General features: G+C 38.5%; 1 protein-coding gene across 1 annotated transcript; it reads right to left on the reverse strand.

Moving 5' to 3' along the window:
• Positions 1 to 14,350: 14,350 nt before the first annotated feature.
• slc1a1.L (solute carrier family 1 (neuronal/epithelial high affinity glutamate transporter, system Xag), member 1 L homeolog) lies at positions 14,351 to 58,809 on the reverse strand. The gene is made up of 13 exons (XM_041564088.1): positions 58,686 to 58,809; positions 58,254 to 58,445; positions 28,146 to 28,286; positions 26,943 to 27,035; positions 25,974 to 26,088; positions 22,822 to 22,864; positions 22,148 to 22,258; positions 20,994 to 21,184; positions 19,592 to 19,699; positions 18,598 to 18,720; positions 18,017 to 18,211; positions 17,047 to 17,181; positions 14,351 to 15,847 (listed from the first exon to the last, which is right to left on the reverse strand). Exons 1-13 carry the CDS (start codon positions 58,792 to 58,794, stop codon positions 15,598 to 15,600), a joined length of 1,806 nt encoding a protein of 601 aa, XP_041420022.1. The 5' UTR covers positions 58,795 to 58,809; the 3' UTR covers positions 14,351 to 15,597.
• Between the last annotated feature and the right edge of the window lie 13,280 nt (positions 58,810 to 72,089).

Below are 72,089 nucleotides of genomic sequence, written 5' to 3' on the forward strand. Positions count from 1 at the left end.
GTGTCCAATGGATGCATACGGCTATCTTTTGTTTTTCTTTACATTTGGTCTGTATGTATGGAGAGTTTTGTTGAGTGCCAGACTATACAGTATGCTACTCCAATGTTCTGGATAGGCCCTAGTTCCTCCAAGTGGGCCCATTGGAATGTTCATTAACCTTGCAATATTTACTGTATATTCCTATTTACTACTAAGAGAGATGCTTGGTGCAGCACTGTGGACATCTCTTTGGGATGAAGGTGCATACTACTTTAAGGATGTCTTTATCTGCGCTATACACATTATATCTGTGTGAAACACTTTATATTTATTTAGCTTGTAATAATGTAACAAATTAAGAGTTATGCTTAAATGTTCAGAAAATACTCCAAGTCATCATCTTTAAAGATACCTGTTCCGGTAAGTGATTGTCTGCAATCAGACCCTGTCCTTAGTGATATATAGAAAATAAAGGCTCAGCTGGAAAGGGTTATCACTCCACTGCACTACACTGAACATCCACTCATCTGTGTGTCATGAACTCCTAAAATAAGACTTGAATTAACCTCGGAGAAGGACAAGCATTTCAACTGTTCCTGGTATCAATAGGAAGTTAAGTGCTTCGCTGCCTGATGACCTTCTACCATCCAACGTCTCATAACCATAAACATCAAAGAAAATAAATGCAATATTTAATTTTAACTGTGAGCTCTTCTGGTCACTTTGGGTATTAATTGCACGTATGATTGCAGTGATACCTTTATTTATTTATCAATGTATACCCACTGAGAGTGTGTCGATGAAGAGGAGTATGAAGGAGTGTAATGTTTCTGAATAGATGCTTTGCATAAGCACTTGTGATTTTAAATTCATTGTTAATTTGTGTGGGGGGCAGTTTCAGACACTTTAGTGAGACATTGCCCTTAAGGAGCCAACTTTTGTTAGCAAGAGTCCATTATTCTCTGTACTTTTGTTATATAGATCACAAGGACCAAACGTGGAGTAACTTAAGTTTCCCTGTTTAGCTCAAGAAATAACAAAGCCCAAGCCCTATTTCAGCACAAGCCTTATTCACTGAGCTTGAGTTGAACAGGGGTACATACTGAGGTGATGTTTATCAGGCAGACAGGATAAATTAAAAGGGTTCATATATTCTAGTCTAGGAACACAGAGTGTACTGGGTAATTGACGTACTTCATGAAAGAAGTTGGACAGTGCTGTTTTATATTATTCCACAAAGTTTTAAACCAGGGGTCCCAAAACTTTTTTTTACCCATGAGCCACTCTTGAATGTAAAGACTGTTGGGGGCCACACAAAAGTAAATTCATGAGGGATGCCAAATAAGGTCTGTAATAGATTAATTGATAGCCCCATTTTGGAGTACTAGTCTGTAGGAGGCTCTGTTGGAGTATATATATATATATATATATATTACACAAGAGCCATGAATATCCTGTAAATTATATCCTTATTAACGGTGCTTAGTGATGTCATCGGTTATAATCAGAGCTTAGTGATGTCATTTCTGTCACATGACTCACTGAAACTTGTGTATTGTAATAAATAAATGACCCTCTGTTGCAAAATATGAAGATATTAGAAGTCACCTCGGACCTGTATAAAAACACATAATGGGAACTTACTATGTGGCCACTGGGAGCAACATCAATAGGAGTGGAGAGCCATACAGTGTTTAATTCACATTAGTCCTTGCCCTACAGGAACTGGACAACACATCCACACACACATATACATTTAGCACTATTCCAACACACAGTACAAATGAACCCAATTCACTACCCAAGTCACAAAATGTACATTCAGATATTAGTGTAACTTTTATGCGTAGTGTGTGAGACTATAGGGCAGATTTACTAGAGGGCAAAGTGGCCTTTGCTAACGAAAAATCCACCAGAAATCTAATTCGCAGGGACATCGCCAGTTTAATAAGAGGCGTAGAGGACAATTCAGACCAGGCGAATTGCTTGAAATTTTGTTGAAAGCTGGCTTCTTATTCCTTTTTACAGGGTGATAGGCTGAAAAAGATCGAAATTTTTTTTGGGGTACCCTCCTTCCCCCCTACATTTGATAACATATGGCACCTAAGCTATACTGTGGGCACATGTGTAGGGGAATATAACACCTCTATATCATTTTATTAAAGGAGAAGGAAAGGTAAATTTCATGCACTACCTCCCTCTATATGACTCACATGTCCTTAATCGCTATATTTTCTTCCCTCCATTGCACATAGAAAAGCAGAAAACAAAGGTTGATCTTCTGCTCTGCTTCTGTAGAACGCGGCGGCCATCTTTCTAAAGGATGTGAGACTTCCTCCGCCTCTATATCAGTAATGCACATGCGCCAAAACCCCCCCACCCCTGAGCGCATTATGTGTGACGTATCACTCATTAGCAAAAGCAGCAAGTGTGCACAATAGCTGTTGTACACCGTATTTTCCACTGTCAACCAATGTTTAATACTCAGGCTGCATTTTTCACCTTAGCCTGCTTTTTAAAAATGTTTTGTCCCCTCGCTGCGAACTGCAAGGGCTGGAAGCTGCCTGTTAGCTGTTCACAGTATGGTTCATCTCCTTAGCATGCAATACGATTAGCTGGGAGGTGTAGGTAAATTTACATGCGCGTCATTTTACAAGGGAGAAAGACTGTGCCTCTGAGACATGCGCATTAAACTATAATTGAGCCCAACTATAATTGAGCCCAACGCACCTCAAGGCTGCCTCGGGCAGCAGGGAAGAAGTTTCCTTGAAAATTAGTGACGTCCCCCGAGTTCAACACTACATTCTCTGCAGAGCGATGTTCCTTCCTCTAGACACCAGGGAGAAAGCATTAACTACTTTTTGTAAGTTATGAGTGCACAAGACTTATGGTAGAAATCTACTTAAGTTTACTCTTTCCTTCTCCTTTAAGGTACCCTGGCCTTGTGTAAGTGTAATGTATTTGCTGCAACATATATTCCCATTGTACTTTATCTACATGTTATATGCAAATTAGCCAACGCTAGTGTAACTTCGAACTGCTGATCAGCTAGCGCAAATTCGCAAGCGTTCGGTACCCTGTGCGCAACTTCAGATCTTCATGAATTACCGTTGTCCAGTCTAATTTACGCCCGGCGAAGTGTTGCGATGTGCGCGGAGCCAGCGCTGGTGAATTTTCGCAGGTAAGTAAATTTGCTCCAATTTGTATTTCATACACAGAGCTAATTGTACAAGTGACACTGTGGTACTGCCAACTGCTACTTCTCTTCTTGGCATAAAATGATATTGTATTATTTACAGGTCTCAGCTTGAAGGAAAGGGACAAACTGTGATGTCATTGAACGTTTCACATAAAGATATGCGAATGCAGAGGATCTCTAGTTTCTGTCTGTGGTCGCACCCTCATTTCACCATGTCTAATATTGAGCAGCACTTTTCCTATTGCTATCATTTCACACATAGGATGTAACTTGGCTACTTTATGGCATATGTCATTAGCAGCTCATCTCACCGGAAGCAGTTTATTCTTAGCTGACACTTATGTGACTTGACCCACAGGTCTTTTTGTGACAGTTTGTTAGGGGACAGATTCAAAAAGGGGCAAATTCTGGAGCAAGTCATTAATATGCTTTATCTCTGGCTGAACACAGAGTGGCCCTTTCTTATTTCTGGCATTTGATAAAATAACCCCCTATTCCATATCTACCTCTCGTTGTTAAGAGTGGTGCCATTCTGACAATGCTGAGCATAAATGAGTACAGTCAGGGGACGTAACAAGAGCGCGTCGGGCCTCCCCACACTAGAAACATTTTTGGAGGGTCCGGTGCAGATAGGCACTCCTGCTCATGCAACTCTGCAACCCCCCTACCCAGAATTGTGCATGTCAATTAAAAGAAATAGAAAGAGATGGGGAGGAGGATTTGAACGCTATAGAGGAAACAGACCCTTTGGGCCAGCCCCACCATGACCATGGGATCTGCTTCTGAGTACAGTGGCGTAACTAGAGAGGAAACAGACTCTACCACCACACTTGGGGTGGGGGACAGGGAACAAGGGGCCTGGGCTGCATGTAACAGGGGCAACCACCTATCTGTGCCACACCGTGTAACTTCAATTTCTTACCAACCTGTAGGGTGGGAAGAAGGTCCTCCAATAATGACACACTGCAGAAAGTTAACATCAACCATTCCTTCTTTATTCTTCAGGGTATACATCAGCACAGCAGTTCACCAACAGGGCTCCATTCCCCAGGCTTTGAGCTTTACATTCCCTGGACTGCACACTGTCAGCGGGCTCACTCTCTCAGACACCCCTCCTGGGTCTTGACCAAATCTAGCCTCTTAAGCCCTGACTGACAGGTATCCCACTGGACACACTGTGCCCACTCACTCCTTGTAGGGGCCACAGCTGCCAATGCTAGTCGCTGGCTAACTTACACCCACTAGAGCATACTAGTTAACATCAGCTTCCTCACTACCTAAAGTCACTAACTTTTCCAGGGAATGATTCAACTATCAGATAGTCTGCTGCTCTCCTTCCTTCCCATGACACATCTCAATATTTCTGCCCATAACCAGGGACACTCCTTACCTTCCATGGGACACAAGCAGGCAGAAACGGGGGACAGGACAATTCGGCTGGGGGGAGGATGGTCTGGGAAGGGGCTGATGCTTGTTTAGGGCCCCTCCAAATATTTTTCTGCAGGGGGGCCCAACATGATCTTGTTATGCCACTGCATGAGTAGATAGTGGGTACTGGTTCTGCAGCTGATCTGGTCCATTGCTGGGTCCAAAAATAAACAATTACTTACCCAGTTGGAAAGCTGAAAGGGTGTATGGCACTGCTATGACAAGTCACATTTATGCTGCATTGTTTTGCATTATGTTGTGCTCTCAGCCATCTCTCCCATGAAGTGAAAAGAACCATGTCTCAAGTGGTGTAGAAAGTGCAGTCTAGTCCAGAGCACGCACAGTAGGCAGGTGCCAGGGAAGGATGAGGTGAACAAAATTTCTCACCCAGTGGAAAATTTTTGCAAATTCATACAGGTATGGGACCTGTTGTCCAGAATGCACTGGACCTCTGGCTTCCTGGATAAGGGATCTTTCTGCAATTTGGATCTTTATCCCTTAAAGGGTGGTTAACCTTTGAGTTAACTTTTAGTATGTTATAGAATGGTCAGTTCTAAGTAGCTTTTCAGTTGGCCTTCGTTATTTTTTTTTGTAGTTTTTGAATTATTTGCCTTCTTTTTTGACTGTTTTGACTCTGTAAGGCTACAAATGTATTGTTATTGCTACTTTTTATTACTCATTTTTCAATTCAGGCCTCTCCTATTCATATCAGTTTCTTATTAAAATCAATGTACGATTGCTTTAAATTCAAACTGGAGAGCTGCTGAATAAAAAGCTAAATAACTCAAAAACCACAAATAAGAAAAAAATGGAAATTGTCTCAGAATTTCACTCTTTATATTATACTAAAAGTTATCTCAAAGGTGAACAATCTCTTTAAGTCTACTAAAAAAACAATTTAAACACTAATGAAACCCATTAGGATTGTTTTGCCTCCAATAATAAGGAGTTTAGAAATCTGAATTATTTAATTAAAATGGAGTATATGGGAGATATGGCCTTCCCGTAATTCAGAGCTTTCTGGATAACCGGTTCAGTGATAATTGATCCCATACTTGTACTAGACTTTTACCATGTTACGTCAGGAAAAACACAGAAAATATGCAGATGCCATTATTATCTGCCCCTTGCCTTCCATATCAACCAGTCGCACCAGAGTCCTTCCCTTTCTACCTTAGGAGTTACCGGGTGCTGTGTTTGGAAGAAACTGGCAGTGTGGTAACTATTATTTTCTATGAAGAACAGTTGCAGCATTGTGGAAAGGAGCTTCTTAAGCAACTGCAAAGTTTTACAGTTTTACAATTATTTATGTGGTTTTTGGGGATTTTTCGGCAAAGCAAAAAAAGTTTTTATCAATCAGTATTGGTAACTCTCTGTCACCGGTCGCACTGAACAAAATGCCAACTGTGGTAATGTTGCTCCCATTGTCCATGTATTTATCAATGTCTCATTAATTGATTTCATTTTGCCACAAACAATAGAAGCCAGGAACAACCAGACTTTTTATCCTCCCATATAAATTCCATTCAGAGTCTCACGTTGATGTACAAAGAAATTGGTATCATTGGGAGTCATTCCTATTTCAACTGCCTTGTCCAAATTTGGTGGTTGGCTTCTGTACAACTAAAACATATACATTTAGTTAAATGAGCGATTGTAAAAAAAAAACAGACGCCAGGCATTATTGTAAACAGAGGCAACGTCCAGTAACCGATTTATCTTTCTTGTACTGAAGGCGTCTACACCCAGCAACCCAGTAGGATATCTGCTTATTTTCAAAGATGAACGAAATATTGTGCAAAGTACTGCACTTTTTACTGGTTGATTTACTGTGTCATTTACTGAAAATTAGTGGCAAAAAGAAGCAAGAAACTTAAAGGAGAACTAAAGCGGAACAAAAATGCTACTCCTGAGGGCTCATTGACTATGTATGGATGTTGCTTTGTGGGTATTGCCCTGATCTGCAGCATTTTGACCTCCTACCCCCAGAAAAGGCACAATTTTGCCCAAATGCAGTAACCTATAGCAGCCGTGTGATCAGTAAATGCTATGTGCTGATTGGTTGCTAAACGTGGCTTGACTATTACATAGCACCACTAAAATAAAGAGCGCGGAGATTGGCGTAGAAAGCCATGGATGGCAATGGACACAGAGGGGTTTGATGCGGGGGAGCATTGAAGGAAGACTCCGGTTATTCAGGGTGCAAGGCCAAGTAGTACTACTGCATTCAGAGTGTGTGCCCCTCAGGGTCAGACTGGGGCCCATGTACTGTGTTTTTGCCAGAACCAGCCCAAAGAAGGGAGGTCGCTGCAGGAAAAAGAGGTGCAGGGTGCAGATCTGGGCTGGCTAGCCCACAAGAGCCTGGGGCCCCCCGGGTTTTTTCTCATAGTCCCGCCGGCTCAGTCCGACCTTAATTCTCTTGCACTTGAGCCTAATGAAATGGTAAATGAGCCCTCAGATGTTGGTTACTGTACCAGTCCAATACCACAGCTGCCCTTTAGTAGTAAAGATCTGGCACCCCCCAACTCTCCCTAGAGTGAGTGTAAATGAAACTCCCTGTCGGGGGAGGGAGATCAGCGGCCTGGGGGAGCGCTGGCCCAGTTGGACCCTGCCCACCAAGATGCTCAAGTAGCGTCCCATTTTCTTTTCTGCTGATTCACAGCACTCACTCTGGAAGCTCCTTTTCCAATAACCGACAGCCAACCAATCGTTGGTCATTATTATAACCTATCATTATTTTTAACTGGGCCAAATGCCTCAGAAGGACTATAATTTGTTACAAAATATTTCTGTTAATACATATTTCTGTTACCACAAAAGTAATGAAATGACCAGACAATTACACATTGGTTTATAGTTTTTGCGTCATATATTTAATACTGAAAAGCTTGCAGATATACATAGCTTCATTGTTTTTTGTTTTTTACAGATGTACAATTCAAAGGCATGGTCAGTTTATAAAACGTATTAAAGTAATGCGTTAAGCAAAGTGGAAAATAAATTGGCACAGAGTCGGGATTACCCATAAACCAACTTCTTAGGGCTATACAAAGCTCAGTTAGCTATAGGTTTGCTTGATATGAGATCGGCTTTTTATTGTTTCATTCTTTGGATTTTCTCTTTAGTGGTTTTCTTGCTTGATTCACTCTATTGACAAACCACAAACTGTTTACTCCAGTTTAATTAACCTTCATTTGTTTGTTTTCCCCTTTTGAGGGTCTAAGAGATGAATGTACAGTATATGAAAATATATATATCATTTTTTTGATTTATTCCCAAGCTACTGTGAGGACTTTACTGGCTCAAGTTGCAGTATTCTACCATTACTTAAAGTGTCTTTTAAAAGTGTTTTTTCCCATAGCAAGCGCAATTCCCTAGGTTATCTTACATGCTGCACTGAGATATAACCTGACATTCAGCATATGTATGGCTCTATACTAAGCACCATTCTGTGGGAGAACATATAGGAGTAGATTCACTAATGGCACAGCTCACACCACTTTGCCAGGCGCAAATACGCTACGACTACGCCAGTTCACTAATATGCAAAGTTTCATCCTGGGTGCCGAACGCTGGCGACTTTATCTAGTGTTACTTCGGGGGGTGCGAGCATTTCATAGTGAAGATACGCTAGCATTCGTTTGTGCCTAGCGAAAGTTTGCTAGTGATCTTGCGCTTGTCAATTTGCATGGGTAATTTAAATTTGTATGAAGGTCTTTATTATAAATGTCGGTGCAAATGCTTGAAGTTACCACTTTTATTACAAATGTCCATGGAACCTTAATAAAGACAAGAGAGTTAATATAATGCCCTACACATGAGCCCACTGTAAAATGAATGTTCCATAAGTTAGGAAATGTCTGGAGAAAACTGGTTCCCCAAAAACAGTTTAAGTTAGGACTTTTGCAGGCAATTCCGCTTTAAAAAAGAAAAAGTCTCCAGCGTTTTTGTAACTTTAATGCATTTTCGGCACACAGGATATGATGTGACAGAAGATTTAGGAAGATCTAACTGCTTTTAAGCACTTTGCTGGGTCTGAGATGGCGAAATTAACTCTGGTGAAAGGGGTAACGTTCAGTAAAATCCACACTTTAGTGAATTTACGAAAAGTCGCCTGGCAAACAAATGCTAGCGATGGTCTCTTTTGCTAGCGAATTGGTGCCTGCGCCTGTTAGTGAATTGGCCATGTTCCTGCAGGCGAATTGTCGCTAGCGTTAGCCACTCTACTCTACTCTACCCTATAGTATCACTATGGCTTATACAGCAGTTTTATTTGATATTATATATTAATTAACATCATCAAACACAAGCACAGAGAAGGGTCAGTTGAAGATAGAAAAAGGAAAAAGCTGGTCAAAGGCAACCATAAATGCAGCACCAATACTGCTTAGGAAAAAAAAAATAATCTTGGTAGATTAGTTTGAAAAATCAGAATTGGCAATACAATCTACAATTATAATATCAAATAAAATTAGAAATAAAACAGGGGGACAATTGCATTGAACTAATATGGTTTAAAATGCCATTGTTCCTTTTAGCTATATAATACAACTACACATCTGTGCCAATATATGAGTGTGGTGTCAGCAACCCAAAGATGGCTGGAGATATCACTGCTGGCCATACCCATATTGAGTAGTGAGCCCTCAGACTAAAGACTGGCTATTCCTAGGCCAACGGCCAACAACAGAGGCATAATAAAAAAGCCACACACAGTAGTGATTTGAGGGTTGACAAAAAGCTGACCTGCACCCAACCCTAACCCACCCATTCACCATCGACACCCAACCCTAACAGGCACACCTCTATATTTAAAGACCTGTTCCTGCCCCACTATAACATCATGGAAGGGGCGGGCCAATGCAGGTGCAAGTCTATAAAAGCACTCAACAGAAGCAGAAGCCAACACAGTGCTTCCCAACACCCTCAGTTTTCTGGGACGGCAATTGTGTGTGTAAGTCGCCCAAACCCGTCCAACCCATGGGTCCCATGGGTTTCAGGCTGGCTCACACATCACTAACACACAATATGGCTGCCTTTTTATCAGAACATCAGGAATTGAATAGGAACTGTGGCTCTTCGTCCCTTCCTCATCTGCTGATGCACCGAGCACTGGCAGACATTCTGCATCACCAGATGATACAATCAAAATCTTTACATTTGCCAAACTGCATGATATAAATAGTACATGGATATCAGCAGGACAACATGCACCCTCAGATAATTGTACAAAACTTCATTTTATCTGTGCGAGTTTCAGCCAATTCCTATCTCTTGCCATAATTCTGGGACTCTTCTCATCATTACTCTCAAACAATCCAACAAAAAGGCTTTAGATCACAAAACATAACAGCTGCACAAATGTTCCAAAAAGAATCCCCTGAGACTGAGAGAGAAACTCCTGCAGTGAGTTTTCTCATCATATCAGACACAAATCGAACAATGACTCGCGTCTCAGTCTTTACATTCTATGCTCAACATTGTTGGCTCTGTTTATATTCTGTTAACAAAAGTCACTGGGAATGAATGAAATGAATTGTGGCTGTTATCATTCCAAGTACTGAAATTGATCACATTAGAATGGGATTTCGTTCTGATAGGCTGACCTATCGGATCACTTGCTCAATTCTCTGCACTCACTGGAATCAAGGATCAATCAATAGTATGAAAACAGAATTATACATATTGCCTGATCAAGGTGCAATTCATTTCAGTTGCTAGAAAAAATGAATGTTTAGAATACAACAAAAAGTTCACATTTTCATTAATAACGTCTGATATGTTTTCAGTACAGGCGGCACTTATTAATTCAATATAAAAGTACTTTCTGAACATTCATATCTTTTCTTTCAATCTCTTGCATTTCACTTAGCATAAGCTAATGCCTGGCCCTGCTGATGCAATTATTATATGTATTATTTATGTGTGTGTGTATATATATATATATATATATATCTTTCTTTCTTTCAGTAGGGCAGCACTCCGCTTCTTTGTGTGTATCCCCGGGTGCAAGGTAAAGTCATTCCATATGCAATAAACCAGACCAGCAACACCGGGTTTTCTTATTCAAAACAACTGTATTAAAAGGTGGATGTACAGCCGACGTGACGTTTTGGTCCCATCAGGGAAAGGTCCCTGATGGGACTGAAACGTCAGGTCAGCTGTACATCCACCTTTTAATACAGTTGTTTTGAATAAGAAAACCCGGTGTTGCTGGTCTGATTTATAGTATATATATATATATATATATATATATATATATATATATATATATATATATATATATATATATATATGTGTGTGTGCTGGTTCGTACAAAATAGTATAGTATTGTAATGATGACGTCAAAGGTTATTGTGACTCATAGGTGTATATAACCTTTGACGTCATTATGGGGGTCAAAACTCTCCATTCTCCACTTCACACGTCACCATACCATTGGCGGGTTTTTTAGGGATTTAAATTTGTATGTTTGTGCACAATATTCTTACACCTGAAGACAGTTCGACCTACAGAGCCGAAAAACGTCGATAAAAAAACTTTGATTTTTTGACACAGTAACAAAGACCTGTTTGGTGCGGTTTTTAATAGAGCTACTATATATATACACCTCGCGGCCTGTTTTAATAGGAGGAGTAGGCTTGGGCCCAGTGAATTATGTGAATGTCAATATAAATCCAAGCACCAATGCCCTATGAGCTAACCCCTGGGCACAGGCACTGCTATCCCCACCTTGGCTTGCCACTGCACATGTGCATGGATGACTTGTGATGTCATGGCGGTTGACTTGCTACAAGGTGCATGTACTCCTCAACCACCAGATTTGGAATTCTACATAGAGGCACCCTATATATATATATATATATATATATATATATATATATATATATATATATATATATATATATATATATATATATATATATATAGTGCCTATACAGTATATAAATACAAGTGCTACTTAGATGAACTATAAGGGGTACTTGAATTTAAGTTCAGGGGTTAAGTAAATGACCCATGTAGTACCTTTTACCCAGTACAACTATGCTATCATACATTCACAGGGCATGGTGCAGCACATTAAAGAAAGATCCCTTATCCAGAAAACCCCAGGTCCCAAGCATTCTGGATAACAGATCCAACCCCTGTAGTCTGAAGGACACAGTTTAAAGTTAATGGTATTCTCTATTTAACTTATGTTTTTATGGCACAACTGCAAATCTTTCTGAGGTTTCAGCGCCGGCTTACAATTTGGGCCGCAGTTAATTCTTCATACCATGAACAAACAAACAAGCATTAGGGTGGCACGTTGTGTCTCACTCTATGTTTATGAGTAAGTAAACACAAGCTAAACATTAGTTCTAAAGAGGCAATAGTGTTTATGAATTCATTACTGACTTTACAACATAATGCTTAAGGGCTTAATGGTCTGGCAGGTGTATCATACAGGCAAATCAGTTGCTAGGTGTGTCTTTTGTTACATTCATCATGACCACGTAAAAGATTTATGTTATAAACATGCTCATTATAAGGCAGAGGCTACACAAGCAGCCGGGCTAGCACTCCATTCAAGTGCTTGGGGCAGGAGGGGAGGGGGACTATTGCAATAAAGTTATGGCTCACCATCAAGTATCAAAGGCAATGTTAGACAAATGTCCATCTGATAAAGGTGTAAGTATCCTCAGCCATCCTGTTTTTGCAAGGGATTCAAATGGTATAGGGGGCCCAACACCCTGTCTTCCACTGGGGCTCCCCACTGTATTCCTCCACCACTTCTCTTGTTGATGTACAACTTCCAGAATGATAAGTGAGTGTCGCTTAGGAAATGCTGGCTGCTATAGGGTTGCCATTAGTCTGTATTGTTACTCGTTGCCAGTGTTAGATAGTAAGGATGGCAACAGTAATCAGATGTTGTAGGCCAATTTGTAATAGATTTTAATGTTTTCTGTAGAGCAGACTTTTAGTGACTCCTTGTTCCTCATACAAAGATGTAGCTACTATAAATAGGCCCTACCTCCCTTTCTCCCTTTTTTACACATACAAGAACTATGAGTCCAAAGTATTTTCTTTTGGATTTCATTCATAATAAATTAAATCCATCCCATTTCGTATTGTTATATTATTTCTAGTGAAAGCAATGAAAACCCTAAAAACCTAGTTAAAGTCAGTCCCAAGCCGTGCAACTACTGCCTGTGGTTGAAATCTTAACATTTGCATCTTGAAGCTTTGGAGAATAGAATAAAGCACAAAGACTGCATGTTTATAAATGACTTTTTTCATAGAAAACGCTTGGTGTGTTTTATGGATAACACTGAAATATTCAAATATTAACTTCTAGAACGATAAGGTGCCTCAATATTCCTAACAGCAGTCTCCTGCATTGTTCAGTATGAATAATGGGCCTGCGGAAGCAGAAACAGCAGACATATTCAATATTTTATATATTTTAAATATATTATGACTGTACAATATTTTTAGTATTTGCTAGCCAAACCCTATTCAATCAAGGGCTGGAGCTTCAAATCTTTTCCTTATTTACATGGGCCTTCAGGGGTACATACACACAGCAGTGCATTTTGTATACATTCCACCTAATGTCAATGCCTGTGTTAAATAGTCTCATGTTTGGAACCAGCAAGAATAGACACTAACGATAATAACAATAGGTCTTAATACATTTTTATTGCATCTAGCTTTCCAGGGGTAAAGACGTGAAAGATCAGTTAACACATGCGTTACTATACGGTATAAAGTATACAAACTGCACTGCAGTAAAGCACATTTAAAGCCACAGTGCAGCATTTATTAAAGGGGGTGTTCACTTTCCTACATTTTTTCAGTTGAGTTGATTTCAGATTGTTCTCCAGAAATTTTTATTTTTCATTTACTTTCCATTTTTTATTTTATTTTTACCATTTTCCAAAATCTAAGTACCTGTCTTTGGTGTTTAAGTCTGGCAGCTCAGTGATTCAGGTGCAGATTGTGAACTGTTACAATTTGCTCCATTAGTTGATACATTTCTCAGCAGCATCTCTGGAATATTAGCAGCTATTGTATCAATTCTAACAGCTGTCACACAAATAGAGCCCTTAGGGCAAGGCCAGACGCGGCGTTTTTACTTTGCGTTTTTAAAAAAGAAATGCCGGGCGTATAAACCACACGCGGCCATCAACATGCATTTTTCAGCACGTAGGTTTCTTTTCCCAACATGCACTTCTGATTGTTCTCATTGAGAATTTGGACGCCATATTTAAATATGCTGCGTATTTACGCAAAGTGTGTTTTCAAACATGCAGATCCCATAGAGTCTATTGATTTGGTAGTTTCTTGACGTATTGGCGTTTCTGCTGAAAAACGCCAATACTGGCATCCAGCTTGCAAGCGCCCTGTGTGAATTGCCATAGTGCGTTTTCCATTAGTTTCAGTGGTAGTGCAGTTTATGCGTATTTACGCCTGGCGGAGCTTTTTTAAAAACGCCACGTCTGGCCTTGCCCTTATGTGCCTACCCTCACCAATAACTTTGTAAAGTCACATGCAAACATAACCTGCTTTACTGAACAATATAAAATGTGATGGTTCTTTCTCGTTGTTCCTATCAACTTTGTAATGTTAAAAGCATAAATAAAACCTATAAAAAAAAATTCAAACAAATGGATCAATTAATGTATCAATTTAGAACTGTTTACAGGGTCGGCGACTCCCCCTCCCAGAGCTGCTTCAGAAGATAAAAAATAAAACCTTACACTTCAATATTAGAAAAACAGTCACACCTATAAAATAGTAAGTAATTGATAAATGACTTTATTTCTGGTGAACAATCTGAAAACAACTAAACTGAAAAAAGTTTTCACCAATCTATAACCACAGCTATGTATTAAGACTCTCTTCAGAACAGATAACTGCAGATTGGATTTTTTTCTATTTAAACCACAGACAGAAACAACCCTGCTCTGCTCCTTTATAATACATTGGACCTTCACATATTTGCGAATAGCATAAGTGAGGAAGGAAAAATATTTGAATAGTTCACATCTCCTATACTTTTCAGAGGTATTAACCCAGCCAGATGATTTAAAGTGCCTAATGCTAATGTAGCTCAGTGTATAAGAACTATACATTCAATGTATATATATTTTTCAATTGAACATGCTTGGCTGTGTAGATACATGTCCTTTTTCCGTTTGCAAAGATGCTATACACTATTGCTGAAGTCATGGGAGTACCATATATTTTTCCACCTATAAAATCAGCCATATTCTCCTACTTTATTTTACATGTTAACTAGGAAGGCCATACAATAACCATAAAATGATGCTGGTTTATGATCTTTATGATCCAATACGTCAGTAAGTCATGTAAACCCTGTGCTATCAGCACTTTACTCTTGGGTTCTACAAGTGCACATAATTGTGTTGTGATTCTGTTACTAAAGGAAGCTTAATTATTATCTTCTGTCAAATAAAAATGCTTTGGAAGACTTCACAAAATTAACGATTCTTTTTCATATTCTCAGTGCATTCCAGCCAGTCAAGAAAGTAAAAGAAATTGTTTGGCACAATATAAAGATCATTGTTATAGTCTAAAAAACATGAAAGGCAAACTGCTGTACAGAACTCAATTGAGAGGACATCTTTAAAAATGGTCTGACGCTGTGCTTGGGAAGAGCGAAAACAATAAGAATGATCTTACTGGCTTCCGTATGAACATCCAGACTATGAACATGCTAACTCTAAGCAAACATTCCAAAACCTTGCTGGTGGGATGGCACAGCTTAGAAACAATAGGCAACATATTACACAGATGCTGATTCCATTTAACCTGCTTACACAGAGCAGAACAATTGAATCCCAAGATGGAAAGGGCAGGTATGTTGGAAATTCTTGCATTTTCCAGGTTCATCCTCTCAGTGCTCTTCTGTTTCTTTTTATTGTTTCATTCTGTCCCGCTCTATATTCCTTAAAGCTTCAGTACACCAGTCAATCATAACAGACTCAAAACTGTGATGTCTGGGTAAAAGATATGGCATCTGATTTATCAACAGCAAAGCCTCCATTCACATAGGATTTTTTGACATCACCGTCATCCTCGTTCTCTAGTACAGTTGGCTCAATGGCGAATGGGTTGGCGATATTTACTTCAGATGTTACATCCATTAGCTCAAGTTCTCTTTTGGAGAGTTTCTCAACAATGCCTGTCCCAAAGGCGTCTCCAAGCACATTAACCATTGTTCTAAACCGGTCCCTATAGAACAAGAGGAGTTGGTCATAAATGAGAACATTACATACAAACATACACTATATGACTACAAAGTATGAAGACATGTGCCTGTCCAAGTCACATTGCAAAACCAAGAGCATAAAGCAAGGAATTGTCAGAAATGTCATTATACAGCATAAAGTGTCAGAAATGACATGGGAGACTTTAACTAACTTACTACTTAAGTAGTAAGAAAAGGTATCTGCATACTTTGGCCATGGAATGGGCTTTCAGTTCACAGCCACAATCCCTTTTATTGTAAGGTAAATCTTTTTTTTAGCTCTAAAGGCTTTAACATTTTAAAAACAGAAGTAAAATAAACACTATTATTCTTTTAACTTTATTTAGGTTGAGACTTAAGGTGGCCATACACTATAAGATCCGCTTGTTTATTGATATTTCCCTGATATGCCTTCCAAAGGCAGGACGGTATCAGGCTAATCTGATCATTCGTATTATAACGATGGCAATGGGCGCCGACAGGACGAGGAAAACATCAACTAACTGATGAGGTCCTCAATCGCAAAGGAAAATCAAACTTGCCTGATTGATATCTGGACGATTTTTGCCAAGATATCAATCGGAAAGGCCTGTCGAAAAGCCCATATACATGGGCAGATAAACTACCTAAAGGACCGATATCGGCAGCTAAAATCTGCCCGTGTTATGGCCATTTTAAGACTTTTCCATATAATTATACTTGTTTTGAAATTTTTATCAGAAAGGGGGATGTTGTAAGAAATTAATGTGACTTTTTTGGAACAACAAACGACTAAAAGTTATAAAAGTTATTCAGCAGTTCTGCTATTCTGTGAAACTCCTGTTTTCAGATGCCTTTAAAACTGTTTTCAACCTTTTTTGCATCTGTTCTTATCAATAAGTGGGTTGTAAAAGACACACAATAAATTGTATCATAAAAAAGGCGGTAACTGGGGGCAACAAAATGTTTATTATCTACAAGGCAGGGATGTCATAGGTGGCAATTAGCAGAATCTAGAGCGCTAATCTGACATATTTATCATTTACAAGTTCCTTGACTGTAAAAGCTTGTGTAACTTAATCAGCATTAGCAATTGCTTAATCCTTCTGGGCATTCCTTCATAAGAACATTCTGTGCCATATTCAAGTTAAAAACAAGCAGCACGAGGCAGAGCACATATATATAGATATATATATATACTTACAGAAGCCAGTCAACTGCTATGATAAGTGTAACATCCTCGGCCGGCAGCCCCACAGCACTGAGGACAATCACCATGGTTACCAATCCGGCCTGCGGTACTCCTGCTGCTCCCACACTTGCTGCTGTAGCAGTTACACTACAATCCACACACAGAGAAAGGAATATCACTATAGAAACCCTTAACATTTCAAGAATTAAAATTCTATACATCTGTATTTTGGAAAAGTAGTTGTCATGGTCATGTAATGTAATGGTGCCAAACATTAATTTTTATGGTAGGAAGGTTGCAGTTGACACCCTCCAGCTCCCGCTATAATGGGTCCTAAGGCTACAAACTGAACATTGTTGCATTATGGAAACCTTATTGCTTATGATATACAAAAAGATTAACTGTGCATAATTTTATTTTTAGAGTTAAAAAATAGAAAGCAATGTAAAAAGTCTGCTTTAATAGCACTTTCCCTTTAATGTATGTCTAGATTTATTATATTTAGCTAGCCAAATGAAATATGCTTTTTAATGCAATTACGATTGCTAGAAAACAATAATGTGGCATATGGACATGCTATCCAGCCTGGAGACCAATAAATACATTTACTGAGTTCCTACTGTAAGTGCTAAATGCAGAGATTTACTGATGGGAATAAATATAGGCCACATGACAGTCTTAGCATCATAAAATTGATTTATAATTAAAGAATAGCAATCTGCCCTGAACGTCCAGTTGTGATGCAGTAGATAAGAGTGTGGAATTTATAGCAAAAATTCACAGTGTGGTTGGAATGGCACTGTTAAAGGGGAACTATAATGAAACATGATTTTTATGCCATGTCTCCCCAAACAACCTCTGTTTATTCACTTAAGTAAAAAATTAGACATCCACCACATATGTTCAACTGAGCATGACAAAAACTAAAGTCCTAAAGCCTCCCTTTCCTATTCCACTGCAAATGCAGAAGGAATAACTTTACCTTATAGTGACTATCTGACCAACATCAAGATTCATGTCGTTAAGTTGTGCAATAAATACAGCGGCTACTGCTTCGTACAGGGCTGTTCCATCCATGTTAATTGTGGCTCCCACTGGTAAAACAAATCTGGTGATTCTTTTGTCCACGCGGTTTTTCTCTTCGGCACAGCGGAAGGTAACAGGCAAGGTAGCTGAACTGGAGCAAAAGGAAACACAATATTTTCAGACCACTGGGAAAGTTTTGGGAATAAAATATAAGTATCAGAGTTCATCATTTATATTCTGTGCAATATACTAACTGTAATCAATAGAACATACTTCCAACACATGCAATACTAAATGGACTTACAGTGAACACAGATGGAGCACACTTGTTTCTATGAATATTTATCCTTGAACAATATTTTATCAGAGAATGTGTCATAAAAATCTACATTGGGTATGCCCAAGCTATGACTTTTTATTTAGCTTAGCATGCATGATTGGCCATTTTCGGCAATACAATTAACTCAGTCAGTCTAAGGAATAAAGCATACTGTTTTAGAAGGGATCCAGAGCTTAATAAATAAAGGTAGCATATACCTTGATGATATCATGAGTGCAGTAAGTAGGGCCTGGGCCATGCCCATTGCGAAGCGGAAGGGGTTCTTTCTCACTATTACAAGGTAGATCAGTGGGAGAATGACAATGGAATGGATTGCAAGTCTGAAAAGAAGAACATACACGCCATTAGAAATGACATATAGGAAATTACTTTGGAAACATTTTTGAAAAACGTTCTGTGATTATTTGTTTGTTGGAAAAAATTACTTATTCTTGGCATTTTTTCAAGAAATTAATTTTGCAGATTCCATAAATTACACAATGAAGAAATACAACTCCAAAAAATGAAATATCTGATCCTTCAGTTATCTTCACTTAAGCTTTCATGAGTTTTTGCTTAACAAATGGTCAATGTTACACCAAAATAACCCCCCTTAATATACAGTATGTATGCAGGCCTTAAAGCTACGGTCAGACGTGGCCTTTGCAGGCCAAGAAACAGCCGATCTGCTCACCTCAGCTTTGTGATTTTATTGTACCTACAGGCACTCTGTTTCATGCTAGGTGCGTTCCCACAGGAAAATCCACTCCAAGTATCTGTATCTAGGCCAATGCTGTGCCAGTGCATTAATACACAGGCTGTGAAACATCCAAATCTAGATTTAGCCTTAGGGGCATAATTATCAAAGTATGAAAATAAAGCTCAACAAATTTCACTAGAGGAAACCCTCTATTCATAATGACAGATGAGCTCTATTTCACTTTTTTGCTAAATGTGCCACAGTTAATTATATTTGCTTTATATTTGACAGCAGAATTCGCAATAAAAGCAACCAAAAACTACAGGGAATTGTAAATGTATCAGTCAATTATACAGAAATTGAACAACACCTTTAAGTGTTTTTTGCACTTGATAAAAAAGTTACCAATGTTGTCCTATTGGTTTGCTCCTCCTAGGCAAAACAACATTGATTGATCCATTTAAGAATGAGCCGTCTCATTACTATAGTTCTGACACCAAATTTTCACCTACCCACTGAGAACTGTTGCCATATACAGGCCAAGCTTCCGAAAAATTTCCCAGTCATTAACTTCAATAATCTTTCCAGCAATCAGAAATAAGATACCCACTGGCATGTACCTAGAATATATAAAATATATACAATAATCGTGTTTAGTGGTAAAAACAACAATACATCTAAACTCATTTATAAACTACTACATAGCAATCTATAAAAGTGTCCATATACTGCCATTTTAATTTTCCAGCATGTCTATGTTTACTGGGAAAACACAAGAGGACCCATTTACAAACTGCAACTTTAGGTGAAAATCGGTGTTGTCCATAAAGGTATCACAGCCGCTCAATGTACTTCTACATAGTTGAGCTCAGCACTGCTGCCTCCCTTCCGCTATTGATGCAGGGGAACCCTGGAGATACTGGAGCCTGCATCTATGGATACAAGGCACTTGCGCTGAAAAAATCATGCACATGGGTTATTTTTTTAGGTTTTGGCCACAATTGCATCTGATGCACCACCACCTCACAGCTGCAATCACACTGCAATTATGGGATAAAACACTACATTCCCCCACATGCAGTAAAAGGCACTAGATTTGCCCAGGAGCAGTAACCCGTAGCAACCAATCAGCAGGTAGAATTTACTGGTCACTTGTTTAAAAGCAAACATCTTATTGGTTGCTATGGGTTATTGCTGCTGGGCAAACAGTGCCTTTTACTACATAACCCCCTTAGTGTGTAAAAAAATGTTGAATTGCACCCAAAATTGCACTGTGCACATCTGACTGCTGCCTTAGTATTATATTGGGAACTTAAGCCACTGACAGATTTGTCCTTGTTTTTTAAGAGTGCGAGTGAAAGAAAGATAATGCACAGATTGTTCCATAGATGACAGTTATTTGTATATTCTGCTTAGAACATCACTACTGACACACATATATCATTGTTTTATACACCAAAATAGTATCAATTATAGTACAGGTATGGGACCTTTTATCCAGAATGCTTGGGACCTGGGGTTTTCTGGATAACAGATCTTTCTGTAATTTGGATCTTCATACCTTAAGTCTACTATAAAATCATGTAAACATGTACATGTAAAATTGCTTCCAATAAGGATTAATTATATCTAAGTTTGGATCAAGTACAAGCTACTGTTTTATTATTACAGAGAAAAAGGAAATCATTTTCAGAAATTTGTATTAATTGGATAAAATTAAGTTTATGGGAGATAGCCTTTAATTAATTCAGAGCTTTCCAGATAGTCTAATCCCATACCTGTACTAACCATTGGGCTAATACAACTTGAATTCATGTAACGGTAACAATGTTTCAAAAAACGCACCCACATTCTGCATCTGAACACACAACAGGAATGCAAGATCCTTCTCTTTTCTAGCAGTTTTCCACTTACCACATGATGATCTGAACTATCTGCATTGTAGCATCATTTAAGGCATTGAAAAAATCCACCAATACTTGTCCCTTCTCTCCCATTTTCCCAATCACAATTCCAAAAACGAGGCAAAAGACGATGAGACCAAGTACATTCACTCCATCGGTGTATAGGCCGACTATTTTATATTCTTTTGATTTGTTCTGTGGCTGGTTCAATGAAAAGTACAGTTATATTAATAGGCTTATTAGAAAGAGTGACTGAATAGAGATTTTAAGATTTAAGATTTTTAATACATTTATATTGAGAGCCCTTCAATTACAAACGTGTCTGGCTAAGTCCGATTGGGTCACAGAATGCAAGAATAGGTGGAGTGTGATTTTTGTGTTTGGGAAACCCTATTAAAGATATTTTCTACATACATTCCATCATAGTACCCCAGGGCTAAGTCCATGCATAATGGTTACCAATGCACATGACAGGATAAATCCACTTACAGTTTCATGTATAATACCCCAGAACAAAGGACAATATAAATCCATTACATGGCAGAATAACTGCTGAGGCTATTACATGTATATGATACTGATACATAATTTGCCAATTTCATGTATAATGCCTACTTCCATGTTTGATGATACCTTAGAACACTTTGTAGGATAATGCATTGCTAATTTTATGTACGATATGCAAAATACAAGGCAGTTACACAAATACAGGGACAACTCCATGTAGGAATATGTACCTTCAAAAACACTTGGCAGAAAAAGTAAAGTGAGCATGTTATTGATATTATAATAAAATAGACTCATGGGTGTGCTTCAACCACAGACTTCATCTGTTCAATGATGGATTTGATTTTTAAGATTCAGATACATGTTCAAGAACATGATTGTGAATTTTAACGGGAAATTTTACTTAAAAAAATGTACTAGTGCCCTGATACCAGTAGACAAATGTGTGGTAGTAGGAACATTTCTAGGGGTGTGATCATGGAGACTTGGCCTTGGAATAAAATGGGTATATTAGCTCTAAGCAGTCTTAAAAATCATACACAAAAAAGATAATTTACACTGCACATGATACTTGTGGTTACCGTTTACCTCCCTAATAAAATATCTGAAATTGCTGTATTACATGCCAGGACTGGAACATTGAGATGATAACACTACCTGTTGATCAGCCAATGCCAATAGAGCCAAATCGATTGTGTAGTTCCCTTCTACAGTGCTGTTCTTGTCAGGCTCCTTTGATGGCTTAAGCTCTTCCCGCTTGGTTTTGTACTGCAAGAGAGTTATAGTTGTATAGTTAGTCACAATAGTTGTATATCTCCTAACATCTAGGTGAAGGTTAGTTAGCAATTCTTGACATGTTATAGTCAGGTAAAAGGAAGAATATGCTCTATTTACCATATAACCTATCCTGTATGAAAACTATGTAATATATATATATAAACAACAATGAACAATACATATAACCCTAACATAAGTTTTACTGCAACAAGGTGCAGACACAGTGATCAGTTACTTGCTCAATAGACTGACCAATAGAAACTCACTTATACTTATGAGCATCAGGCATGCCAAGTCAAACTTCACATTGGTGTCAGTTTTTCATGTAAAGGCCAGTAACAGAGCCAAATTAAAATGCCGCATATGTATTTGTATTTGGCATCTGAATGCAATAGGGACTTAGATTGTGAGCTCCTCTTGTGGCAAGGACTGGTGTGAATGAAGTATAATCTCTGTAAACCACTATGAAATACATTGGCACTGGTATAAACGTTCATATATAACATAGAACACATAACAGAGAAAAATTGATACAGTGTAAATGATTATCTTACCTGTTGGAAGCAGGCTTGGACTAAGTTTTCTGGGAACATATTTCTAGGAAATAAAGACAAATCTTCTCAAAAACTATCCTTGTGAAGTTCTGTTTCTCAGTATTAGGAAAACGATAAACTGTTCTTATCCTTTAGGGTATATTACATTATTACCAACAAACACATTTTTCCTTGATGTCTGACAATAAAGGGGAATTAACTTTAATTCATTTGAATCTCAAACAGCTGCACAACAACAACAAGAAAACAAAGAATAAAACATAAAGATTAATTGCAAAACTGCTTTAGAATGCCACTTTCTAGTTCATAATAAAAGCTAGTTCAGGGCAATTAGGACTCATTTACCATTATAATGGAAGGCAGGGGTGCAAAAAGCCAAAACAATTTCATAATGTGCCATTTTTTTAAATCTATGTACCCTGCAGGCACACCCATGAACACAGACAATGTTTGGGGTGGAGGGAGAGTCTTACTGCCTGCCCTATGGCTGGCCTGTGCCCACTGACCTTGTGCGAGATGCAAATTCCAGACAGACCCCGAGCAGAAGTGCTCAATGCAGTAACACTACAGGGTGTGTTTTTGTTTTTTTGTGCCCCTAAATGCTCTTGCACTTCTGGTCAGGGTCTTGAAATGACCCCCAATTTTGTGCATATTTCTGCTTAAAGGGCATGTAACCCCCCCCCCACACATACACAAATGTAATCCGGGAACAGCCTCTAAGAAATCTTTAGATACATGCCACTCTGGTTGTTAAAAGGTTAACAGTAAGGCTGCAGCATCCCCTTAATCACTTAGAAATCCGTCTACTCCTCTAACCCACTCTGCCCCTCCCTCAGGCATTTACACTGGCTGTTGGCTCATTAGCATGCTCAGTTCTTCTCAGCTCAAATTACACACCATCCAGTCTAACAGCAAATGAAGAGATAGCTGTCTGATCCTATTTTTTTCTCCTAACCAAATCTCCTGAGCTCAGCTTAACCATTACAATGCTCAACCCCAGCAGAACTTTTTATCAAAGTATGTTGTGTCTGTGTAACCCTGCATTCTGCATTGCATGAACTTTACATCACACATGTCCTGTTTGCAGATGTCAATGTTACTGATGATGTGTCAGAGGGAAAATGGCCACCAGGTGGAAGCTGCTATTTGTTTTAGGAAAATGTGATGGTGCTGGCAAATGGAGGGGTATATGCAATACAAATTATGTGGCTTGGGTGGGGAAAATATGCCCAAGTTATATACATGGTAGGAAAATGTAGGCTTTACGTGTCCTTTAAGGTCATACTGTAGAACAAAGTGACAGAAGGTGAAATATTCTCAAAGCAAAATATTTCTGCGTACAAAGTATTGGTTTTGGATACACTATAGGGCTGCTAACAAAACAAGTACATAATAAAACAGACATTATCTATGGGCACAGAATATCCATTGTTGTGTAACTAAGCATGTACAATAATACTAGGCTAGCATTTGTTTGATTTGTGCAACAGCAAGCACTAACCACAGAAATACTCTGCTGGAAAGACACTGGCACCAAGCCTTAAAACAGGGTAAATTAACACAGTGTATTGCTCCGTGTCCTTAACACTGTGATTTTATTTTATTCATTACACCATGGGTATATATTTAGCCTTAACCTAAGTACATAAAGTGACTGTGTCAAATGTTTGGTCTATTTACTATTATGAACGGAATGATTTTTCAAAAGTAAATGTAGTTTAAAGGAAATTCCACTCAACAAGTGTTTGTTTTGTTTTAAATCATTATGTTGTTTTAACTTAACCAGTAAGTTATTACATACTCGAACTTCAAATATTTCCACATAAGTAAATAAGGCTCTTTTCAGCATTTTTACAGCTCTCCTATGTGAATAACAGGACAGCCTTTCACATGACATCTCATATCTCTTTTGGTTATTTCAAATGGCAAGCTTACTGTTTTATTATGATCCATTATCTGACTGTGATAACACATTATCGATAATCTCAGGGCAGATATTGTAATCTGAGAGTCATTACAATGCCAGCCAGGAAATGTAGACAATGACAACAAGGAAACGAATACTAAAAATCATGGATCATTTAGTGCATTAGTATGATATGGTTATCTTGCATCCATATATGATATATTGTCAATGTAATGGAAGCTGTACTCCTCTTAAAAGTTTCTGCCCTTGAATAAGGTCTCTTCCTCTTGGGGCCTTGTGCCTCGGGCTCCTTGAAACCTTTCTCCAGCAATTAAAGTCTAAAGAGAGATCTTTGGGTCAGAGAACCCATCTGACACCACAGACTGTGTAAAAAGTGGAGTGAAACATTACTGGTGATATTGCTCATAGCAACCAATGAGATCTTTGTTTTTCTTTTGTTGAAATCTAATTGCTGATTGGTTGCTCTGAGCAACATCCACTCCCTTTAAAACAGCATAATAAATAGGGCCCTATGTATGGGGAACCTTAGTCCACAACTGGAGTTACTCATATAGGGATTTTCTTAATAAGTGAAAATACCTACTCCCCTTTGTCCTAATCTCCATCTGAGATATAAGTGTACACCTCTCCGTGTCGAGGCAATAAAGTTTACTAGCACTATTAATTGTGCCTTCAAAAAGTATGACAGAAGCTTTAGGAAAATAAAATACCTTTATAAAAGCAATCAAACATTTTAAAAGGCAAGGAGTTTTACAGATTTTTACTTTTGCCATATAAACTGTTCAATATTCATTAATCACTAATTATCTATAACACCTTTCTGGTTTTGGTTATGCCTCCTTCACATAATAAAAGCTTCCAGGGCAACACATGAAAAAGTCAATTGCAAATGGTCACATGATTAAATAGGGTAATGTGCTATTCAGAAGAGATGTCTGGTTTGCTGCAATGGCTTTACAACCTGACATGTGTCTATTTTATAAATGTTATGTAAGTTTCAAGAGAATGTTTAATAAAAACCCTCATCCAATCATAGAATGAAAAAGTTCTCTATTCAAAAGCCAATCTGAGCCAAGTGCAATAGAAACAACATTTCAATGAGATAAAATGCAGACGAATGCTAGATGAAATAACGTAATCCAATTTGTTTTTCATTGCCAGTGCATTGTACATCATATAATAAATAAAGGCACAGTTATATCAGGAAGAATCCAGGAGACTTTACCTTAGCAGGTCCAATAGTGCATCCACTGTAGTGACTTCTGGTGTGCTGCCTGTCCTGTCAATTTCATCAGCACTCTGGGACACCCCCGGCTTGATACTCACCACCAATACAATGCCTGTATATAACATGAAAAATGCTCAAATATTTAATATTTAATATGCATAGAGGTTCCATCTCTGGTAATCAAATGCACAATTGATAACATATGTCTGGAGAATGCTATACACTGAATCCTATTTTAGTATATGGTGTAAACAACAAAGATGCACATTGATATTAACTGAAAAAATAATTTCATGTAATTAAAATATTTATTTATGTGTAATATTAATTATCAGAAATACCCTACAAAGGGAAATGTGGAAACTATTACCTTTATGCACAAGTATATTTCTACAAATTAGAGGAAGCATATACTGCTTGCCTTGGTTAAGGCAATTTCATAGATTTTAACAGAATACAGGTATGGGATCGGTTATTCGGAAACCAGTTATCCAGAAAGCTTCGAATTGCAAAAAGGCCGTCTCCCATAGGCTCCATTTTATTCAATTAATCCAAATTTTTAAAAATTATTTCCTTTTTCTCCATATTAATAAAACTGTACCTTGTACTTGATCCAAACTAAGATATAATTAATCCTTATTGGAGGCAAAACCAATCTTTTGGGTTTATTTAATGTTTACATGATTTTCTAGTAGACTATGGTATGAAGATCCAAATTACGGAAAGATAAGCCCAGGTTCCGAGCATTCTGGATAATGTGTACCATACCTGTAGCACCATTTAGTAATGACAGATACACAGTGTTGATCTTTCAACTCTTCCCATCTCACATCTGCAGTCCATAGATTTAAAAAAAGAGTTTCATCTTAGGTGTCAGTATCTCTTTAAGTCTGCCAGCCTCCTCGCCAAAACCTACCCAGTTCTACATAGCTGTGCAAATATATTGAGGTTTTTATTGCTCCTTACCTAAAATAACAGCTATAACAGTGGTGCAGAAATAATACACAATAGCTCGCAGGCCAATTTTTCCTGAAACACTGGAGTCCAGGGCAGCAACACCTACGTACGAGGAAAAAGGACATTTATGAATTTAGAGCAACTAACCTTTCAAAGAAAATACATCAGCTAAAAAGTACAGTAGGGAATACACAGCCACAGCAAAATGTCTTCACATATTTCATAATGCAGTATATTGAAAGCATTGGGGATAATTGCTAACATTTTAATTAATGCCATCTATCTTGACATCCCATAGCAGCAATCACTATATTGCCTTTCCTTTATTTCTTCCTTATTGCCTTCTATAACCGCCTACACCAGCAAATATATCAAGGCATGAAAGAAGTTTGCTTTGGAACATTTCTTCCCAAACAGCCACTAGGGGGACGTCCTTAATACCACATAACCTTATAGGTATCCCCTTAAAGGTACAATATCATTTTGATGCAACAAATCTAACATTTTCTGATAAAAGATAGAGATCAACAAAAGATGTAATTTAATCATGACAGTCTTGTTTTTTCAGACTTGAAAGCCTAAGGCTAATGGCACACAGAGAAAAGATCATCTTTTCTTTAATTGTGCTTTCTATGCAGGCAGACAAAAGTCAATATGCTTCCTGTGAGTTTATTATTATTATTTTTTAACATGTATTTATAAAGCACCAACATATTCTGCAACAATTTATATATTTTGGAGCAAAAACACAAAAAAAAGTATGCATTATCCTGGGAGAACTAACCTTGTTTATTTATTAACAAAAGCATTGGATTTAAATGTTCCTTGGACACTATCATGTACACCATATGACTGAGCTTGCCAGCTCCAGGGTCATAAGATAAGATACTGATTGATTTACTGATTGATTACCACCAATAAATGATAATTCCATCATAGCACATCATCGCATGGATAAATGATCAATGAAAATTATACTCCCCCTTCCCCACAGGAGTAGATGCTCTGAAATGTTGTCCCATTTTACATATACAGGGATGATTCTGTCCTTTGCTCAGTTATACTCACTAACATAAACTATACTACAGTTGAATATCGTCAGTTTAATTATATAACACCTACAGAAGAAAAAGGACCTAATACAGATCGCCAGTGTTGTTTACCAAGTCTGTGTAAAATCCAATGAATAAATTATGGAGAAAGGGTGTGTACCTGTGATCATACTTGACACAATTAATGGCAAAATGATGAGTTTAAGCATTCTCATCAGAATCTCTCCTGGAAAAGCAAAATAGATCTTGTCCAGATTAGAAAGCTTGCCATATTCCCGAACCAACACTCCCAGCCCAATACCTGTAACAAAGGAGAAGAGAATAAATGACATACCAAACTTGGGACAGTACTGACTGAGCTACTAAAAAAAAGATAATAGAAACAAGAATTGAAACAAGTGCATTAAACATAATTTTTTAAAATAAATGCTTCTAAATTGCTGATTATGATGTCACATAAATGCAAAGTAAGACAGAAATATTTCCTATAAAGAAGTTCATTTTCCTTTAAATACAACACTGTGGGCCTTATTTATCAAAATACGAAAAAATAGAGAGAAAATCCGAATCGTATAAATTTTTTGAATTTTTGCCTGAAAAGTCTGAAATAGTTGGATTTTTGGGCAAATTCCAGCACCAGACAACAGAAACTTTCAAATAGAATAGGGACCTTTCCCACTGACTTATACACAACCCTGACAGGTCTGAGATGGAGTATATTCGGATTCAGGCTTTTTGCATCCTCGGGATATAATAAATCTTGAAAATTTCAAGTTTTTTTTCAACTAAAAATTTGAATTTTATAGTTAAAAAAACCTCAATTTTTTTGAGTTTTTTGATTAGGACTTTAATAAATAACCCCCTGCTTGTTAAAGGAGAAGGAAAGCTACGGAGGCATTTTATTGCCAATAGATTAGTTGCAATAGTGCAAGCTAGAATGCTATAATTATTCTGTAGAATGTTTTACCATACCTGAGTAAAAATCTCTAGAAGCTCTCTGTTTGTTTAGGATAGTAGCTGCCATATCAGCTTGGTGTGACATCACTTCCTGCCTGAGCCTCTCCTTGCTCACTCATTGCTCTGGGCTCAGATTACAGCAGAGAATGTGGTGGGGGGGAAGAGGAGCAAACTGAGCATGCTCATGCCCAGGGCAAGGAGGTTTAAGCTGAAGACAGGAAGTCTGATACAGAAGCCCATGAGTACACAATAGAAGGAAAGAAATGAAGTGTTTCCTTTGACAGGGGACTCCGAGCAGCATTACTTTGGGGGGTTTACTGGTATATTTAGGTGGACCTTTCTGATAAGCCTTACTTAGTTTTAACCTTTCCTTCTCCTTTAAAATATTTGCACAATAGTATGTATTGTCAATACTTATTGAACCTCTAAGCATTCTGTCATTGTATCACTGATATAAATGCATATTTACCCACAATCATTGAGTAGATTTTACTAGGGGCTTCAAATTAAGGTAACACTGCAGAACAGAGTGTAGCTCTCTTATTGTTTATTATACCCCATGCAAGATAAATTCATGTTTGCAGTGACTATACTGGAGTTCATACTATATATTTTATACATATTATATATACTTATTATATACATGTCTTCTTCATGTAAATGCTAAATGCTGTGGCTGTTATAAAGGCACATATGTATTATCTATGGTCAGGCCCAGAAGATGCTGGGCTCTGGGCTCTCCTACAAGAAATCTGGCCCTATATATGTTTTAGCAGACATATAATGCCCTTAACATGCTCATCCAACTTCATAGAAGTATTTTAACCTCTACTGCACTTCTACGTCATGATTTTTTCATGCTAAGCATATGATGCTGAAGCATTCTTCTTCTCTGCAGTAAGCAGAGCACCACACTTTTTAAACCAGCTCCTCGTCTGTCCTTACCCTGCCTATATCAGCTGGTTTGTGCCTAGCGCTTTACTGACAGAGGGTATTGATGTGATTATACTGTGGGGCACAGATTGCCATCAGATGCCAAAGCTTCTTGGTCTGGTTCTGACTTACAGGGCACAAGTTCACAGAGATATCAGTTTGGTGTTTGTACTTATACTGTTTATTGCTCATTTATGATGAACAATTTATCATGTGAGGCAGATAATACATTTATAAATTCATCACAGATAAAACTGACAACAGATGTACAAAAGAGAATAATAAAGCTCTTAAAAATGTTTTTTTTTTGTTTGGTTCATTTGCACTGCAAGTTGGCCAATAGATAGAAATGCAATTTTTACCCAATCTGTGCTAAACTTATATGTGCAATTAATCAAAGTGTTCTAGATAAACCGCGACTCTCCCCAGTGATACTAAAAAGATCAATAGAATATATACTATATACAAATTAAAACAATTTAATGTGCCATTTACCAGGTTAGCACAGCTTGATATCCAAACACCATAAATTTATTAAAAAAAATCAATTCCCAGGTATATGTAAATATTCCCAATACATCCTCAGAGGTGAACAGTTAACATTACTATTCAGACATTACTTCGAAATACACTCCACATACCGATTATGTAACAGCATTTCTCTTTAAACTATCAGGAAAGAATAAAAACAGTTGCACAATCACAGCTCTTACAATGTGGATTTCCTGAAACTAGAACTTAATGGCATAAAAACACTTTTTATATCTATATAGGGTCACTCTCTCAGAGTTCTTTCTATAAATCCTTTACTATGCAGTTTCATATAGCACTAACCTCCTTCCCCTATATATAAAACACCATACTAAACTTTAAAACGAGGGAGCTCCGCTTCTCCATTCCCTGCTGTGCATAGTTTGGTATCATGCCACCCAAATGTTGCGTCCTGCGTCACCATGCCTAATCTTCCAGTGGGACTTGGGCACAGCAAACTTTAACGCAAGTCCTGCTAGAAGAATAGGTTTTTCTTAAAATTAACTGGAAAGGCAGTTTTGACCCGGACAGCCCTTCAAAAAAACGGGTTGTCCGGGTCAAAACCAGACAGGTGTGTGAAAAATGAACTGTTTATAATAAAATGCAGTGAGGAAATTGCTTTAGACTGCAATTTGGTCTCCCAGTCTCCCGTCTGCTTTGATTCCAACAAAAATAGTTTTAAAGAATCTCCATACTTTGCATTCTTTTTTTTATTTGGGCTTAGATGACCTTTACTTGGGCAAGTTTATAAATCTAGTCATGACTTTGACCAACCACATTGACTGGTGCCTTTTGGGATTTAGGAATGGAATAAATTAAAGCATTTTAAATTTGTTTACCCTGTCCTTATTTCTATGCAAATCAGAAGGAATTGTGAAAGGAAGTCCAATTCCTCTCCTAAAATTTCCATTTTAATGAAATACCTTATAGGCCAACGCTCATGACTGGGTTATAAAACAAGGATGTAAGTGGAATTAATCTGCAACTTCTCCTGTTGGTTTACAGCCCAATGAAAAAGCATTAGCCTACAGGGAATTCCATGACTTTCTCCAATTTCCTTCTGAAATGGAACAAATACATATTGTCTCATATTGTATATATGATTACATATGACTACATGGACGCACAACAGTGTTATCTCTTTAGCACCCCATTATTGAAAATATCTCCTTTCAGTATGAGAAGGGTACAATCACCCTGTGCTTCTTTGAAGCTACAAAAGGCACACAGTCAATGGAATCATGATTTCCATAAAGTCACAATGGGCTCTAGATCTGGAAGTATTACATAGCCACAAATCTAGATAATGAACCTGCAGTGCAGTTAATCTTAAAGGGGCTGTTCACCTTTGAGTTAACTTTTAGTATGTTATACTAAAAGTTATGTTTAGTAATGCCATTTCTTAGCAACTTTTCAAGAGTTCTTCATTTTTGTATAGTTTTTTTTTATTATTTGCCTTCTTCTTCTGCATTTTTACAGCTGTCAGATTGGGGCCACTGACAATCAAAATAACTATTAGTCTGTGACGCTAAAATTTTACTGTTGTTACTTTTTATTACTTATCTTTCTATTCAGGCCCTCTGCTATTCATATTGTATATGCTAGCAAGCAGATAGCTGTTGAAATTCCACACTGGAGAGGTGATGAACAAAAAGCTAAATAAATCAGAAACCACAAAGAATAAAAAATGAAAACCAAATGCAAATAGTCTTAGCAGGGAAGAGATCTGATTTGACTGAAATGGGAAGGCCATCTCCTACAGACTCCATTTTAATCAAATAATTAGAAATTTGAAAATGTATTTCTTTGTAATAATAAAACAGTATATTGTACTAGATCCCAACTAAGATATAATTAATCCTTATTGGAGGCAAAAAAATCTTATTGGGTTATTAAGGAGGTAAATTTATTAAGGTTCCAGTTGTATTTCCACAAAAAAGTTAAGTTTTTAGAGTCAAAAATCCAATTTTTTAAAATAAAACTACATTTTTTCAGGATTCATTATACCCCGACCCTGGAAATAGCTCAATTTGGAAAATACACCATCTTAACCTGTCGAGGTCATGTAGAAGTCAATGGCAGAGGTCCCTCAAACCATTTGAAGATTTGAAATTAACAGCTTTCATGATGTTCAAGTTTTTTCCGGAGAGTTTTGACCGAAAACTCGATCAATTCAATCGATTCGAGGGTTTTTTTTCACCGAAAAATCAATTCGAGTTTTCGGGTTGTTAACCTGATTTCGAGTTTTTTCTTAAATTAGGTCTAAAAAACTGTAATATTTGACCTTTAATAAATAGCCCTCCTACTGTTTAAATGATTTTTTCTAACAGACAAAGTATGGAGATCCAAATTACGGAAAGATACCTTATCCATAATACCCCATATCCTGAGCATTCAGGATAACAGGTCCCATACCAGTAGTAATATAATATAGAGATGGATTTTTTTTGGACATCGCACACACACCCCAGCTCAACATGTCACACCAATTATTTTAGTATAAAACGTTGTGATCATGATCTATATTAATGAAGTGACATGGTAGAACATGGAGAGCTATATGAGCCAAATGGACTATTAGAGAATTAATATGCGTGTGTTTAGCGCCAGGAAAAATAAAATCTAGACAAATATAATTGGTAGCAATACATTCATCTCCTCTACTCGAATGCAAAGAGGGACTAAAATAAATAAGTAACAAAAAAGAAACCCAATCTGTGGTTCCCAGATGAAAACACACATTATACTAAAATAGTTTTCAACCAATGAATGGCAACAATGATTTCTAATGTTTTCAGGGGTCTGTGTGTTTTCAGACTGATTTACTTCTCAACAAGTGGCCCAGACCAAATAGTCTGCAGAAATGGCTACTTCTGCCAGTTATTAAGTTCATGGTTTCTGTATTGTTATTTTGTTGCATCTTTCCTCTCAAAGGCATAGACTTATCTCGTCACTTCTCAAAAATGAACTACAAGTTATTGATTGGCAGGTTAATTAGCTTCTTCTAGAACTGACCATGTGCAAAAGTGATAGATTCAAAGCTCCACTGGGGCAGGGACTGATGTGAATGATCTGTAAAGTGCTGTGGAATAAGTCTGCTATATAAAAAAAAGAATAGTGCAGAAAATGTTCACAATCGCATTGCCTGCATGTAAGGATACACATTGGGGGGAATTCACAAAAATTGTGATATTGAGACAAAATAAAAGTGGAGCTAAAAGTGTTGGATTTCCCACCAAATTCACAAATCTCTATCTCCACTTTTGTGAATTTGCACAATATTTTAAAGAATTTGTCTTTTCTGAATTTGTCTTTAACTCTTACTAAACCTGTCAGTCAGCCATCAAGTTGGAATTTCCGGGGGAGGGGTTTATTTTACCTAAAAAAATTATAATGTTTTTTAGGATAACCTGGGCTTTCTAAATTACATGTTTGTGTAATTCCACTTCTGTAACAAGATATAAGGGTCTAAATAAAAGAAATCCTATTTTGCATAATATAGAGATTCGTATCAGAAATATGCTTTATTATCTTAGGTCCAGTGCTGCTAAAACTAAAAAATTGCCTGGGAGGCTTTACTTTTCCTTTAGAAAATATATTTGCTCTCTTAACTGGCATACACATGGAGCAATCAGAATGGTAGAGCATTGCTCAGGGATTTGTGATACAAAAGGATTGTGTACATGATGTTTCTAGCTATAAAATCTGTATAGAAGGTCATCACTTGACCTGTGGTACAGTGGTACTGCACTCAAGCACCTGAACAAAAGAATGGGACCAAAAAAACATGCAATCTAAATGTTTGTGGTCTGAATTACAGGATTGAAAATCGTTTTGCCAGAGTTTTTAGGACCTTGGAGCAGAGAGGACATGAGCTAAGCACCCTCAGGTAAAGCTAAGTATGTCTATTAACAATTTGGTGCTTTTGGTGTAGCCTACCAAACAGTTAAAAAATGATGGCACATAAAGGATGACAGTTGTCAAAATAACAGTTCGCAGTATCTGGAAACAGAAATTGTCATAAAAGGAGACAAGTTGGGATAATGTACTGTACGGGTTTTTTTATTATAGAGTTGAATTCTACTTTAACAGTCACCTTTGGCTTTGGGCCTGGCCCTCAGCTACTCAGGTGCTGCCAAGACTTACCATACGAGAATCCAGTAACTCCCACAGGGCAGGCAAAGGTGCCAAATGTATTCTCTGGGGAAGGAGCTGGTAAGGAAGGAGCTGGATGTAGTTAGAGAAGCTGAGTCAGAATCAGATAACAGGAGCATAATCATGAGGCAAACTCAAGGCCAGGAACAGGAGAGGGTCAGAACCAGGAAGTCACACAGGGGACAGGAGCAGGAGTCAAAGTAACACAAAGCAGTATTTGTACTGTAGCACCTAGGAACAAGCACACTTGACCTATAAGGGGAAGTGAGTCAGTGCAAAGCAGGGGGTTTTATAGCCAGACTTAGACGCAAAGATCTCATCGTACGAATCGAGGATTCATACGATTTTAGGACCATGTGTGGAGAGTCCCGACATTTTTCGTTAGGCGGAGATCGGTCGTTTGGACAGGTTAGAAAATTTCTGTCGGCTGCTGATAATATCTCTGCATGTATTGACGATCGTACGATTTTCAGTGGGAGACTGTCACTAGCTTTGCCTATCGTACTATTGCTGTCAGGGGCAGAACATCGGCTGATTTGTTCTTTATTAACTACTTTATTTGGTCGGAATGGTAAGACTTTGACCTGAATGGGTAGAGGCAGGTCGGGAGATGGGAAAGTCCAATCTTACATTGATTCGTACGAACAGATTTTTGCATCTGTGGCCAGCTTAATGGCTTACACTGTTCACGGTGTCCAGATTAGTAACAGGTGAAACAAGCCATGCCTACTTAAAAATACATGGATAGCAATAGCAGTGAACCAGGACCTTAGCTGCCTGCTCATATAGAGTAGAGGTAATTTAGACAACACCAGGTCAATGGTTTAACTCCAGGCAGGATGTTACAGCTCACTCCAAATGCATTGACACCATTCAAGTTTTCAAATGGAGGTTTTATTCCTTATTGGGAATGTTTATATGAACTGAGTTAATATAAAGATGCAAATATATGTATTCTAATGATACTGAAAGCACTATTGAGCTGGGCCATTTATAATACTTATAAATTAATTTATTAAGATCAAGCAGCTAACAGTTTACCATGAAAACATGGAAGTGCCAAGAACTCAAATGAGCCATATGCAAAGGTTTATCACTGACAGTGGGGAAGTTAATGGCAGCTATTTCCAACATTGGAATGTCACAATTACTACAGGAAAACTGCAGCATACTATCAGCCAGAAAAGGATGAAATGCATGCTGTTAACCCAGATTGACTTGGTTAAATTAATGTACCATTTTCCCTTCAGTGAGCGACAGATTTTCTAGAGTATAAATATGCATGCCCTAATTCACCAAAAGCTATCACTGTGTACTGAGCAAGAATGATTATTAAACAAAAATTTTTTTTGACATGAGCTTATTCAGTTGGGCTTTTGTAGAAAAGTTACACAAACACTAAGCTGAAATGCCCAGAAAAAAATATATTGTATTTGTACATGGACATTTTACAGATTGATGCTATAAAAAAACATTCAGATCCATATTTAGAATTTCAGAAAGGGTTTACACGCCTTTTCTACGCAAGCCCAACTGAATGTGCTCATGTCATAAAGGGGAGAGGGGTATATTTTCTCCTTCTCTTTAATACAACATGGTAACAAGGACATTATCATTTCAAAAAATGTATGCTAGTATTTCTCTAATGGATATAATGTTCTCATACTCAACAGCATATCTTCAGTGCTTGTAAGCAAACAAATAATGGGCTATTCATTCTCACCACTGCTATAAAACAAGATGGACTGATACTGTTACATGGGGCAATGATGAAAACACTCCAAGGTTGCTAGTCATTATGTGCACTTGGCATGTGGTGAAGAGTAATAAACAGTTATTATTGCTTCTCCAAAAACATAACGTCCAGAAAAATATTTGGAATAGTTTTAAGGTACCCTAATGAGATAAAATTGCCAAGAATCCAGCAAGGTCTTTAATCATGATCATTTAAGTAAAAAATGTTGTCGCATTAGCTTTCCATTGCTTTTAATAATTAGCTGCTTGGTCCCCGTTTCTGATAATATATGCATAAGGATGATCAAAAGAGCCACAGCAAAGAAATCTGATGGTTATCATGTGAAGGTCCTAATGCTTTTGGCTATAAAGACAAGATTTTGTGAGTGGCAATATTAACATACTGATAATAATTTATTCTGAATTAACAAATGTGTGAAATTCCACGTATATGAATTATAATTTAGCAACATAAGTTTAAAAAATATATACCAGCTTTGCCAATACTGGAATACAATAGCTCTAAAGCTGGCCATAGACGCAAAGATCCGATCGTACGAATCAATTTACGATCGGACTTTCCCATCTTCCGACCCTCCACTAACCATTCAGATCAAAGTCTTACCATTCCGATCAAATAAGAACAGATCAGCCGATGTTCTGCCCCTGACAGCAATCGTACGATAGCTATGTCTGACAACACTAGTGACAGTCTCCCTCTGAAAATCGTATGATCGGCAATACACGCAGAGATATTATCGGCAGCCGACATATATTTTCTAACCTGTCTGATCGACCAAACGACCGATCTCCACCAGACGAAAAATGTCGGGACTCTCCATACATTGTCCGAAAATCGCACAAATCCACGATTCGTACGATCGGATCGTTGCGTCTATGGCCAGCTTTAGGGTGGATTTAAGATTAGACCTGAAGACAAATGGGGGCAGTTTCAGCAGCAGGTATAGCACAATAAATTTGAGAGGTAAGGCCATAGAGAAAAGCTTAAATGCTGTGAACATAGATTTTTGAACACAGAGACTTTGCCATTGAAAACAGTGGGCCCTTTTTTAAGACTACCAATGGGAAGTGTATGGATTAAGGTATGAAAAAAGGGGGTGAAAACACACAGATGCCAAATATAATTTTTGATTAGCTTCCTTGATACCTATACTGACTATGGCACTAACAGTAATGCAAAGCAACCCCTACAAACAAAAAAATGAAGAATCACACTCAGCAAATTCAGTGCTACAGATTACACAGTAGATTATTTGTAGCGAATGATAGAAACAATTAGAAGGGCCTCCTACCCCCTTTGTCAGTGTACAACTCACAGACAAAGTCCACACAGCCAAAAAAAATCTAGGAAAACTATAGGAAACTTCTGAGTGGTAAGTCGCCTAAAACTAAATAACTCATTTTCTGCATCCAGACATTCAGTATTCAGTCTAGTCACACAAATGAAATGATATCATTTTTTCTAAATATCGCACATTTTGAGGATTCCCAAATCCTGTTTTTGGTGTGTACATAAAAGCTTATAGTTACAGGAAATGGAGGACACTCAATACAGGATACTATCTGCCAAATTTAAAGAAGTTACAATACTCAGGTACAAGAGTCACATAACACTGTAAATCATGAACAGCACCAAAGGGGTTAGCTAAGGTGCCAGGGACTGTGGGGAGGTGTTTTCTCTAATGGGGGAGGGATTTCTGGGCAGGGCCGCCATTAGAAATCACGGGGCCCCGTACAACAAAATTTTTGGGGCCCCCTGGGCCCCGCCCACACTGACGACCAAGCTCCGCCCCATATCCCGCCCACATCGCAGTTAAAAGACCACACAGACATCAGCGCTAAAAAAGTAACCCCCCCCCCCCACACAAGTTGTAAAAAGCTATTGATGGTCAGGGCCCCCTTATAAAAAAAATTGGGGCCCCAAAAAAAAAAAATTAAAATTTTTTTTTTTTTAAAAACATTGGTGGCAGGGGCCCCCTGTTAAAAAAAACTTGGGGCCCCAACAAAAAAAATGTAAAAAAAACTAAAAAAAAAACAAACATTGGTGGCAGGGGCCCCCTTCTAAGTTAAAAACAAATTGGGGCCCCAAAAAAAAATTTGAAAAAAAATTGATTTTTTTAAAAAAAAAACAAAAAAACATTGGCGGCAGGGGCCCCCTTATAAGTTAAAAACAAATTGGGGCCCCAAAAAAAAATTTGAAAAAAAATTAATTTTTTTTTGAAAAAAAAAAAAAACATTGGCGGCAGGGGCCCCCTTATAAGTTAAAAACAAATTGGGGCCCCAAAAAAAAAATTTGGAGAAAAAAAAATTTTTTTGAAAAAAAAAAAATGGTGGCAGGGGCCCCCTTACAAGTTAAAAACAAATTGGGGCCCCAAAAAAAATTTAAAAAAAAAATAATTTTTTTTTGAAAAAAAAAAAAACTGGTGGCAGGGGCCCCCTTACAAGTTAAAAAAATTTGGGGCCACCAAAAAGAAAATTAATTTTTTTTTTAAAAAAAAAACCCAAAAAAAAACAATGGTGGCAAGGGGCCCCTTACGAGTTAAAAAAAAAATTGGGGCCCCAAAAACAAAAGTTTTAAAAAAAAGATTGGTGGCAGGGGCCTATAGAATATTAAAATAATACATTGGTGGCCAGGGGATTAAAAAAAAAAAAAAAAACACAAACTGGTGTTCAGTAGAATTGAACTCATGGCTTCAGTACTTCAACTTCGCCTCCTTTCGTGACTTCGGGTCTTTTCACCGCTTCAGGACTTCGGCTTCGGCTGTTTTCGTGACTTCGGGTCTTTGCGCTGCTTCAGGACTTTGGCTTCGGCTGTTTTCGTGACTTCGGGTCTTTTCGGCGCTTCGTGACTTCGGGACTTCGGCTTTTTCTGTGACTTCGGGTCTTTTCGTCGCATCGGCTTCGGCTTTTCGGCACTTCCGCATTCGGCACTGAAGAGGCAAGACGTACGGCTCGGGCGCTCGTAAGGGGGGCCCGGATCTTCAAAAAAATGCAGCGCTGCCGGGCCCCCCTTCATGCCCGGGCCCGGTACGCTTGTCCCCCCTGTCCCCCCCTGATGGCGGCCCTGTTTCTGGGGATTGGATGGCAGTACAGCAGGATTGGGTGGCAGTATAGGAGTTGCCTGGTTATTGAAGGTGGGGGGACACTTTACCTGCTTCCATTTCTCCTCAGAAACCTGGAGCACCGGTGGAGCTCCATCCCCCCACCCTCCCACTGGTTTATTATATTACACATAAGTATTATACTTATGTGTATTGTCTTTATGATGCATGTTCACTCTTCTTTCAACTGTATCTTTATCATGCCTTCAGTATTTGGATTGGTTTTGTTACTGTCACAGCAGTTGGGCGGGTATAAAATGTGTCTTCCATTTGGTCTATGTTACCTTGGTTTAACCTCAGCAGCCGTGGCTGCCATTTGGAAACTGAATAGTTGGATATGCCATGGCAAAGTCTGTTTACTTAGATAATAAATATGTTCAATAAAGCGGCCAAACTCAACCCATAAAAAGGAAATGGTGGGCTCAGTGTCTTCTTTATAATTTGTGTGATAGTTGCATAAACACTATGAAAGTTAATCCATTCACTACAAAAAACATGCATGTCTATACACACTTGTTTGAAGGTAGTATGTTGAAAAAGCTATACTTTTAACTCATATAGAAATCCATGCAAATTACCATCAGTAGTTATAACATCACAGATTAGTACCAACTAGTAATAAGTACATGCTGTCCAACTAAAATGGAACAATTTCCTACCAGGAAGCGAATGTGCTTGGGTAAATGAGAATTACCAGCAACGTTTTGGCACAAGCCTTTCTCAAGGGGAATTCTAGTAGATTATAAACTTCAAAAACTATATATACATTTAGTATATATAGTATATATATATATATATATATATATATATATATATATATATATATATATATAAACTTCAAAAACTATATATACTCAGCGATCAGCATCCATTGAATGTATTATCTGGAATGCTTGGGACCTTGGTTTGTATATACATTTTACAAAGACTAGAATGCAAAAGCAAATAATAGATTAATAATAATTCAGTGCACTCGTTACCACTCACCCACCAACCTATCAACTTGGACTATCTTCATGTAAAGAGTAGTAATGCAATGCTATGATTTTAACGCTTAAAAAATAAAGAGAAGAACAACGTAAGGCTCTGTCTGTTACAGAATCTATATTATAGGCAACATAATGGGTTTATAAAAGAATGCTCATTCTTAAAAGTTACATTTGAAGAAACAAATAGAACTGTTTCAACAAGGATCTATTGGCAGACATTCACTGTAGGGAGTTTATGAAACATGTATTCAAGAGAATTCAGCTTGCTCTTAGGCAACTACATGCAGAATTTATATTTTATAGCACTTGCTCAAGTATATAATAAAAGGCAATAATGAAGTAACGAATATGAGCTATTCCTTTAAAAAGGGCATTTTGCAAAAAGATTGATATGTATATAGCCAACTTAAAAGGAAAAAATAGCCCCTTTTTAACATGAGCTTATTCAGTTGGGTTATATTGAAATATTGAAATTCTACGGAATATTTCTGTTTGTACACAGTCTCTATCTGACCTGTAGGAACAATATGCCAGTAATTTTATACCTCCCTCACCTTTTTTATTTGTGTGACACTCACAATGGAAAGCAGAGGGAATTCAAGTCCCAGAATCCAACCAAAGGTACAGGAGGTAATTAAAGATTAAGGTGGGATGGTTTCTATGAGCCAGAGATTGACTACCATGGTTTTCATCAAGCAGATGGCGCAGATACTTGGTCATTTGTATTTCACAACTTATAGCAATAGTCATCAATAGCAATGAATACATTCAGAACCAAAAGGCCCAAAGGATAAGGAGAAAGTATATTAAAGTTGACATACTATGTAAAAAACAAGAATGTACCAGTGCATTAAACTAGTCCCGTCCACCTGTTCTACTTCCTGTTGCCTCCTTTCCCAGGCTGTGCAAGAAAGCCGGTGTAAACTCGGCACACTGCACTTTAGTATAGGAGCCAATTAGCAGCTAGGCTGACCTGATAGGGAACTGAAGCCTGTCTGTGCTTGTGTGACTGCAGGGTTATGATTGGCTGTCCCCCTCCTACTGTGCTTCCAGCAGGGACCGTTAGGACACGCCCACCCCTCATTTGAAACACAAACATGGACCAGAGAACATCTATGGGGAGCTCCAAAACAGCAGCTAATTTTGAAGACAATATTAAATTACAGCCAAAAGTAAAACCAGCACCATAAAGTATACATTATTGCCTACAAAATTAGGGGGGTTTCATTTATCCTATATGTCTCCTTTAAAGATGTAGACTTGTACTTGCTATCTAAGATTATAATCCAATATAAATTAAGTCAGGAACAGAGTGTTTTGAATGAATGTTTTATTTTTTAATTTAGTGCTGTTTTAGTTTTTATTTTCGGGTATGGGTAAGTGAAACCCACTAATCAGAAGAGTGAATGTTCTACAATTAAGTTGGGAAGATACTGAGACTTAAGCACCAAGTGTTGATAAAGTTTAATAAGTAATTCTTGCTGGTCTTTTTGTCACTCAGTACATTCAGATTCTGATTCCTACCCCATACAGGCGAGTTTATTATTGATAGGATCTGCATGTTTATATGAGTGGATATATTCACTAAATAAACAAAGCTTTCTTACAAAGTTAAAGGTTATCTCAGTAGGTGTTAGAAAATGTGCTGTTCATGTTAATGTTTCTCATCCCACTTCAAATGCACCTTTTAAATAGAACATCAGTGTCGGCAGGTTGTTTTTCTGAAGCACCCAGTGTTTGTTTTGAGTATAGCCAAAAGACTCTGGCCATCCAACACCACTTGGAAAAACATTATGGGATCCAACATCCGAAAACCAGTTATCCAATTACGAAAAGGCCATCTGCTAGACACTCCATTTGATTCAAATAATCCAAATTTTTTAAAAATGATTTCCTTTTTCACTGTAGTAATAATAATATAGTAATTTGTACTTGATACAAACTAAGATATAACTAATCCGTATTGAAGGCAAAGCCAGCTTATTGTGTTTATTTAATGATTGCATGATTTTCTAGTAGACGTAAGGTATGAAGATCCAAATTATGGAAAGATTTGTTATCCAGAAAAACCCCAGGACATTTGCATTCTAGATAATAGGTCCCAAACCTTTACAAAGGAAAAAGTAAATTGAATAACTGTTAGATACTGCCTGTATTTATTCCAGGAACAATTCCTACATGCTTCAGTCTGTCTTTGAATTACATTTCCCAGCATATAAACTTCATTTCTTCTTTTTATAGACAGCGAAGAAGCACGCACTCCAAGGGCCAGTAATTGTGATTAAAAGCTTTATTCAAACAGCTAAAACAATAGAACCTTACGCGTTTCGTATCCGAGGATACTTATTCATAGGCATACGGATACGAAACGCGTAAGGTTCTATTGTTTTAGCTGTTTGAATAAAGGCTTTTAATCACAATTACTGGCCCTTGGAGTGCGTGCTTCTTCGCTGTCTACATTGAGTTACTCCCCCAGCTACGGGTTTGGGGCGCTGCACCCGGGCCACCAAACATCTTCGGTGAGTTTCTATACATACAAGATTGCTGAGATCCGAACTGTTTGTGCCGTATACTGGTTGAAGCTACACCCTACAAACGAGAGACCCAGGGTTTTTACACCTGGGTCTGGCTCTGTGCTGGGTGAGCCGTTAAGTTAATTTAATTTAATATATTTACTAATTGATTTATTTACATTTACTTTGGGGACTGAGCCGGTAATTTCCTCTTCTTTTTATGTTTACATTTACATATTTGTAGAAGAGGGCATATTGTTTTCTATGGTTGATGAATTCTCAGACACTAACCAAACTGCCACCTTTGTGGCCACAGAGTGCGCTATTACTGCAGACTATGCAAAATACCTCCACTATAGCATTCCATATAGCATCTCCAACTCATAAGTGTAAAAGTAAATGTGAAAGGGACACACAATAATACACAGGGGCCCATTTATTTAGCTCGAGTGAAGGAATAGAATAAAAAAAACTTCGAATTTCTAATGATTTTTTTGGCTACTTCGACCATCAAATTGGCTACTTTGATCTTCGACTACGACTTCGAATCTAACGATTCAAACTAAAAATCATTTGACTATTTGACCATTCGATAGTCGAAGTACTGTCTGTCTCTTTAAAAAAAAAACTTCGACCCCCTAGTTCGCCACCTAAAACCTACCGAATTCAATGTTAGCCTATGGGGAAGGTCCCCATAGGCTTTCTAATGTTTTTTTTGGTCGTAGAAAAATCGTTCGATCGATGGATTAAAATCCTTTGAATGGAACGATTCAAAGGATTTAATCGTTCAATCAAACTATTTGCGCTAAATCCTTCGACTTCGATATTCGAAGTCAAAGGATTTCAATTCGGCAGTCGAATATCGAGGGTTAATTAACCCTCGATATTCGACCATAAGTAAATTTGCCCCACAATAAGCTTTAACTTTGCAGTGAAGGCATTATCACATCTCTGTGGTTCTGCTTCCATTTTAAAACTATATATGAGGGCTCACAGGTGACTAATAAAACAGACAGACCAGACCAGACAATTTCTATGCGTGAACCCTTGAATCAAGGTTGAGGTATGCACACAATTGGGGGACCAAGTGAAATACATACGTACAATAGAAGTGCAACTTACTTTTCAGGGCATATTTTTTTTAAAAAATATATATAAATTATTAGCTTTTATGTGTTTATATTAGCAATGCACTGAATCCACTTTTTTGGATTCGGCCACACCCCTGAATCCTTTGTGAAAGATTTGGCCGAATACCAAACCAAATCTGAACCCTGACAGGGAGGGAAAAAGAGAACTTCGAGCTGTGCATTTTTTTTATATATACCTTTTTTGTGTTCAAAAGTCACATGATTTTAAAGGAATTGTTCAGTGTAAAAATAAAAACTGGGTAAATAGATAGGCTGTGCAAAATAAAAAATGTTTCTTATTTAGTTAGTTAATGTATAAAGGCTGGAGTGATTTGATGTATAACATGTCAGTCAGAACACTACTTCCTGCTTTTCAGCTCTCTTGGTTTACACTGACTGGTTACTCCATTTACCAGGAGGTAACCAGAGACTTGAGGGGGGGGGGCACATGGGTCATTTCTGTTGCTTTTGAATCTGAGCTGAATGCTGAGGATCAATTAGAAACTCACTGAACAGAAATGTACCATGTGGCCCCCCTTCAAGTCGCTGACCAGTGGCGTAACTACAGGGGGATCAGGGGGTGCGATTGGGCCAGGGCCCGCACCCCCTCAGGGCCCCCCCGGCAGCTCACGCGCCATGATTCCCGGTGGTTCCGGGTGTACGGCCGGCGGTTTCCGGGTGTACGGATGGGGCCGGGGGGCCCGGCAGCGCGTCCCGCGCCAGGGCCCCCCCCTCTAGTTACGTCACTGTCGCTGACTAACTCAGAGTTATAGAGCTGAAAAGCAGGAAGTTGGATTCTGGCTGTTTTATTAGACATCTGTTCACTCCAGCCTTTATACATTACATTTTTGGCTAACTAACTATATTAGAAACATTTTTTTATTTTACACAGCCTATCTATTTACACAGTTTTTATTTTCACACTGAACTATTCCTTTAAGGTACGAGGATTCCACCAAACCTGAATCCTGCTGAAAAAGGCCAAATACTGGCTGAATACTGAACCGAATCCTGGATTTGGTGCATCCCTAGTTTATATAAAATGATAATACCCAGCCTGTCACTTATTTTCTTGTGGTGCTCTGGGCAGTAACACAGGTTGAATACCAAAATGGCAGCTATGCTAGTACATATCTACAGATTCCCAGTCTTTATCCCTCCAGCACTGTTTAACAAAATTTAGTATTCCAGAGTCTACAATATCTAGCAACCCTTGCCAGTTTTCTGGCATTCCTTGCTGTGAAAAGATTAGTCAAATGTTATTTAACATGATATATTTTGCAATGACTACATTACATTATTATATTATTTTCTTGAAAATTCAAGTTTTCGCGGGTAATTTTAGTAAAAACTCGAATTTTGCGGGTTGAAAAAACTTTAATTTTTTCGAGATTTATTATGCCTTGAAGCTGCAAAAAGCTTGAATCCAAAAATATTCCAGCTAAAGTCAATCTCATATAGATGTTAATGGCCGGGAACCATTTGAAGATGTTTTTTGCCTTCATGATTTTCGGCCATTTGCGCACATAAAACAATCAATTTGAGTATTCAAGTTTTTCCCCCAGATTGCATTGATTTGAGTTTTTTTTCGTGTTTTTCCATAAATAAGAAAACATTTGAGTTGTTTATTCGAGGTAGAAAAAAACCTTGAAAAAAACTTTGATAAATAACCCCCTTAATTCCTTAATAAGAAAAAACTTATGAGTATACAAGAAAGAAAAGGAAATGTGCAATGACCCAGTAGGAACCATTTACATAGGTGTCATAAGTATCTAAATGATAATTATAGCTCCTCTGTGAAGTACACAGTCAAGTTAATAATTATATTAATAAACCGACAAGCTGAAATCAAGACTCTCTAATCATGTCCAAAATGAAAACTTTAGATCTAGTAAAATGAACCTGTTAAATGCATTAATTGCATGAAGATGGCACAACATCCGGCACTAATAAAAAATAAGAGCATCTCCTTTCTTGTTTTTCCAGAACAAAAACGTCTATATCCAATACTGGAAAATTCTTTGACCCACTCAACCCGTTTAGCTAGCAAATCTGAATTTGAATCTGTGCAGCAATATTTGTATAATGTATTCATTGTAGTCCTGTTTATATGAATTTAGACCTCTCGAGAGTATGTATTAACAGATTACTTAATCTCTCGTTCAGTGTGGCATTCACATTCCCAGGAGGCATTTGATGACGAGTGAAAATCTAATATCCTGGCATTGAGCCTGGGTGAAACCGGAAACAAACCTTGCTGTTTGGTTTCTAAATTCCCGAAAGGATAAGCCCTGTGTTTAGTAAAACACAAGTCAATTGGAGGACTAATTTAATGCAGACAATGTGCCAATACAACACACCTCTGTTGCTCATGAGACTGCAAGCTCAGTCAAACATGAAGAACGTATCATAATCGTAACAAGAGAGGTGTGTGGGAAACGATCAATGTTAAGTTAAATAGAGAAGGGATGTAGTAAAGATTCAAGGAATTAGCCTAACATTTTATAGCCTCACTACATTTACATATAAAGGTGTTCAGTGCAGGTGCATCTGCCCTAGTTATAGCGTTCTAGCATCTGGACTGCAGTTACTCATAGCAACCAATCAGCAGTTAAGATTCTAACTGCCTACTGATGAAAATAAATCTGATTGGTTGCTATAGGTATCTGTGCTGGTGCCGATTTGAACAGAAAAAGATAAGGTACCCCCAGAATATCAATATAAATAGATCACCACGTACATCCAGTGGTCCAGGTGCACCAGCCCCAGACCCTCAGCTTCAGGAAGTGTCAAACCTGTATATGCAGATAGAAAAAATAGGGCTCTGTAAAAAATATATTTATTAGTATAGATAAAAAATGACATCTCCATAGGCCCAAATGGAGTTGTATAATTTTTATTTTCTACTAATAAATATATTTTTACATAAAACATTTTTATGGCCCAGTGGATTCCTTTGAGTGCCGGTTAGCCCTATTTTACATATACTGATGCCGATTTGCCCATTGAGTAAATTAACTGCTTTACTGAAAGCCCTACACTGTATTTTTAAACACTTAGATTAGATTGGAGAAAAGTAGTGCAACAACAGCAGCCTCTTAAAAGTCTCACCTTTAAGTCTATTCAGTTCATGTTGCTTTTTTTTAACCCCACTAACTGTTTGCCTTATTTAAGAGCAGTGTGAGGTGTCTTGACAAGAACGAAAAAAGCAAATGTACCCAAAGTGTGAGAACTGAAGGAGTAACCTTTCCTGAGAAAAAGGTGGGAGTGCGCACACTGAGAGTCAATTTATGCCTTACCAAATATGTCAAATATCTCTGAAATATTTATTTCATTTTTATTATTTTTAGCTAATATATGCTGGTTTAAAACATGAAAACCAAAAACCGCAAACAATAAAAAATTAAAAGAAAATGCAAATTGTCTCAGACTATAACTCTATACGTCATATTAATAATTATCTCAAAGGTGAACAAGACCTATAAAGAAGAGAAATATAGACAACAGAGCAGACCTGTTCATTTTATGTACAGCTGCATTATAATGCTGTTGTTGCAAGTGCTTTTGACTGTTAGTTCTCTTGCCTTTGTGGCTATGCTAATTATATGATAGGCTATGGGCTGGTTCTGTACACACCCATACTGAGAGTGTTTACACCCAGATGAGCAGGGAAGAATGCAAATACAATAGGTACTCACACACTACTAAACACACACCTTAAATAAAGCTTTGATACACAAAAATTGCAACTACAACTTGCTTACTTGGATATGTTTCATTTAAAGCAAAATTACTTTGGATTCTTAAATTCGACCATTTCAGATAGGTCCATTGCCATCTGTTGTGCTATTTCCACACTCACTTTAAAAAAGCAGTATTGCTTATGCTGATTCGATGCCACCAACTTACTTTAAAGGTAACAACACCTTCTAAGACAGGATTCTTCTCTATGGGTCTGAATAACAGTTAAATCGAACACTTGCACTGTTTCCAGTTCACAAGCACTGCACAGCACATATTTCAAGTAATACACTGGGCCAGGGAAGTCCATAAGGCAGGGTTGGTATATTTTCAGTTGTGCTTTCTGTAGCTCCAAGAATAAATAAAGAAAATAAAAAATCCTATCACAGATAAGAGATTCAAAAACTTTACACAGCTATAGCAAGGAGAGAAGAACTGCAGCCTTTGGCACATAACTGTAAATTAAATGGCACCTGTCACCTAGTTTTCCAACTGCAGGTGCAGGTTAATTGAGCCTGTACTCTGGTTGGAGGAAAGAATAGTTTTTTATTTTAAAAAAATGCCCCACCAGTCTTAGACTGCACACACATGCATGTGCATAATGAGTGAGTGCCACAAACTGCTCTTTACGTGCAAGACGTCAGATTGTGAGACGCCTACGTCAGACGTTTGTGAAGTGCATGGGCTCAGCACAACATGGCCGCTCGCACCGGTCTTCTGGTGCGAGCAGCCTAATCAGAGGCAGTCAGAGACCAGTTGATTTTAACTAGACACTCTGCAGAGGCGTACAGTGTTTTCAGATAGCTCACAAACTGTGGGCCAAAGCTATAGGCTTGCAGAGTACCTAAAAGATGTTGGTGATCTACTCTGTCAAATGCCTTCTCTTGATCCAGGGAGAGAAAAGAGAGATAAACCAGCCTTCAGGTCAAAATGTAGTAAATCCCAAACCAGAAAGAAATTGTCAAAAATTGTCCGGCCAGGGACTGTATAGGACTGGTCAGGATGAACCACCTGTGCCAGCACAGACTTGAGCCTGAGTGATATAGCTTTGGCTACAATTTTATAGTCTGTGCTGAGCAATGAGACTGGTCGCAAATTCTTAATAAGGCGGAGATCCCCTTTCTTAGGTAGCAGTGATAACACTGCTCGACGACACGAAAGTGGCATCTCACCAGTCTTGAGGGCCTCATTTAGAACCCTATGGAAATCATGTCCCAGAGTATCCCAGAAGAACTAGAAAAACTCTACAGTCAATCCACCCAGCCCTGGAGATTTATTATGGGGCATTAAGTGGAGTGCTTGAGAGATTTCGTTCAGAGTGATTGGTTTTTCCAACCTCTCTCTTCTCCCCTTGCTGACCACTGGAAGCCCTTTCCATAGTTCCCTGGAGGCATCCGGAGAGATGGGATCTGGAGAAAAAAGGTTCTGATAGAAGGACCGGGCTCTGTCCCGGATAGCCTCCGTATCTTCAATGGGGTGCCATCCTCCGCAAGAAGGCATGTAATTTGTTTTCAGTTCCCCTTCTTCTTCTCCAGAGCATAGAATAATCACGTGCCACGATCCATATCACAGAGTAACTGTATGCGGCTTCGCACATAAGCACCACGAGCCTGTCGCTGTTCCATGTTAAGCAGAGTCTCTTTCTTTTCTACATATTCACACTGCATGGCTTGGTCTTCAGAGCCTGACAGCCTTTGCTCAAGATCAAGCACCTCCCTATTCAGAGGTGCATTTTGCTGTCTGCTCAAACATTTTATATACTCTTGACACAAGAGCTTTAGGTGAACCTTGCCTACATCCCACCATTGACTCAAGTGTGGCAAATTCATCCTGATAACTAGTGATGGGCGAATTTATTCGCCAGGCGCGAATTTGTGGCGAATTTGCGCGATTCGCCGCCAGCGAATAAATTTGGGCGCCAGCGTAAAAAAATGGGCGCGGGCATCAAAAAACGGGTGCCGGCATCAAAAATGAGACACCGGCACCGTTTCGAGAATTTTTCGCTGTTTCGCAAATTTCGCGTGAAATTCGCGCATTTTCCGGCGAAGCGAAACGCCGCAAATTGGCCCATCACTACTGATAACCCTTCCAGTCTATTCACATTTCCCGAACTGCCTTTACAAAACCCTTCATCCTTTAATAAGCTGTTGTTAAAGTGCCAATAGGCTGCTTTGGGCAGAGATGGTGCAACTGCCACTATCAAGGAAGCACAATTGTGTTCTGAGAAAGGTGCCAAGCTAATAGTACTGGACCGGACTTGTGACATAATATGGCTTGATATATAAAGCCTATCAATCCCGGACTGAGACATACGGCCTTCCCTCACCCTAAAATAGGTGAAAGCATCTGTTTCTGGGTGTTGTTCTCTCCAGATGTCAACCAAGGAGAAAAGGGCAATAAGTACGCCCAAAGCTGACTCAGATGCATCCCTTTTCTGGGGAACATTTCGGTCCCGAGCCTCAAGGGTGTAATTGAAATCACCCCCTATAATCAAGGCTTCATCTGAGTCAGTTGTCTCCATATAGGCTGATAAACTTAAAAAAGCTTTCTCTCTGGTCCAGTAGTTGGGGCATATAAATTTATCAGATTGTATGTTACACTAGACTCCCGGGCCCGGAGATGTAACAGACGGCCTGGGATGACAGATTTAACGCTCAGCACCTCTGGCTGGAAGGATTCTGAGAACAAGGTCACCACCTTACATGACGTCCATGTGAGGTGATTAAAAAAGACTCTGCCCTTCCATTCCAGATGCCAGGTCGCTTCAAGCTCCTAAGTGATATGGGTCTCTTAAAGGAAACTCACAGAGTACCCTCCTTGGTGAAGAAAGGGGAGTACCTGAAACATTCAAAAAGGCTCCCGACAGCCATTTGTATTAAGAGTGCTTATACTTAGAGCCATTTTTGTGTGTTAGTAAGTGCTTTAGCCCTCACAGAGGTCTGGTGAGACAAACACTTTTTGTGGAACTTAACAATACAGATATTCTGAGATATTCTGCAGTTCCATAGTTTTTGGCCTCTTTTATGGCCTTGATGTATTGTCTCACAGAACTGATCACCAAAGTCAAATCTTGCCACTTCTCCAGAGCCATATGTAGTTTCTTCGCCAATTTAACACCAAAGGTGCTCTCAAAAAACATCTTGAGTTCCTCAGTTGGGATGATTGGGGTTGAAGGATTTGGCACAACTGTGTCAACCACCTCTTCGATGTTCCCCTCATCCATGAGCTCTTCCTGGCTAAGGGATTGATAATTTCCCCTCTCCACTGGAGCTTTGAGAACTTCTCCACAAGAAGTTGCAGGAGAAGGATCAGAAGCACCTGCTGGAGACCCTGCAACGGTTCAGATAATACTTGAATTTTACTTGGAACACCTTTGGAGGTGTTTGATTTAGGGGTAGCAGATGGAATTGGCTTCTTAACACAAGCAGCTTTAGAGGCTCGATGGGCAACCTCTGCCCTTTCCACTGCCTCCTGTGCCTCCTGAATAACAATAACATTGTTATTGTTATTAACACTGGAAGAGAATGGAGGAGAGATCTTAGCATGCACAGTAGACCTCACAGAGTCTGTCTGGCTGTCCTCCATATTTACAACTCCAGCCTCATTATCATCCCTCGCAGCATTGTCTGCAGGATCCTGTATGGGAGTTGTCCCAATATTCTCCATTTCTTGGAGTGAAATATCCTGAGGCACTAAACACTGAGGCTGGTTGTAGTTCCCAAAGCTCAACACCTCAGGAACACTTATGGCCCACTCTGCAGGGGTCTTATTAGGTGTCCCTTTATACTCCAGGGGAAGATCATCTGTTGGAGACAGATGCAGCACCCCTGACTCTGTGGGGAGACCCATAATCCCCTGTTCAAGTTTCTCCAGACCATTTATCTAATTTTCCTCAACTGGGTCTATGGTTGCATGGTCTGGCACCAGTTGACTGCATCCAACAGTTGGACCAGACAACATCACTACATGAGGAGCAGATGTTTTGCTGCTTTTTTGCCCTTGGATGGGGGTGCTCCATCATTGACCACTGAAACCCATTCCTCCAGTATGAGAGAGTTGGATTTAAATTTCTTCTTCTTTTTCTTGTCATTTGAATTGAAATGCTACTCTCTGCTCCCACCATGACAGGTGTTACAACCATCTGCACCCAACACCCCTAGGAGTGCTCATAACAGGGTTAAGTTGGTTTTTGGCAACAAAACTGCAGCACTGGGGGACATTGACATTTCCCCCCCCCCTTCTCTTTTGCTGAAGTTGAAATGCAGGCTGCAGCCTTAGATAACTTGAGTGAAGAAAGAGGAGGTTTGGAGGGGCAGGAACAGGGACTGTGGTCTTAATATGCTCTTTGGGGCAACTCTGGCGAGTGTGCCCCAGGTTCTTGCAAAGGAAGCACCTCACTTCTACTGTGCTGTAAAAAAATTTATACAGCACCCCCTCAAATGAACACCAAAGGACCTCTCAATAGTATCTTGACCCGAGGTAAAAGTAATTGCACCTGCCTTTAAAAGAGAGGATATGTCTCAATCTGCTCTCCTTGCAACCAAAGGGAAGTTTAGAAATAACTGACTTCATTTCACCAAGGGCTTGCAGGTGGGGTAGCAATACGTGGTCTTGCAGGAAGGGGGACACATTAGATAAGACTATCTTTATGCCTAATCCTTCTAGGGGTTCTACAGGGATATAACTCCCCCTACTCTGCACCAGCCCATGAACTGCAGTTAGTGTACGGCAAATATTATGGCTTTCCCATACATTTTACTTGCTGCCACTATTACAGAGGGGCACACCACTTCTGCTGCAGCTTTTATGTAAGCCTCTATGCCATGAGCTCCTGACATTATACATCTAACCCCATGCTTCCTTGTAAGCTGCTCTAGGTATTTTTTTATAATTTTGTTTTTTATTCCCTCCCATTATTTTACAAAAACAATTCACAAAAAAGGAAGCTTAATTATATTAATCAACAAAAAGTAAATGCAACAATGAGAGGCTTTAGTAGGGAGAGGGTTAATGTGAGCCGGTGGCTGGGAGTTGCACTGCTACTAGAAAAGATTTTATTTTCTTAAATCCTTCTCCCTTTAGCTTTCTCTCCTTACAAAACAAGGATAAAAAAAAGCACACACACAATCTGTGCAAATAATGATAGATTTCAGCTGAAACTAAATAAAATAACAAGTGAAACTAACACCCAGGTGTGGGGGAGGGGAAGAGGATCTGTCAGTGAGTTTCTAGCCCATAGGAAGTGAAGGAAACTGGGCTAGCAATCACTCACCTTCTGGGTCAAAACAAATATCGATTTTAAATAAAGTAAATCAACTCAAAACTTCCCAAAATTCACACACCAAGTAGCTAACACCTTCACACACCAAATGAGAACAAATAATCCTGCCTTAGACAGGAATTTCTCTGCTTAATCTGAAGCTTTCTTTTTTATGGCTTCTCCAGTATTTGGAATTCCAGAACTGATAACTTGTATGGGGTGTCTTCATTCAGAGGCCCCTATACGCCACATACTTAGGTGTACCTATGCATATTGGGCATCAAAATGTTCAGCGGACACAGGGCTTTGATATTTAGGGTGTTTTATCTTGGTATGTAATAATATGTGCGAGATACGATGCTCCAGAGCTGGAGTATTGAGGTGATTTTTGGAAACAGGGCCGGAACTAGGGGAAGGCAGAGTAGGAACGTGCCTAGGGCGCAATGCTGGAGGGGCACCAGGCACGCACCTTCTCTGCCTCTGCTATCCGCTAGTCCGGTCCCTGCTGTGGCCGACGTGTGTGTTTGCGCGAAAAACGAAAGTGCGCATGCCCACTCGTATTTTTTCGCGCATGTGCACTTGTGTCTTTTCGCGCATGCGCACTAGTGTATCGGGCGCTTTTGCCGGGCCAGGCTGCCTAGGGCGCCTGCCCGCGCTGGCCCGGCACTGTTTGGAAATGTCAAAAAAATTGCCAAATTTAAGAAAGCTTTGAGGCTTGGTACTTTGGAGTAGAAAGACATGCATACCCATTTTAGATTCGTCAGATTGTGTATGGTTTTCTGGGGTGAACATAAGTTTTTGTACTTTTGCCCCTTGAAAAATGCTGTAAATGTGCTGATTTTGCAGTATCTGGAATTACTGAACGGATAATTCGTATGGGTGTCATCATTCTGGGGCCCCTATACGCCACATTCTTAGGTGTACCTATGCATATTGGGCATCAAACTGTTCAGCGGACCCCAGGCTTTCATGTTTAGGGGGTTTTATCTTGGTATCTATTGATATGTTGGAGATACGATGCTGTAGACTGGACACGTTGAGGTCATTTTTCAAAAATATAACACATTTTTATAAAAACTGCTAATTTTAGGAAAGAATTGCAACTTGGTAGTTTTGAGTACAAATATATATTTACTCATTTTGAACTCGTTAGAATCTGTTCTTTCCAATAATGTGTAGTTTTTAGGGTAAACCTACTGTTAGTGGAATGTTTGGCCTTGAAATCAGATGTATGCAGTTTTGTGGGGCGGTGCTGTGGAAATTTGGTAGTTTGCTGCTTCTAGATTTTGATCTATAGAAGTGAGAAATCTACATAAAACAATATATATTTGGTATTGGCACATTCGGGAGACACAGAACTTTTCAAATCTGCTGTGTTCTCGTACATCAAATAAATTATGTTTCTGATCTTTGCGTTTGTATCAAGCAAAACTGTTTTTTTAATTTTTTTTTATACACTTAGAAGCCCATATCTTTTTACAGGAGTGGAATTACTCAAAATTCTAGCATATTTTCAAAGCTTTGGTTGTCCTGAAAAAAAACAATATCTTGTTTTCCTGAGTAAACTAAAAGGCCCCCCGGGAAAGGCCCCTAAAGTGAAAGAGCACAAAATGTTCAAAAAAGGTTTGGCAATAAAAGTACCAACTTGGCCAAATTGGCTGGCAGTGAAAGGGTTAATGTTCAAAACACTATAAACACAATATATAAAAACATCAATAACTGCCATACTATTAGAAGACATACAATGACAGTAGCATGTAACCATTCTGGCAGACGAGGCAGAAGCCTTGCACACATTATTATAAGGGGCAAAGTTATCCAGTTCAGTTGTTTTCAGATTGTTCACCATAAACAAATACTTTTTTTAAAATTGCTTTCCATTTTTTTATTGTTCTCTCAAAATTGAAGTTTCAGATCCAGTCTGGCAGCTCAGTAATCCAGGTGCAGATTCTGAACTGTTACAATTTGATACATTTAGTTGATACAGCAGCAACTGTGCAGTATTAACAACTACTGTATCAATTGCAACAGCCAGATGAATCCTATACCTGGTTCAGGAGTCCAGAGGTCAACCCAGTATGGGAAGATATTGCCCCACTAAGTAGCAAATAGAGGATTCGTCTGGCTGAGTGTGTTGGCAAGCATTAAACTTGTGATTATAGTAATGGGGAGGGAATAGGGGACACTGTGCCTAATATATACAAAGTTTATGTGCTGCATAAAGTTGGCAATTCATGCTCAGATTTTTGAACAATATTTAACTGGCACATGGGACAGTCAGTCAGATAGATAACCCAAAGCCTATTCCATGTATAACAACTTTAAGCTATGTTCTAATTCCCCATAGTACTGCCTAACATCAATACACAAAAAGAGGGTTGTTTGTGGGAGCACTACAAAGGCTATATAATGGACGTGCAATTTATCTGGCCACATTAACTACAACCATGCAGAAGAGAGGGGACTGTACAATCCCTGGCCCCTGACGAAGGCAGCAGACACTTTTCCTCATAAATATAACTATGGGTGCCATCTATGAAAAATATGAGCATTGTGCAAATAGCCGAAACTTATGTGCTTCGTATCAGAGGATAGAGACCTGTGGCTCCCTTTCTCTAATACAGTGCAGACTGCATCAGTCAGCGCCATATTATCGAGGGGCCGGGGAAGTTACATAGGCATCTGTTTCTGATAAATATGCTCCTATACATACAGGTATAGGACCTGTTATCCAGAATGCCAGAGACCTGGGGTTTTCCAGATAATGGGTTTTTATGTAATTAAGATCTTCATACCTTAAGTCTACTAGAAAATCATGTAAACGTTAAATAAATCCAACAGGCTGGTTTTGCTTCCAATAAGGATTAATTATATCTTAGCTAGAATCAAGTACAAGGTAATGTTTTAGTATTACAGCGAAAAAGTTTGATATGTAGTTTTGCTTATGATAAAGGAATTCTGAACACATCGAACCAAATAAATTTACTATATGACAGGTAACAAGCAGCTACTTCTTGAAAGGGAACTTAAGGGCAGTGGCTGATGGGGAGATTTGTCGCCCTCGATTATTTATGCACAACTGCAAATCGAGGCAGTAAAACCAACATATCATGCAGATGCCAGAGGTTGCCTCTGGAGGAAACTTCAGGTGACTTTGCGATATGTTGGTTTTACTGCCAGCGATTTCAGTTATTTCCAGTAGAGACACATTTTTGGGAGATTAGATGCTTGCAGTTGCCCATAAATAATCACAGGTGATAAATGTACCCGTCGTCCACTGCTCTAAAGCTTCAGCTGTGACTGTTGATAAAGGTAATTAAAATATTTTCTATGGCACTGTAACAGAATGCTGGCAAGGTGGTAGCGCTAATCAGAGAAAGTAAAGATTGTTACAAGTATGAATTCCTACTAAGTATACAGGTATGGGATCTGTTATGTGAAATGCTTTGGACCTGGGGATAAGGTGTCTTGGATCTCTATACCTTAAGTCGACTAAAAAATATTTAAACATTAATTAAGCTCAAAAGGATTGTTTTGCCACCAATAAGAATTAATTATCTGAAATTAACTTAAAGTACACAAGCAGCTAATCACTGTTCTTGACAGTGTGGCTTATGAGCCCAACGGCCACAAACCATACTATATGGAGACCAGGAGCCAAGCTCATTCCAAAGATGTTTTTTTAGCTGCCTCTGGCCTTGTGCAGTTCTGAGGTTATTAGTTACAACTTCAACAACTTCCATTACAAAGGGAATGCCTTCCACCGACCTTCAAATTATGGTGGGAAAAAATTAGCTTATGTTCTATGATCTCATGTTAACAGTGAATCTGTATTGAAAAGCTACTGTTCCTGTGGCCACAAACTCAACACGTCTTGGTCTACGACCAGAAAGACAATGGAAACTGGGCTGCTGTTGACTTTTTTGAATTTTTATAGGTTACATGTTAGCTGGCTTTCCAGATAAGATGCAGTATGGCTATTAACACCCAAATAAACAATTTGGTGCAGCTAAATTTAAATCCCTGTCCTGAATATGTTTTACTGTACATTTAAATAAGTATTAAAGGTGGTTCGCCTGTTTGTTAACTTTCAGTTGTTTTTCAGTATGTTATAGACTTTGCAGTGGGCCTTTATTGTTTATGTTTTTATAGTTTTTGAATCATTTGCCCTCATCTTTCCAGCTTTCAAATGGAGGTCACTGACCCAGACAGACGAAAAACTATTGCTCTTTGAGGCTAAAATTTTATTATTATCATTATTATTATTATTGTTACTTTGTATTCCTTATCTTTCTATTCAGTCCCTCTCCTATTCATATTCCAGTGTCTCGTTCACACCACAGTTTAGTTGCTAAAAAAAAAGAGAAGACTCCCAGCAACCTTGTAGCTGCTGAAAGTCCAAGCTGGAGAACTGTTGAACAAAAAGCTTAATAACTGAAACGCCACAAAAATAAATGAAAACCAACTGGCGATTGCCTCATAGTATCAATGTCTTAGTTATGCTGAAAGTCAATTTAAAGGTGAACAAGAATGCAAAACCTTCTTAAAACATTGGTATGTTCCTGGAATAAGCCTGAAAACAGACTGCCTGCAAGTTCCACATAAAAGGGGAAGGCAGGGTCTCTGTCACAGCTGACATGGAATCCTATAAAGGCCAATATCTCAGACAGGAATGCTTCCATTTGCCTGGCTGTAACATTTAAGGGTGAGCTTCCCAAACCAGAATGTAATGACAAAATCTGCATATCTATCCGCAGATCCACATGGGCAAGAATACAAATTGGACAAAGAAAGGGGCTGCAGTGTCCTCAGAACTGAATAAATCCCAAATAGCACATTGCCTTCTTCTACCCTTACTTCATTGCATCCTTCACAGTCATACACACACACATAAACACACACATACATACATATACACACACACACACACATACACACACATACACAAACATACATACACACACACCCCTCTGTATCCTGCACTGAATCATACACACATATGTAATACACACATATGTAACACACACATAGAAATATCTGTACAAGCCAGGCACTGCCAGAAACATTATAAAATGCGTATGTGTGAGGTGAATAACCAAGCGAGGGCTGTGATTACGCACAGAAGGACATATTTCTGTCTGACACATTTGCATACAGTATATATATATATATATATAGCTATAGGTTTAGAATAGCGACTAACCTAAGACGACAGACACGACAGTGGCGATGAGCAGCCAGTTGTTCCTCAGAATCCTTTTACAATCGCAGCCTCTTTTCATTTTCTTGCTCATGGTGCTGCGGCGTTGCTGCTTGTACAGCCTGTGATGGTGTCTCCCGGGAATAAGAGTGATGGGCTGGGGGGCAGGAGCAGCTGCAGGAGGCTGTGTGTGTGCTGGAGACAAAGGCAGAATGGTGAGACAGAGTGTGTGTGTCTGTGTTTCTGCAGACGTCCATTCATGGATACAGGTGTCAGCTCTATGGACACATCTCTGTGCGCCTCTCACTGCAGCAGCGTCACTGTCAGCATGTTGCGTCTTCTCCTGCCGCACAATGTGCTTGGAAGACAAAGCCACTGAACGTATTGTATAATTGTGTTGTGCTTGGGAATGTTTGGGGACAAGTATTACAATACCTGTGAGGTGAGCCCGCAGTCTATGGCTGTCACTATAAGGCACTGCTGAGAGATGAACATTCACTAGCCTCCTCCCTCTCTTGTCACTCCTCCCCATCATCATCATCATTCCTACACTGGATTAAAGGGGACTCTGCCCTGTGCTGCCTTACTGTTTGTTTTACACTTCACACGGCCCACATTCAACCTGCCCCTCACATTCCAGTGTTGTTGTACCTCTAACATCATACATCCCTGTGTGCACCAAACTGAAAATCACTTGTACTTTAGCCCCCTGTCTAATGAGCTAAAATCTCTGCATGAAATTGACCAACATCACTTGTGAAAAGTAACATTTACTCTTTTAGTGTCACTGCCCTGTTTTTTTTAAAATTAATATATATATTTTTTCATTATTTTTTCTTCAATTTTGTCTCTTTACTAAGGTTCATTCAAACTAACCAAAATGAAGGCAGCACCAATGTTTATTATTAAGTGCTGAGTCTTGTGATAACTGATGTCATTTAACAGAAGGATAAGGAAAGCTAAAGTCACTGCTGTATGTCACATATTTAGGCACCGCAGTGACTTTAATTGCTTACCCTATAGCAGGGGTCCCCAATTTTTTTTAATCCGTGAGACACATTCAAATGTAAAAAAATTGGAGAGCAACATAAGCATGGAAATCATTCCTAGAGGTATCAAGTTTGGGCTGTGATTGCCTATTAGTAGCCCCTATGTGGACTCGAAATCTACAGGGGGGCTATTTGGCATTACACCTGTTTTCGTGCAACTAAAGTATGCCTTCAGGCCAGTAATTGAAAAACAAGCATCTGATTTGAGGCCACTGGGAGCAACATCCAATGGGTATGTGGACAACATGTTGCTCGCAGGTCATCGGTTGCAGATCACTGTCCTATAGCATGAGGCATTTTCTCATCTCTCTTCTTCCCAGTGATACTTTGCACCAGGTCTGGCTTGGGATCATGTATGTACCAAGCCTCACCTGGTACAAGGAATGCCCGGACAAAAGAGAGAAGATGGTTCCTTCTTGCACTAAAGACACTTTCCCATGGTTCTAGAAATTTATAAAGAAGAGGAACGCTGGTCTGGAGAATTGGGAAAGCGATTCAGTGCAGTGTAGGATAGAGAGAGGATGAGTTGTATTTAGGATTCATTCAGTTCTGGGTTCCTTACTACCCCAGCCCCTCTCTATTCTTGCCGATGGGGATCTACGGGTGGGTATGAAGATTTTGCAGATTATGGCCTGCTTAGCAGTTAGTCGGTGTGAAGTTTCTAACAAAACTAGCCCTCTCTGCGACTTAAGCTCTCCTTTTCTTTTAAGCACAATTTTTTTTTCTGAAAGATTTTGCCACCCATTTAGATAAATTCCATATTCTATTCTAATTCTTGTGAATGTTCACCGATCCTGTTAAAGGAATACAAAAGCCTAACAAAGAATATAGCTAGAATGTGGAATTTTATTTACTGAACTTACTGTACCAGACCAGAGATTCAGCAGCCCTACAATAGTAATGATCTATTCCTTCAGAGTTGTCTGCAGCAGCTCCCCATCTTGGATCTTGTTAGGCCATATTTTGTGTGTCAGTGCCACTGCGTATGCTAAGTGTGCTCTTGGTAGCTGCTGAGAAGCTATGTTAATAGGTCCTGTGAAATCATACAAACATTAATAGAGAGAGAGAGAGAGGTTACCTTTACCAGAGAAATTGGTACTCTGGTGCTGCAGGGCTGATTAAAAATCAGTACAGATGCAGAATCAGTGATGCAGTGTACAGCCTTGCATTGTGAATATTGTATATATATATATATATATATATATATATATATAAAGTGTCCGACAGTACCAGCACTCAAAACAATGCGAAGCCAGTGGTGCACGATCAAAGATGAGGTAAATAGAAAATGGAGGATCAGCACACACTGTAGTTGAAGTGAAAAAGGGATTTATTTTCATATAATGCTACATGTTAATCCGAAGTTTCAGTCCCTCCTTGGGACCTTTTTCACTTCAACTACAGTGTGTGCTGATCCTCCATTTGCTATATATATATATATATATTAATATATATATATATATATATATATATATATATATATATATATATATAGTCAACTACAAAAGGTCCTCTGCACTCAACCCATTATCAATATATATATATATATATATCCACCATTACGGTCCGCACTCGTCGTTAAAAAACTGAACTCGGGTGCTGTGTGTAGATCGTGAAATCCAAAAGTCCAAAAGTTTACACGCACACCGATGTTAATATAAATGTTACTTTATTAGGAAGTCATCAATTATATTGCATCAACATTTCGGTTCGGAATCTACAACCTTTCTCAAGATGCTTTTCCCTTGTACATCTTGTTAGAGGGAAAAGCATCTTGAGAAAGGTTCTAGATTCCGAACCGAAATGTTGATGCAATATAATTAATGACTTCCTAATAAAGTAACATTTATATTAACATCGGTGTGCGTGTAACTTTTGGACTTTTATATATATATATATATATATATATATATATATATATATATATATATATATATATATATATATAAAATGAAAGGCCCTAGAATCACCTTTGTCACACAATATGGTGGGTTATCTAGACAAATAAATGGGATTCTACAAAAACATTGGCCTCTATCTTATTTAGAGCTTATCCCACAGTGAGAGAATTTATCTCCCCTCCATTAATATCATATAAAAGAGGAAAAACCATAGGGTCCAAATCAACTAAATCCAAAGTGCACAAAGATAAATCATTGACAAGTACATTTTTGGGACCATGCAATAGTGGTATGTATCCATGCCTTTATTGCAAACAGTGTAGACATGTGATAAAAGGGAAATCTTTTATACAGCCAGGAACAGGAGAATCTATTCAAATTAGGGGATACCACACTTGCCTATCACAATTTGTGGTGTATGCGATCGTTTGCCCATGTGGTATGATCTATGCAGGGGAAACCATCCAGAACGTTAAATCACGGATATCCCAACATAAGTCTACTATAAAATTGGGAAATACTGCATTACCAGTATGGAGAATGTGCCCCCATTAGATAGGGGAGGAGACTGTGAACTAAGGCTAAAACAAAGGGAACGGGAAGTATGGTGGATTAAAAGATTAAATTCACTTCACCCGGTAGGCCTTAATAAGGATTAAAATGTATATCTATTTTTATAGCTATATCTGTTTCTACATGTTTTGTTTCTATTGTGTCAAAGTCCAAATATTTGAATTGATATGCATAGATTTTATTCAGCCATGGTTCAGTGTATATTGAACTAACCCTGTATAGAGGATAATGAATATGCTGCGATTTCACTTCCTTTGCTGGTCTTTAAATATTCACATGGATTGTGTTTGAACCTGATACCATTGTCACACATGGCTTGATAAAGAGCCTATTCAGGCTCGAAACTTCGCTATTTTATATGTGCACACATATGGTGATGTCATTTGTTATTACAATTTAATACAAACTTTTTGAGCATTACAAGCAAGTGCTGTCCATTACTACTTTTTTATATTGTGGAGGACTTGCCAGAATCCTCAAGGGACGTGCACCGCTGAACCAGGAGTGAAGCGTGAGTGCTGTTGCTACTTTTACAACTTATATACTCACGAAAAAGCTGTCATTTGTGCCTGGGTGCAATTCCACATATTGTATGTATTTTTGTTAAAGTATCCGCAGTCGCAGGACTTAAGGTGAAAAAGGCTGCTGTTCCAGCCGAAACATCAGTTTTTTCACCTGCAATAAAAAAAAATTTTCACCTTAAAGAGATACTGACACCTGAAATTAAACCTTTTTTTACATCTATTATAATATTGGCTTTGCAAGCTACTTCTAACTTTGCCATAAAGTATTTGCATGATGCTTTTACATTACCTGTCTGATCCCCATGTTCCTGTATGAGGGGGCTGCCATATTTGTGCAGCAGGAGTCCGTTAGCATTAGAAACTGTAACTAACAGGCTGAGATGGGACAGTCTGGTTGGCAAAGTCAGAGTGTCAGAGAGTCAGGCTTAGGAACTTCAACTAACAATTATATACAAAAACAAACCTCTCAGCAAAAAATGATCAACATGACCTACAGGTAACATTTAATGTACATTCATATGCTAAAATTCATTTTTTAGTGTCAGTATCACTTTAAGTCCTGCGAGTGCAGATACTTTAACAAATGTATATATATATATATATATATATATATATATATATATATATATATATATATATATATATATATAAAATTCTCAGTTGAGCTTTTTTTCTTTAATCACATTAATATATAACTATAGCTGTTATTTAACCAGGGTTTCTAATGCCCTGAGATACCTCTGTCTTAAGGTTTTAGCTGAGGGTTGCTAGGATAGTTTCTGATAACAGTTAATCTTTTAATTTACAGTCAACTAACATTACAGTTGTAGGTACATTGTATGGCCCTCAGTACCTACAGCCATGTAAGGGAGTAGCATGAGGCAGCTTTGTACTATACACAATGCACAACATAGATTATTTTCATACTCAACACTTGCCAAAGAGTTCAATAGATGGCCCAGTCCTCCACAGTCCAGGACATGACACAAGCACTCTAACAAAGTAAAATTATTTCAAGTTGCAGAATTCGCCCAGGCACAAATTAAAAATATTGTGCACACCCTTCACTTTCTGCCCCATAAACCTAGTTTTACATTTTATTTTTGTTGAAATGGTTAACTTATTTGGTGGACTATCAATATAGAAACCATCTACTGTATATAGCAACCACATTATAAGGGACTTTACCTCCTTGCAGGGTTTTTACAGAAACATAAATATAAAAATTATTAGGAACCACTGAATGTGCAGTCAGAGAAAGTTGCTTCTGGCCTGAGGCCTCCTTTGGTATGGTCAGTGTTAAGCAACGCAGGACATAAGTTTAATAGATCAGTAGACATTATGTTCTGAAAATATAGCTATTTATAAATGGTACATACATCTACTATGTACTATACACAACAGACAGTATAATATTTCATATAGAATATAAGGGAATAATGTGAGACACCATGTACCTTGCATCTGCTGTAGAACCAGAGGTAACTGCAATAGTAACTTATGGATGATGTTTGGATGCTCACTAGGATTTGTGTGTGAAAAAAAGAGTAGAACCATTAGATGGTTACTAGTCTGTGTGCCACTGGAGACACAATAAGCTCCTATAGGCAAGTTGTCTGGGTGGGCAGGTAACACTGCCCCACATTTATTATTATTATTTCATAGGTGTTGACTTGAGTTGTTCCTATGCCTGGATGCAGAAGTCTTTTGCAATTCAGCAAAACATTAACCTTTCTTGTGCTCTTTTGATACTCTATATTAAAGCTAAAAATGATTTTTTCTTTGAGTCAGAATATTTCTAGAGTAATTGTCTATAGTCTATTGATGAATTTGCTAGAGGGTCAGCAATTGCAAAAGACATAGTGAAGGTCTTGGCAAAAGTGCGAATATCATTAGCTATTACTCTGAGAGACAGCAATTCAATTGCTGTGTGCTTTTCTTTTACCTGGAACTTTGCAGGAGGTTATAATGTAAGTAATTGACCTTCAGGAGTGATGGCTGTGGCAGAAGTAAAATGCTTTGCATTGCAGGTTTATTACGAGATGCAATATATACTGATTTCACTGGTCTTGTTATTAGAGTCTCAACAGTCAACAAAAGAATTGTTAGGATTATATTTTACACATTTTTAACACCATTAATCATGAACCGATAATTGGTGGTTCCTGTAACATACTGTTCCCCCTTTTGTTCACTGTATTACTATGCTATGGTTTCACTGAAGTAGTTTTTGATAAAAAAAAAGATTTCTTTTTGATCAATCCATTTGCCAAGTAATTTGGTTGGCCAATGTGCTTATGCAAATACTGTCAGAGAAGTCTGGGGAAGCCTAAATGCACATCCAATTCATAACCAAAGTAATTGGTAGATTTCTTTTTTATTACTGTGGTGTGGATGCCATAGCTTGTACAGCTGCAGAGAAACAAGGTTTCAACAATATCATTTTCTAATTTATAGTAGACTGATCAAAACTAGTTGTTGATTGGCTGCTGTAGGTAACTGCATCTTAGCATCATGTTACTAAATCAAAAGAAAAGTTCACCTTTAAAGTAATTCAGCATGATATATATATGTATATATATATATAAAGAGGCTTGGTAGGGTCACTAACTGTCTTGCTTATCAGGCTTATCTTTCTTTTCAGGCCCTTTTCTATTTATTCTCCATTCTGACTTCCAAAGTGATGCTTGGTTACTACATTAATTAAGCCTTAGCATCCTGATAGCAGTTGAAACTGAAAATGGAGTGCAGCAAACAGAGTTCTGGCCTCCTCCTCCTGACCTAACACATTATTTTAACCCTTACTGTTTCCAGATCTATTTTCTATTTCTAATAAAGAGTGCACAAACAGTGACCAACGGCCTGCCTTATTTTTTATGTAAAACTGTACTGCAATTCTGCAAAGGAAGTCTTGTTTTAAAGTGTCCCATTTTCATGGATACTTGTACCCTATATGTTGGGATCCCCCGGGGACCTGAAGCACAGCCAAGGGAGGCAGGTGTTGCTCAGATCTCAACTACAGCTACTGAGCTCAGTGGTGCTTCTGCCTTAATGCAGCCTCCGATCGCAAAAACCCTCTCCTGCTAAATTTAGAAGCCTTGTTTCTTTTTTATTTTACTAGAGACTTCACTCTTTTATTGTGCTCTGTCTCAGCAATCCTGCAGGAAGTAAAGGGCATAACTAGATGTTAGTGGGCCTAACAGCAGTCAATTTAGGGCTGCAAAACATTGTTAAGTTGACCTATTCTACAAAAATATATTGATGACAGTTATTTAGGACTTTAACTGGGCTTGTACACTCTTGGGCCTCCTGCACCCACAGGGTCTGCTTTATCAGTAGTTACACCATGAATTTGCCTCATGTGCCCAGTTAGGGACTAACTGGGCAAATAAGGTGGTCAGCATTGTCCCAAATAGAAGATTATCATCCTAGTGTAGCTTGTTTGAGCAGAGCCTAAATTGCAGGATTGTATTATTATCTGGTATCAGATAGTTGGCCCACTATATGGAAAACATTGGAGAGAACCGCTAAGGAAGGACATTGCATCAGGCAAGAATGAAGAATTGTTTTAAACAAAGCCTTTTTATTTTAGCTTATTCTGGTTAACAAGTTTCCACATAACAGATCTCATAACTATGCAAGTACCTTTCTTCCATGGTAAGTGAGATTTGTTATTGAAAAATAACAAACACCATAAGGCTAAAATACAATTCTGGTATAACAAACAGTTTTATGAAGGACAAACATCATAAGGCTAAAATACAATTCTGGTATAACAAACAGTTTTATGAAGGGGTGGAAACCCTACTTAAATGTGTTTTAAAAATTTCTGTCATCCTCAGCGAGATTGAAACATATCTGCCCTTGCGTCATGCCATGTAATGAATTTCATGTAGACATACAAGCATATAAATCTCTAGCAATCCAATTTTGCAAAATTCATTTAAAGATCACATCCATATTAGGCTAAAAGGCAGCTCTGTTTTTATTTATGCATCATTTTCAGGCACAAAACTTAAGCTTCCTCAAGAAACAAAATTGAAATTTGTTTCAAACATGTGTATAGTCTCAACTCTAGTATATCACATCATAGGATTGGATGTTAAGGTATATCATTGAACATAATGTGCCAGTATTTATAATAAACATCAAAAATGACTGAAACTGAAATGTATACTGTCAGTCATCGCATCCGAAGTAGAATTCTTGGCATGTTCTGTGCATCAGTCTATGTGAACTATTGCAAATGAGTGCACGTATTTTGATGTGGCAACATCTCCATGTGCCCCCTTAGATGCATTCATGCATGCAACCCAACACATGCCCACAGCCTGTAAATAGCCACCAAGCTGGGTGATCTTCCTGACTGATGCAGAGTGTTGTTCTGTGAGTCTTCAGTTTGACTTTGCTTGTTCCTGGCTTTGCTCCTGATTGACTTTAGCTTCTCCTTGGCTTCACGTCTGATTAAATTCCTGGTTGACCTCGGCTTGAACTTTCCAATTCTCCAGTCTGCTGTCTGTCCTGTTTACGACTCCTCTTCTTAAGGGCAGAGACACACGCTGCTATTTTGGGAGATTAGATGCCCAGTGACAAATCGCTTCTTCTTCAGGTGACTAATCTCCCCGAACTGCCTTCCCGCCCGGTAGAATGTAAATTGCTGGTGGGATGGCACTGGGTTCGAATCGGCTTTCTGAAGTCACTCAAAGTTTCCTCGTGCGGCAACTTCATGAGACTTTGGAAAACGAAGCGTTCCGAGTGCCATCCCGCTGGCCATTTACATTCTTGCACTAATTGTCACCTATGCTACTCCTTATCTGAGCTCACCCTCTTCTCATCTTAGTCCCTGAGTACTCAGTGGGAGGCATAGGGAAAGGCTTGTTACCACAGACTCTTTCAGGTTCCTGACTACCAACAAGGTAATACTGTCAGGCTTACCTCACCAGTGATATGCTCCAATATGCTGGAAGAAAAATGTATGTATTCCCATTGTTGTGCCCAATTACTCTATTCCCTAGGGCCCAATGAGCAAATCAACTCAATATCACCCACCTCAAGTTGGGCATATTGGGGATTCTGCTTGTTTGATGACCTTGCCAAATGAGTGGATCTTAAAGTGTATGGCCAGCTTAAACTATACCCCCAGAACGAATACTTAATCATAAGATGATATCATTTTAAATGACCTATGGGCGAATCTCTCCTGTTTCGCGAATTTCCTGCAAAATTTGTGACGGCGAAAAATTCATGAAAAATCGTGAGATCAGAAAGTTCACGAAAAATGCAGCAGCAATATATAGAAAATGTCATGTTCCCAAACAGTGTCGGACTGGGATGCCAGGGGCCCACCAGAAAACCTTAGACATTGGGCCCATCTGCCAAGCTAATTTTCTTCCATTTCTCATTCAACCTTTTTATTTTCTTACTATTTTTTCTTTACATGATATACTCTATTTCCATCTATTTGGCCTCTTTGTTTCCTCACAGAATTAGGGAATGAACAGGAAATTGTTACAAATGCTTAGAAGCAGGAGGGCCCACTGACACCTGGGCTCACTGGGAGTTTTCCTGGTATTCTGGTGGGCCAGTCCGACACTGTTCCCAAAGTTTTGGGGGCCTAATAACCCCCTAGCTGTTTTAGATACATTCTTAGTATAATTAGTAGATACATTTGTAACAATTTAAGATAAACAAAGATACAACTGTAACTATTTAAGATAAGCAGGTCTCTTGGAGGGAACTATGGATCAATTCACCTTAATTAGCAAAACTGTAAAACCTGACCCTAAAACCCCCTCCAATCCAAATTTTAAAACGAAATCACCTAAACTAAGCAGTGTCACACATGCAGGTCTAGAATACGTGTTATACATAATCAGAATCAGTGGTGTAACTACCGGGCACTCCCTTGCACCCCCTTGGATTGCACCTGGGCCCACACCACATTGAGGCCCACTCAAGTCGCAATAAGCATATTATGGGTGGAAGGGTAGTTAAAAAAGTAGTTCACGCTTTAACACTTTTTCCAGATTGTTTTTAGAAATAAAGACTTTTTTCAATTACTGTCCATTTATTATTTTTTACAGTTTTTCCCAAAATCCAAGTTTAAAGTTGAATGTTCCAACCTTGGTAACAGGGCGAGAGATATGTACCTTTCCAGACCTTAAAGACAACTTCCAAATTCCAAATGGCCAGTTCTTCAGATACTTGCAGATACGTCATTTTGTAACACAAACCTTCTTACAGAGCAACACTCCAATACCAGCCCCCACATGATTCAAACTTTTGTGCAATAACTCAGATCAGACTGTTCACTTGATATCAATAATATACGACAGGCTCGCGGAAGATAATACCACTTTAGCACAACCGTATATGAGTAAATGGGAAGGAGATCTACAAGAGCCAATTGACAAGGAACAGTGGCAAACAATTTGGGATAAGGCCGGTAAAACATCGGTGTGCACCATAATATTGGAGAAGGCCTATACATTGATATTTAGATGGTACTGCACTCCCTCAAAGATGGCCTACCAATCAAGTAACAGCCTTCCCGCGCAATGTTTTGGTGGATGTGGAGAGCGGGGTACATTTTACCACATGTGGTGGACCTGCAAGATTGTTTGAGAATTCTGGAAAATGGTGGCCCACACCTTATTTGCCATTTTTAAACTTTCCATAGGCCCCTACCGCTTATCATTTCTCTTGGGTCTAGCTCTCACAGCACTGAAGACTTCAGATTCTAATAAACTAGCGACACATATACTCACGGCAGCGAAGACGCTAAGAGCCGCCAAGTGGAAGAGCACCTACTTACCAAATCAACAGGCCCTTATCACTAAAGTGAAATGGATAAGAAACATGGAAACCATTAGAGCATATGTACAAGGTACAGGATACAAAACTGCACTGTTATGGCTCCCCTGGGCTGAATTCAAGACAGCCCAAACAGACTCAAACTGACTCAATGGTTTGGCTCCTCTGCTCTCATCCTCTGACCCCCCTTCCTCACTTTCTCTCCCCTCTTTCCCCTCACTATTACTTTTATTGTTTACTTTTTTCCTCCCCTCTTGGATCTATGCGAAGCATTGATAGCGGATTGGCCAATACTTACCACATACTACAGGTTGAGCACATGACGATAGCACTTATAAAGACAATTATACGCTTATATGCTCAATACAAAGGTTTATTGGTAACACAAAGATATGTCTATAGCAGTGCCTGCAAGTTTTGTTATACCAAACTAAGATAATGTAACTGAACCAATCGTACATGTGCTAATATTATGCTTGTAAGAGTTTTTCTTTTTTCTATGAAAATAAAATCTTCAAATAATAAAAAAAAAAGTTGAATGCCCTTGTCTCTGGTGTTTCAGTCTGACAGCTCAGTAATTCTGGTGCAGATTCTGCCCTGTTACAATTTTGCAACATTTAGTTGATACATTTCTCAGCAGCATCTGTGAGAGTATTAGCAAATATTGTATCAATTCTAACAGCTGCCTTTAATGAAACTCAGGGATTCTGCTTAGCAGGGACAAAGAAAAATAATGTATCAACTAAATGTATCAATTTAGAACTGTTTACAGGGTCGGTGACCCCCCTTCCCAGAGCTGCTTTAGCAGGTGAAAAATACAACTTTACACTTCAATATTACAAAAACGGTCACAAAGAAAATGGAAAGTAATTAGAAAAATTCTTTATTTCTGGTGAACTATCTGAAGTCAACTGAACTGGAAAACATGTTGGATGGTGAATAACCCCTTTAAATTTTCTCACTGTGCATGTTTGGAGGGCAGTGGTTCCGAAGGGGGGCTAGTTACACCACGGATAAGAATATTGTATATTACATGTACATTTTTCATTTTATAAATCACAAAATATGCCTATGATCCATGCTTAGCACAAACTATCTACTTCTTTTTTATGCTGTGTGTCATATAACAGAGCTTGTGGTCTATTATGTGGACGTACTGTGCTGTCTCATACTTCATCTATACTTTAATCAGCTTTGTATGTTAGTCTTCAGGATGCCCAATTTTGTCTTTCTACTGGAAGAAAAGTACCTACTTTAGGATAATGTGACAGTATAGTGGCATCTTGTGGACAATCTGCTTAGCTGCAGTCACTGGATTTTGTATTGGAATGCAAAAGTCAGAGTTATTCACCATTCCCCCATAAAACATATATTTCTTCCCAGAATTCCAGTGTCAATGGCTATGTTTAAATTCAAGTCTTTTGCAATTTGCATCCACATCATTATGGGCATTGCATTGTCATGGCATGTGATTACTCTTACATGCTTAGATGGCAAAAAGCAAGCATGTGGGCACAGCAAGCAAGAAGACCATGTATGTTATACCTGGTCAGTGGCCGATCTTTAAATTGTAACTCTGAGCACTGTGCCTGGCACCTAAGAACAAGACTATGACAAAGCTCAATCTTGATTAGGCAGTAGAACCATTTGATTTAAGTCTGCAATCTGATTTGAAATAAAAGAACCTAGGTTTTGCTATGTCTGCAACTAGAAAATGATGCCTAGAAGCCTGGGAGTTACACAATGTACACAAAATAATTAGGTGTGCACCGAATGCAGGTTTCGGCTCGGGATTCAGCCAGGGTTATGCCTTTTTAGTAGGATTTGGCTGAATCCAGGTGTCTGGCTGAACTGAATCCAAATCTTTAAAATCATGTGACTTTTTTGACACAAACAAGGACGTGAAAAAATTATTAACCACATGCTGAATACACACATATGCAAATTAGGGTTTGGAATCTGTTTGGAATTCGGACAAATCTTTTACCAAGGATTGTGGATTCAAATGAACCCCAAAATAGTGGATTTGGTGCATTCCTAAAAATAATGGAAACAGCTTTTGTAATTGTAATACAAGGTCCAAACCTGTTCTATAGACATATAGGGGGTTATTTACTAAAACTCAAATTTTTCTCATCTTTTTATTAAACCAAGCTCAACCAAACTCCCATCCAGGATTTTAACTTATTTATAAATAAAATAACAAAAGATTTGGTATGGGAAAAAGGAAAAGACTCAATAAAATCGAGTGGAAAATCAAAATCGTATACATTTTTCAGATTTGACACCTGAATCACTCGATTTTTCAAGATATAGCCCAGAGTTTTTTGGATTAGCTGACGAAACACAGCGCAGAGCACAATATCTTCAAATTCTACAAGGGGCATGTGCTATTGACTTCTACATGATTTTGGCAGGTTTGAGATGGGGGATTATCGGATTTGGACTTTCAGCAGCTTCGGGGTATAATAAATCTCGAAAATTCAAGTTTTCCCAAAAAATACCTAGACCAGAAAAAATCCAGGTTTAGTAAATAATCCTCATAATGTATTTTTTAAATTAATTGTAAATATATTTTGACTATAATATTAATCTACATTGAAATCCTAGTTTATAAAGCACCATATAGAACATGTGCAAAGCTCACACAGAGACCAAAGTGTTAGAATAAGGATTGTTTGTGTTGCTGTTTGTACTCCACATACCGTTGCATATTACTGATCAGAACCATACTGATATTGCTGTTATACTGCCTCGTCCACTAGTAAATATTTTTTTCACAAGCTAACGACCACTGGAGCCTTTAATCCATGCTCCAGTTGTAAGGCTTGAATTTGTTTATGACTTGTCAGACAAATGTTTAATTTCTCCTGAACCACATCCTGTCTTCAAAGACTTTCAAATCCATGATTAACAATTCCAAATGACTCAGATATCTTTACTCGGTATGTTAATGTTTTACAGAGGAGCGTTCCAAAA

This window comes from Xenopus laevis, chromosome 1L, assembly GCF_017654675.1.
Source record: "Xenopus laevis strain J_2021 chromosome 1L, Xenopus_laevis_v10.1, whole genome shotgun sequence".
NCBI lineage: Eukaryota > Metazoa > Chordata > Amphibia > Anura > Pipidae > Xenopus > Xenopus laevis.

Bases quoted from the DNA above. Each gene is read 5' to 3' on its own strand.
- slc1a1.L (XM_041564088.1), bottom strand. From the start codon at position 58,794: ATGATGATGATGATGGGGAGGAGTGACAAGAGAGGGAGGAGGCTAGTG. The intron at 58,446-58,685 runs GTATTGTAATAC...CTTTGTCTCCAG, and splicing joins ACTGCGGGCTCACCTCACAG to CACACACACAGCCTCCTGCA. The intron at 28,287-58,253 runs GTTAGTCGCTAT...CCTTTGTTACAG, and splicing joins TGTCGTGTCTGTCGTCTTAG to GTATTGGGCTGGGAGTGTTG.